We start from the raw sequence: 72,089 nt of genomic DNA, 5'->3' as shown, positions 1-72,089 counted from the left end.
ACCTAGGAACACACATATGTTCCTAAGTAAAATTGTGTGCACATTCCTATGCCTAGATCCTTCAATGTGTCCTAGTAATTTTGGTCAAGGCCTCATATCCATGTAACCCGCTTGGCATACCCAAGACATACATATACTGTGTGGGGCTAACCTTGCAAATAATATAATGCATTCCCCACTCTAGGACACATACCTATAACATAAAACCACAAAATGGTACTGCCATCCCCAACCATAGGTTTTGAAAGCAAACATCACCTTAAACGTATGCTTCTAAGGCCACGAAGAACACCTTGAACCCATATGAAATTTTGAACCAATAAAAACAACTTGAAACAACACACACAACCTCCAAAGTGTATCCTTTACCTCCTAGTGGGAATATTGACAACATTAGGGTTTTTGGAGAAGTGGCTATTAGTATTAAGACAAAAGTAGGGATGGAGTGAGGGAAGGAGAGAGGGGAAGCGTTAGAGAGAGGGATGGAGGGGGGGAGAGAGAGAGGTAGTGAACGTGGGGTAAGAGAGAGGTTGGGGGAGTACAAGAGTGTGTTTGTCTGAGAGAGAGGGAGAGAGAGAGGCAGTGAAGGTCAGGAAGAAGAGAGGTTGGGGGAATTTTTATGTGTGTGTGTGTGTGTGTGTGTGTGTGTGTGTGTGTGTGTGTGAGAGAGAGAGAGAGAGAGAGAGAGAGAGAGAGAGAGAGAGAGAGAGAAGAGGGGGGAGAGAGGCAAACAGAGAGAATGAAGGGAGGAGTAAGGAGAGCGGGGGATTGAGTAATGGAAAGAGAGGGAGGAGGATAAAGGAAGGTGGAGATAAAAGGGGATATAGTGAGTGGCGTAGAGAGGGAGAGTGAGAGAGAGGGGGAAATAGAGATAAAATGAGAGAAGGGAAGAGGGTGGGAAGATATAGGGAGAGGGAGAGTGGGGGGAGAGTGAGAGAGAGAGAGATAGAGAACGAGAGTAGTTGGAGAGAGGGGAAGAGGGGCAAAGGAGTAGTGAAGGGGAGGACAGAAGGGAGGCATGATAAAAGGGAGGAGTGAAAGGAGACATGGGAGGGGAGGAGAGAGAGATTTGATTAGGGGGAGTGACAGGAAGAGAGAGTAAGAGTGAGATAGCGGAATGGGGATAGGTGGAAGAGAGGGGTATATGTTAGTGGTGGTGGGAGTAGGGGAATAGATAGAGATAAAGGTAAATATAGAGAATGAAGAATTGAGGGAGAAAGAGAGAGGAAGGTGGAGAGAAGGAGATAGAGGTATTGGGGGGAATGAGGGAGAGATTGAAGTATAGATGGAGAGAGAGAGAGGGATCAAGGAAGGGATAAGGATGAAGGAGAAGAAGGAAATAGAGAGAGATAAAGAGATGTAGGAGAGGGAGGTAAAGAGAGAAGGGGTTTTGGAGAGTGGGGTAGAGGGAGAGGGAAAGAGTGAGAGATTGCTAAAAGGAGGATAGGGAGGGGATGCATAAAGAGAAAATGTGGGAGATAGGGAGGAGGAAGAGAGAAATGAGGTATATTAGATGGATGGAGCGAGAGAGGGAGAAAGGAAGAAGGGGAAAGAGAGAGAGTGTGGGGGAGAGAGAGAGAGAGAGAGAGAGAGAGAGAGAGAGAGAGAGAGAGGTTGGGGGAGTTTGAGAGTACGTGTGTGTGTGTGTGTGTGTGAGAGAGAGAGAGAGAGAGAGGTTGGGGAGTCTGAGAGTACGTGTGTGTCTGTGTATGTGAGAGAGAGAGAGAGAGAGAGAGAGAGAGAGGAAGAATGAGTGGACAAGAGAGAGAGAAAGAGAAGAGGAAGAATTAGTGAACAAGAGAGAAGGAGAGAAGAGGGGGAGGAGAGGGAGGAAAAAGTGGAAAAAGTGGGGGAATTAGCTCACAGTATTGTTTTTACCGACAAGACCCAATTTGGCACAACGACCCAACCTGAAACCTTCTAGGAACATTTTGAGGCATTAAACGATGGTTTTTGAGGGGGTAAAACTTTTCCTCTATAATGTCACACCTTTTAATGTTTTTCTACACATGGAGATATTTCCAACTGTGTAAGAGTGCACCAATCAAAGTTCATATGTAAAATTTATGCCACTTAGAAATTGACATTCTTATTCTCACACCTATAATTTATGAGGATGCCATGTCAAGCCCCCACTATTCATGGAAAATGGGCTAGCCACGTGATTATGATGTAAAAGAATCTAGAAGATTCTATGTTGTAACTCTATTTAAAAGTGGAGGTAGTCAAGCAGAACCACTAGTAGGTTATTAGGTTGTGTTATAACTAGGCCATTAGGAAGGAATGGAATTCCATTCTTTCGAGTCCATTTGTTCCATTGCTGAGAAAAAATATCCAAGAGGGATAGGAGCTAGAGCACATAGATAGGATTTGTGTATTGTAGTAGACCATGAGCCACAAACCATAGTTCTTTGTACTTGCAGCCATATTTCCAAACAAGGAAAGAGAGTGGAGTGGCCTCACCTTCCAACTAGGATTTCTCTCGAAAGGGTTTCCCAGATCATATCTTTTGTCTTATGTGTGTGTGTTATCTTTTATTTTGTTGTTCTCTATTTTCAACATAATTTCTATTCGCATGCATGCATTATTTACAATAAAATCTATGAATCTAGAAATTTAATAAAATTGTAATAGTGTGAAATTTCATATTTTAAACATAGTATTATCATATTTGTTGTGACAAACTTTCTAGTGGAATATCCGAGTAATTTATGGATCAGAGGGAGGGAAGTAGTGAAGGTGGGCATGAGAGAGATTGAGGGACTCTAAGAGAGAGAGGGAGAGGCAGGGGTGGGGAGGCGGGGGGGGGGGGGGCACAAGAGAGAAGGAAGGGGGATGGGGGAGAGAGGAAAATGGGGAGAAAGATATATATTGGGGGGGAGTGAGGGAGAGAGAGGGAGTTGGATGAAGGAAGGTGGAGATAAATGGGGAGAGAGTGAGATGGAGAGGGGGGAGTGGAAGAGAGGGGCGAAGAGGGATAAAAGGAGAGAAGGTAAGAGAGAGAGAGGGGCAAGAGAGAAGGAAGGGGGATGGGGGAGAGAGGAAAATGGGGAGAGAGATATATGGGTGGAGGAGTGAGGGAGAGAGAGGGAGTTGGATAAAGGAAGGTGGATATAAATGGGGAGAGAGCGAGACGGAGAGGGGGGAAGACGGGGGAGTGGAAGAGAGGGGGGAAGAGGGATAAAAGGTGAGAAGGTAAGAGGGGGGAAATATAGATGGAGAAGGGGAGTGGGGGAGAGAGTGAGATAGAGAGAGGGAGAGACAAATAAAGAGAGTAGTTGGAGAGAGGCGAATAGGGGCAACGGAGGAGATAAGGGAAGCATAATAGAAGGGAGGAGTGAAGGGAGGCATGGGAGAGGAAGAGAGAGAAATTTTATTAGGGGGAGTGACAAGAAGAGAGAGTGAGAGTGAGATACGGGAATAGGGAGTGGTGGGAGAGATAGGTATATGTTAGGGGTGATGGGAAGAGGGGGAATAGAGAGAGAGATAAAGGTAAATATAGAGAGGGAAGAAGCGAGGGAGAAAGAGAGAGGAAGGGAGAGAGAAGGAGATGTAGATATTAGGGGGAGTGAGAGAGAGATTGAAGGATAATGGAAGAGAGTGAGGGAGGGAGGAAAGGATAGGGAGGAAGGTGAAGAGATACAAAGAGAGATAAGGGATGTAGAGAGTGTGAGACGGAGAGAGAGTGAGGGAAAAAGAGATAATGATATGTAGGTGATTAGGTGTTCAAAAATAAAAGTCGTTAGAATAGTGTGGAACTTGAATGACTGCGTAGTGCTCGTCATCCTGAATCCGACACAACTCGTTTCGTGTTAAGCAGACACTGTATGATCCTAGAAACACGATCTATTCACTTTGTTAAACAAGTAAAAAATTTGCAGATGGATGACAGGGATGTTGACTGGGCCTCTGTACTACTTAGGTGGCAAGTTGAATATTTTGTTGTGGTGGCATCATTTGATTGGCCCATGTGTTATTGTTTTGGACAATGAGCAGGTGACACGTGGTTAAGCCAGAGGCCATCATGTGTCCTCCTAATGGCATACAAAATTTTGGTATGGAAAACAGGGCGGAGGCCGGGCTCGACCCTGCGACCTCCCACAACACAGTGCAATGAGTTACCAATCCACCTACATGTCTTTTCTTAACCTTATGGGTTTCGGGTTTATGTTAAAGGTTATCACCACCGAGGTTGGGGGGGAGACTGCCAGCGTTATTTTTGGTAACCCTCCCATGTGAACACCCTACCACCTATCTATAGCAATAGTTGCTAACGCCACCACGCCGACCACAAGACTAAACTGCCAATGGCTCCACCCATGTGAAGGCACGTACAAACTATAAACAGTTACCGTGGCCCAATTTTTGGTTCTAAGGCCTTCGCGCCCAAATTAATGATCCTACAAATCCACTTGAAATTCAAGGAATTTGTTGCTCCGTTAGCAGAAAACGGGGCGAATTTGTAGGATGATGTTGGATTTGGTGCAAATTATGGAGCAAATAGTGGAGAAACTAGGAGAGGTCGTAAATTCTTTAGTTTTCAACTAAATTGGATGCTGAAAGAGGCTAGGTAGCCATTTTTGGACATTCTGGACTCGTTGGAGCAGGTTTCAGAAACATTTGAGCATTTTAAACATATATTTTTACATTTTGAGCATAATAGAGAGTCCCAATCCATTGGAAGCTAGACCAAGGAGACGTAGCCCAGGAGGGATGAAATCATTTATCATGTTCCTGTTGTGACATGTTTTTGATGATGTTTTGTAGATGCTTATGTTGTTGTTCAATCTCTAATTTATGTTAAAATTTCTCATAAAATTAACAAAAAAAATCATTTTTCACTTGCAAAATTCATGAATGCTTAAGCACAATGAAAGCCTTTTGTTTCTAATATGAGGAGGATCTTAGCACAAAAATCTAATATTCTAAATCAGATCATTTTAGCATCATAGCACTAGGTTTTCTTTGTGAAAGAAAGATTTAACTATTTTCAAGTTTATGTCATGATTGTTATCACTCCTTCGCATCTCCAAGGCTGAGGAAGAGTCCAATTGAGGTAACCACAGGCCTGAGAGGGCTGTCTCCACAAAATCACAACCAAAAGGGCTAGATGAATTAGGGTTTCAGGTTAGTTATGATGTGCAGAGTTTGTTTGATTTGATTTTTGATTGGGTAATTGTTGGATGAGGGTATTAGGTCAAAGAGGCTAGGTCAAGGCAAATCAAATATGATTGCAGACATTCAAAGGGGCAAGGTAGGCATGAGGATTAGCACTTAAAAGGTGATTTGATAAGATGGTTTAAGACTAATGAGGAGTGAGGAAGATCATATGTGATGTATTCTTCCTAAACTGAAGAAAAATGGACAAATTATGATAAACTTCCCAAAACAGAGCACATTGAGCAAACATGTATTCTACCTATCAACTGAAAATTACCATATAACAGACATGAAATGGTTTATGAGCTTACAAAACATTCGTACAAATGATAACAAAGAAGAGACAATGCTAAACATCTGTACCACATGTATCCTATTGGGTGTGGAGCCTGATTATCTTCTGTATTCAAAGGTTTCAGTCGGATGTATACCTAAGGAAGACTATACACCCCTTCTCGTGGGGGGGTGTAGGGGGGACTTTTCCCCCCCCATGGGGGTCCGGGGGGGCTAATCCACCCCGACTGGGCGGTACAAGGGCCAGCAGTCCCCTGGCAGGGGTTTGGGGGCAGCCCCCCTAAAGCTAAAAATAGATGTAAAATTTCCTTGTAAAGGTATAGTAATTTCTAGTCAATCTGGGCCATTCATTAGGTCGATGATTTGACGGTAGAAGCTATGTTTAATTTAGGGTTTTTTGACCTAGGAAACCCCTCACTATGAGGGAATTGTATTGCGTCTATATATATCTGTATTTAGAGAGAGGAAAAGAGAGGAGATTGAGAGTGAAGAGGGAGTTACAATGGATTTACTATAGGTTGTATCTCTTCAGTTTGCTAGATAATTTAATAAAAGAGGGCTAGATGTTTCTCTATGGACGTAGCCCAAACTGGGTGAACCACGTATATCTTCTCTCTCTTGTTTTATGCATTTTTTGTGTTTATATTTCTGCAATATTTTATGTGTTCCACTACTCTGTAATATATAATTTCTAACAACATGTATCAGAGCAAGGTTTATTTGGCTGATAAATTCACAGGAGAGAGGGGTTCCTGGTTCGAGTGGGAGCAATGGCGGAAGATGGTAGGTTTTGGGTCGAAAAAATGAACGGCCAAAACTACCAGCTGTGGAAGATGTAGATGGAAGATTATCTGTATCAGAGAGATCGGTACCTACCATTGAGCGGAAAGACAAAGAAGCCGATGAGTATGACAGACACATAATGGGATATTCTTGACAGAAAGGCACTTGGAACAATATGGTTGTGCCTAGCGATGTCATTAGCATTTAATATTTCAAAGGAAACAACAACAAAAGGTTTAGTGTCGGCATTGACCAAACTATATGAAAAACCCTCGGCCTCAAATAAGGTATTTCTTACGAAGGGTTTATTTAATATGAAGATGTCAGAAGGTGGATTTGTTGCAGACCATTTAAATGATTTTAATACAGTTACAAGTCAGTTAGGTTCTGTAGTGGTAAATTTTGATGATGAAGTTAGGGCTCTGTTATTTCTGTGCTCATTACCAGAAAGTTGGAATGGATTTGTTATGGCCATTAGTAACTCTGTCTCTGGATCTAGTACTTTAAATTTTGATGATGTTGTCAGTGCAATCTTTAGCGAGGAAATGCGATGGAAAAGCTTCGCTGAGACATCAAGCAATGCTTTGACTGCAGAGACTAAGGGAAGAAAAATGGAAAGAGGAAAGAGTCCAGGATATCGCAGTAAGTCAAGAAAAGGTAGATCCATGTCCAGATTAGGGTTAGTGTGCTGGAAATGCGGGAAGAAAGGACACCTGAAGAAATATTGCAAGTCTTGGAAGGGAAAAGAAGGAGACGTGCAACAAGAAACCTATCATGAAACGAATGTAACAGGTGATGTGTTGCAAGATGCTTTGATTCTTTCATTAGAAAATATTATTAATGCCTGGGTGGTAGATTCAGGGGCCTCATTCCATGCCACACCTGATAAGAAACATTTTCATGATTATGTTCAAGGAGATTTTGGACAGGTTCGATTGGGTGATGATAAACCCTGTAAAATCATTAGAATGGATACAATTTTCATAAAACAATAGAATGGAAATCAATGGCTATTGAAGGAGGTAAGGCATGTTCCACATTTGAAGAAAAATCTGAATTCAACAGGGCAGTTGGGAGGTGAAGGCTGCGTAAGTACTTTCACAGATAAAACCTGGAAGGTCACTAAAGGATCCTTGGTAATAGTGAAAGGAGGAAAGGTCAGTACATTATATTTATGCAATGGTATTTCTAATTCTGTTAATGCTTTAACCTATACAGGAGAAGATACGGCATTGTGGCATCATAGGCTCGAGCACATGAGTGAGAAGGGGATGCATATTCTTCACTCAAGAAATTTCTTGCCAGGTTGAAGCATGTTGATTTAAAATTCTGTGAAAATTGTGTTTATGGAAAACAGAAGAGAGTAAGATTCCTTAGAGTTGGGAAAGAAAATAAGAGCGAAAAATTAGAGCTTGTGCATACACATGTATGGTGACCTGCTCAGGTATCATCTCTTGGTGGCTTTCATTAGTATGTTACTTTTATTGATGATGTAACTAGAAAAACCTGGATTTATTGTATTCAAAATAAATCTGATGTATTTGATACTTTCAAGAAATGGAAAGCTTTGGTTGAAAATGAGACAGGGAAAAGGTTCAAGTGTCTCAAATCAGATAATGGAGGTGAATATTGCAACAAAGATTTTGATAGGTAGTTCAGAGAATGGAATTCACAGAGAGAAGACAGTTCCAGGAACACCACAAGAAAATGGTGTTTCAAAAAGGATGAACAAGACAATCATGGAGCATGCAAGGTGCATGAGATTGCATGCAGGATTGCCTTTACAATTTTGGGCAGATGTTGTAGACACTATTTCTTATCTAATAAACAGAGGGCCTTCAATTTCCTTGGATGGTGGTATTCCAGAGGAGGCATGGATAGGTAAAAAGGTAAACTACTCATTTTAAAGACTTTTGGTTGTGAAGCCTTTGTCCACATTAATAAAGAAAATAGAACAAAGCTTGAGGCAAAATCAAAGAAATGTACCTTTATTGGATATGGTGTTAATGATTTTGGTTATCACTTATATGATTATGAAAATCACAAAATCATTAGGAGAAGAGATGTAATATTCAATGAAAAGGTCTTGTATAAGAATCAATTGTAGGAAAAGAAACAGGAAAAAGAAAACAGAGAATACATAGTGCTTGACGGTATCACAGGAAAAGTAATGGTGCCTGAAAATCATAATGATCAACAGCTAGAACAACAACCACAATAGCAGCAAGCACCTCAAACACTTGAAAGTGGTGTTAGAAGAACTACCAGGATTAGTAGACCCCCTGAACGATACTCTCCTTCATTATATTATGTATTGTTGACTGATTTTGGTGAACCAGAATGTTATGAAGAACCAGTGCAAGTAGAAACCAGGAAGAGGTGGGAGCAAGCCATTAAAGAAGAGATGGACTCCTTAGCACATAACCAGACTTGGGACTTAGTCAGGTTGCCTGTATGTAAAACATCATTGTAGAATAAATGGGTTTACAAGTTAAAGGAAGAATATGGAGGTAAAAAAAGATATAAAGCTAGACTTGTGGTGAAAGGGTTTGCACAAAACAATGGTATAGACTTTGATGAGATATTTTCTCCTGTCGTGAAAATGACTTCAATCAAAACTATTCTGAGTCTAGTAGCTCCTGAAGATTTACATCTTGAGCAGTTAGATGTAAAGACAACCTTTCTCCATGGGACTTTGGAGGAAGATATATATATGCAGCAACCACAAGGATATGAGGTAAAAGGGAAGGAGAAACTAGTGTGCAGGTTGAAGTAGAGCTTGTATGGATTAAAACAAGCTCCAGGTAGTGGTATCTAAAATTTGACAGGTTTATGTCTGAACAAGGTTATACTAGATGTCACTCCAGATGACCATTGTGTTTATCTCAAAAGGAAAAATGATGGTAGCTATATTATATTGTTATTGTATGTAGATGACATGCTTGTTGTAGGTTCTAACATGCAAGAAATAAATGTGCTCAAAAGGAAATTGGAAAACTCATTTGCAATGAAGGATTTGGGTGCTGCAAAACAAATCCTTGGTATGAGAATAACTAGAGACAGGAAGAATCACAAATTAACATTGTCTCAAAGTGAGTACATAGAAAAGGTGTTGAAGAGGTTTAATATGTAGAACGCAAAACCAGTTGGTATACCTTTTGTTACACAACAATTTGTCACTGTCATCCAGTCAGTATCCCCAGCGGAGTCGCCAAATTGTTGGAGAGGTAAATCCCCTCTATGGATAGAGGCGATCCCTACTAGCCCAGCAGGGGTCTAGCAACAATCAATCAATGCTACTCTGCAAGCTCCTAATTGCAATTACACAAAGTAGGTAAAAGACACCTACTTGGATTCCAACGCTCTTGTTCGATGAAGAGATGCCACACTCGCTCCTTTGCCTTGGCCGGTCACAATCCTCCACTATCCTCGTGGTGGGACACCTGCACACACAAAGAGAAGACAAACACAAGCGTGAAATCTAGTAAAAACAATCATACATCAGTCAGAAAGGATGTAATTCACATTTAACCATTGCATAGACAAATGAGAATGGAACTATAACAGTAGTCATCTATTATTAATCAATAATCAGAGAAAGATACAACCATTGTTCTGACGCTGAGTCCTTCTCGAGAGGGTCCATCCAGCAAGTCTCATAAGCATTCACCCAAGAAGTAGATCTCCCAAGTCAAGCAACTCTCTCTCATACAAAACTCTAAGACTTCACAACCTTTCTCTAGCTCTCTAGCAATCCACACCCTAGCACACCATACTATCTACTAGCAGCACACAAAACTATGAATTCCTTAGTGTCAAAGTCTATTTCCACAAACTGAGAACTCCCTGCTGATAGTAATGGTGGAGGAATATATAGGAGAAGGAGTCTCCATGGAGGGTGGAAGGATAAGCTCATCTCCAAGAAAGGTGGCCCATATGACGAACAGACATGCCATAGAAGGGAGGGCGACACTCACAAGGCAGTGAACACAGCATTCACGAAGATTGACCACCCGTACCCTAAAAGGTATTCTGTGGTTTTGCGAAAAGTCTGGCACACCTTTTACCTAGAGTCTCCAGAGCAGTCACTTTTGATCCTTTTCGGACTCCCTAAACGAAAAGGTGCCTGTGGGCGTCTTGTCACTTCGTGCTCATTAAACATTCGAAGGCGACTGGAGTCATCTTTTGTCCTTTTCTCGACTCTTGAAACATGAAAAGGTCAAGTCTAATTCCAATGTCTTAAAATTTATTCGGCCACGTTACATTTACCTGGTTAGATTTTGAGTGCGATAGCTTGAGTAGGTTTCGTTTTCTATCTCAATGGCAACTTTTCCGGGGTTCACCAACCCAAGCTCCCCTCCTGACGGGAATCCTGGTCATTTCCCTCCTCTCGGGAATGTTGGTGCTCCTTATATGGCAACGTTATCCCTTCCAGGGTTAACTGTCGGGTTGCCTGTATGGTTGTTTTCAACCTCTTTGGTCCCTGCCGTATCGGCTGTTAGTTCATCAGTCCCTCCACCTGAACAACATCATGTTGATCCTAAGGTGGACCTCTCCCCTTCGACGCCTACTTCTACGTCCTCATCTTCTACTTCCCCTGGTGAAGACCTCGGTTCGAGTAACCAGGTGACTAAGAAGAAGAAGAAGAAGACCAAGAAGAAGAAGTCCCCTAAGGGAGAGGCGACAAGTACATTTGTTCCCTCCTCGAATACACCTGAAGTCGGGCCCCCTTCCGCTCCCACACGGAAGGTTAAGTTTCCTTGTCGATTATGCAAGGAGGACCATCTTCTTCGCGATTGTCCTGGCATTCCCAGGGTCTTAGAAGTATGGTCTCGTGATTCGGCCCACCCCTCATCGTCCACTGAGGCTCACGACGATGTTACCTCATCAGTTGGGAATGGTAAGGAGAAAGGGAAGCTTCGAATCCCCTGTTGACTTTGTGAAGGCAAACATCCCCTTCACCTTTGTCCACTCATGGATAAAGCCTCTGCTGTGTTGGAAAGTCTTGTTGCTCCTCCGAATCCATTTCCCGCTGGTTATCAACGCCTTTCCACAGCTGTAGATCGCGCCCCTGTTGACAAAGAGATCGTTTCAGATTCCCCTTTTGTCCAGGCCCCTCTTCCTGAACCTGGCTATGTTCAGCCTGTTCCAGACCAACCATTGGTCGGAAAGAGTGTCGACTCGAGTCCATTTCCTGTCAACCACTCTGTTTCGGACGAGGAAAATTCCCGTGTTCTTCTTGTCTCGTCAAATTCTCCTGAGCTTGATGATGGCTTTCCCATCCCAACCTCTCTGGAGAATTCAGATTCGGTTCTTTGTGAGCAGGGGGGCAACCATATGGTTCCCCCACCAAGTAGCTCGGTCGTTTCCTTCGATTGGAGTCGTTTGACTACCCCTCCCCTTCCATCCCATGTGCCTTTCTGGGTCACCGCCTATGCCTCCCATATGGCGCTGCCAGGCACTGTATTGGATGAGGGAGCATTGGTTAGTCTTATGCCCGTTACTACTTGGCAGGCTTTGGGTTCTCCATCGCTTGTGCCTGTCGCACCGAATCTCACCGCTTTTGACGGAGGAATGAGTCAACCATTAGGGATCCTTCCTCAGTTTCCTATCACTTTTGGAGGCAAGACTGTCTATATCGACGTCTCGGTTACCCAAGGTTCTTTAGACTTCAGTCTTCTCCTTGGTCGTGACTATGTGTATGCCATGGGAGCCCTTGTTTCTTCACTTTTCCGTGTGGTTTGCTTTCCACACGATGGAAGAGTAGTGACGATAGATCAATTATCGTTCGTTCGTCCACAAGCCCCTCCGGCACAATTGTCCTTCACTCCTGGTTTTCATCCACCAGTTGCATCTGTCTCACCCCAGATCAACTACGTGGCCACCTCTCCCGTGCCTATATCCAACAATGCCGCCGTCGTGCATAGTGTCCTGGGGGCATTGGGTCCTGACTTCCGAGATATTGACCTCCCACCGGGAGCGCCACTCTTGGAGGCCCCGACTTCCTGTTCATTATGATGAAGTTCGGGCGGAGCATCATTCACTTTCCTATGTCAAGCTCCTTAAAAAATGAAACTAGGCTTCGTCCGAGGATAGTTTTGATTTGGTGGCGACCTCGTTAAAAAACGAAACAAGGTGGTCGAGCATAGTTCCTGATCTTGTGTCAAGCTTGTTAAAAAATGAAACAAGGGTTATGAGGATAGTTCTTTTACTGTGTCAACCTCATTAAAAAATGAAACACCTCCCTTTCAAAATCGAGTCTTTTGATTAGGATCTCGTAAAATACAAGTCGAGTCTTTCATAGATCTCGAGAGTGAACCTTCATTCCACCCACTTTGTTGAATGCAATGAAGCTTGGGGGGCATGTACCTCGATTTGCATTATTATGCTGGGGGCATGCGAACTCATAACAAGCATAGTTTTTCCTTTCAAGCTTGTGTAAACATGAAACCGAATCCAAGCAAAGTCCTCCATGGTTCAAGCTTGTGTAAAAATGAACCCATACCTGATTTACATCTCGTGATTGTCATTTTTATCCGCTGAATTTTGCTAGATGAGCCTTGGTTGTTTTCATTCCATCGCCACCATCTCTTTGGCCGATCATATGCTTTCACTTGGTTGTTTTACCTTTCCTGAGGGACCGCAGTTATGAGTGGTTTTGTTAGCCAGCCTCTTGACCATTACATGTTTTGAGCAGTTCCACCATTGCCGGAACCAGTTGCTACCCTTTATACCACTCGTTCCTCTAGGACGAGTCTCCTTTAAGCTCTTTTCTGACTCGTAAAATATGAAAAGATTGCCGAGTATTTTCCCCTTTTTTGACTCGTTAAAGAGAATAAAAATGGAGGTCTGCTTTCAGCTCTTTTCCGACCGTTTAAAGATGAAAAGATTGCCGAGTTCCCTCTTGACGCGTTAAAAGGAATGAGAGGCGGTCACCTTTAAAGCTCTTTTTTCGACCGTTTAAACTAAAAAGGTTGCCGGGTGTTTGTCGTTTCACACTCGATATTGGCTTTCAAACGACGTGTTTTCAACCGCTTTTTTACTTTTCAGATCGAAGGCACTATCCACGAAAAGTACTCCTCGGTCGTAATGATCGGGCGGTTCTTTCGAGCATAGTTTTATACTTTTTTCGGGCTCGAGAGACACAACCGTACGAAAAAGGACCCCCCTTGGAGCCTCCTTTTCCGCAATCTTTTCAGACTCTCTAAACAAGAAAAGACGCCGAGTTTTTCCGTCGTCAGACTCGTTAAAACTCAATGACCTCACGTATTGTCAACATGACACTTCTTCAAGCATATGCTATCCCCGTCACGCTTGTCATCCAAAAATAAACGGGGTACCTGCCAGAAATGGTGGGGAAAATGGAACTGTAATCATAGTCGTGTCGGCAGTATGTCGCTCTTGAACATGGCACTCTTCTGCTTCGTGTCTGGGTGGGACCATCTCATCTCGTTTTTCACTAGCTTCCATGGGTTTTGGGTTACCATATTTGACCGCTCATCTGCTCGTTTGCCTTGTCACCATGACCTCCACTCATTTGACGTCAAATACTGCCAAAGTCCGCTATTGTGCTGTCGATATGTTCAAGAGAAGTTGACCTCTGCAGAGTTACAACCTTTGACGCCTCACTTCTGATTCATCACATTAATCTTCCTTTGTCTCGTGTCGATGATGTGGGAGACATTATGGCCCACCTTCGATCAAGGTTACCTCCTGTCGACTTCAGCTCATTATCCAGGATGGTGACTTAGAGACCCCTTCCAGGTGCCTTAGAGCCTGCATGCCTTAATGGCAGGTTCTTCGTGTTCGACGGGTGGTTTTTATTATTGGCCTCCGATCGAATGATTCCGCGGGTGTTCGACGCCAGCTCATTGATTCACATGCCGTGGATTGCACCTATCATACCTTGAGGACCATTGTCATTATTGGTGGCCCCTCTCGCGTCTATTAACAGTTTTCATCATTGACTGGTAATCAGACGATGTTCATGCATGTTCGACTTCAACTCATGTATTCACATGCTTGAACTTGTACTTTGTTCGGATTAGGATGGAGCGCAAGACCCTGGTTCTAGTCTTTTGTGAGCCAGGCTGCGATTTTTGTGGATTGATATTACATGACTCGTTGATGGGTGGCTGCGACCATACCTTGTCATCATCATGGTCTCTCCAGCTGGGTGGCTGCGTCCATACCACAGACCTTACTTCACATGTCTTTTGGATGGCTGCGCCCATGCCTAGACTACATGTAATCATGCTATCAGTTGTACATACGTGCAGGTCCTTCCTGGTGGTGTTCCAGTTCGGCAGTTTTGTAAAGCATTTCACCCCTCCGACTCTCTCGGGCTTCATGCTTTAGGGGGCATCTGTTACACAGCAATTTGTCACTGTCATCCAGTCAGTATCCCTACTGTGTCATAAAATGCTCTCTGAATTGGCCAAATGACCCTCTTTTCCAAAGTTTTTGCTATCAGTGCGACTTTCATCAAAATAACCGCGCTGATGGGCGTTCCATAACAGACCAAATGCGCTGTCAGCGCGGAAGTACACCTGTTTTCCGCGCTGATCGAATTTCATGAGCCAGCGCGTCTTGCCTTTGTATTGAGTCGCGCTGACATGGCCTTCTTAGTTATTGAGGTGCGACGTCAGCGCGACAGTTCCTTAATAATCCGCACTGATCCAGTTTGGGCGAATTTGTTCTAACAGCCAACCTTCCAGATGACTCCAGACCTGGTTGTTGGCCTTGTGAGTGTCGCCCTCCCTTCTATGGCATGTCTGTTCGTCATATGGCCACCTTTCTTGGAGATGAGCTTATCCTTCCACCCCCCATGGAGACTCCTTCTCCTATATATTCCTCCACCATTACTATCAGCAGGGAGTTCTCAGTTTGTGGAAATAGACTTTGACACTAAGGAATTCATAGTTTTGTGTGCTGCTAGTAGATAGTATGGTGTGCTAGGGTGTGGATTGCTAGAGAGCTAGAGAAAGGTTGTGAAGTCTTAGAGTTTTGTATGAGAGAGAGTTGCTTGACTTGGGAGATCTACTTCTTGGGTGAATGCTTATGAGACTTGCTGGCTGGACCCTCTCGAGAAGGACTCAGCGTCAGAACAATGGTTGTATCTTTCTCTGATTATTGATTAATAATAGATGACTACTGTTATAGTTCCATTCTCATTTGTCTATGCAATGGTTAAATGTGAATTACATCCTTTCTGACTGATGTATGATTGTTTTTACTAGATTTCACGCTTGTGTTTGTCTTCTCTTTGCGTGTGCAGGTGTCCCACCACGAGGATAGTGGAGGATTGTGACCGGCCAAGGCAAAGGAGCGAGTGTGGCATCTCTTCATCGAACAAGAGCGTTGGAATCCAAGTAGGTGCCTTTTACCTACTTTGTGTAATTGCAATTAGGAGCTTGCAGAGTAGCATTGATTGATTGTTGCTAGACCCCTGCTGGGCTAGTAGGGATCGCCTCTATCCGTAGAGGGGATTTACCTCTCCAACACCTTTGGCTAGCCATTTCAAATTAAGTAAGGAGGTGTGTGCCAAGATCAGGAAGAAATGGCTCATATGTCTAAAGTTCCATATGCATCAGCAGTTGGAAGCTTAATGTATGCAATGGTCTGCACAAGGCCTGATATTGCACATGCAGTGGCAGTTGTAAGAAGGTACATGAATAATCCAAGAAAAGAATGTTGGATGGCGGTGAAGTGGATTCTCAGGTATTTGAGAGGTACCACAAATCAAGCATTATGCTTTGGTGGTTCAAACATTTCTCTACAGGGATACGTTGATGCAAATATGGCAGGTGATTGAGATAATTAGAGGAGCACTACAGGATATGTATTTACTACAGGTGGAACAGTTGTCAGTTGGGTTTCAAAAATCCAAACTGTTGTTTCACTTTCAACAACATAAGCAGAGTATGTTGTTGCTACAGAGGCTAGTAAAAAAATGATTTGGTTACAAAGGTTTCTGGATGAATTGGGTAAAAAGCTAGAGTTGGGTAGGTTATACAGTGACAGCCATAGTACCCTACATCTTACAAAGAACTCTGCATTTCATTCCAAGACTAAACATATAGCTCAAGTACCATTTCATATGGTCAGCATTGGAAGATGGACAGTTGAAGCTAGAAAAGATACACACTAGCCAGAATCCTGCATATATGTTAACAAAAGTTGTAACTAGGGAGAAACTAAGAATTTGATCAATTTAAATTCGTCTTCAAGTATGATGAAGAAGATGAGAAACAGCCAGGTCCAAAGTGGAGTCATTGTCTAGCAAATGAAGTAACGGTGGAGTTGCTATAATCAATCTCCAAGTGGGAGATTGTTGGGTGTGGAGCCTGATTATATTCTGTATTCAAAGGTTTCAGTCGAATGTATACCCCAGGAAGACTGTACACCCCTCCACATGGGGGGGACTTGTCCCCCTTGCAGGGTTCCGGGGGCTAGCGGTCCCCCGGCGGGGATTCGGGGGCAGCACACCCGAAGCTAAAAATAGATATAAAATTTCCTTGTAAAAGTATAGTAATTTCTAGTTAATTTGGGTCATTCATTAGGTGGATCATCTGACAGTAGAAGTTATGTTTAATTTAGGGTTTCTTGACCTAGAAGGCAACCCCTTGCTATGTATGAGGGAATTGTATTGCGTCTAATTATATCTGTATTCGGAGTGAGGAAAAGAGAGGAGATTGAGAGTGGAGAGGGAGCTACAATGGATCTGCTGTAGGTTGTATCTCTTCAGTTTGCTGGATAATATAATAAAAAAATGACTCGCTGTTTCTCCGTGGATGTAGCCCAAACTGGTTGAACCACGTATATCTCTACCTCTCATGTTTTATGTGTTTTCTGTGTTTATATTTCTGCAATATTTTATGTGCTCCATTGCTCTGTAATATATAATTTTCTAATAGTATCCGAAAGAAATAGTTGCAACTCATCTATTAATACTGGCCAAAATCTGATACAATAATGTCTTTGATCACTAGTACAACATACAATTGAGTCCAACCTCTGAAAAGAGTGAATAAGGGGAAGCTATAGACATAAAAAAAAACTCCTCCCAACATCAAGGGTTGAATCCATGAGAGCAGGAGCCATTCCACCAAAATCTAAACTGATAGCTAGAGTGTACAGTGGTCAAAGTGACTCATCCCTAATTACATTGAAATTGATTCATTTGGCTTAATGAAATCTATTTACCTAATGTATTTACCCTAGGTAACAACAAAAACATGATAATTAAATTTACTTCATTAATTACACAAGTGAAAATTGATTTCCAAAGGTGAAAATTAAAACTGGAGCAAAATAGTAAAAAAAATCACGAAATTTTTCTCTATGCACAACGCCTTAAGCCTGTGCGCAATGCCAAATTAAATATGATTTTTAAAGGGGTTGCAGATGTCCAAATTGAGCTCAAGATAGCTTATTGGAAATATTATCCTCACTACTTTCTGGAAATGCCCTTGGTTCCCAAAAATGATAAGATGTGCCCTCCAAAAGGTTAATCTCCCAAGACTGCTTCTGTGCACAGTGCCTAGCTAAAAAGGAGGGCAGAAAGGTGAATTTTGAGGTTTTTTGGGCCATTTCTCCCTCTCCAGTGGTCCAAATTGTTATAGCATCATTTACCACTCTTGGTAGATCTAATGATCTGATTATGGCCTAGGGAAACCCTTCCTTCTAGACTTGGTCCAAGATCTAAAAAATAGTGTTTTATTCCCTATACGCTACTTTGCCCTGTGATAAAAGTGTGTACATGCAGGTCAGCATATATCAAATCCACATACATATGTTAAAACACTTAAAAATATTAAATTTCCTTAATTACGGGTGGAGTTCACAGGTTTTACCTGTTACTCACCTCCTATTGCCAGTGGCCCAACTGTTTCCCAACTGAAAAAACTAATTTGGAGAGGTATAAATAAACCTCCATCGGAAGGCCTTAAGGGAGAAAGGATGTGATATTGATACTATATTGAGATTATCCTTGATCAAGTCTGAAGAATCTCTGTGCCTCCTGCACTCCCCAAAGCTTCAGGAAACCCTTGTTTCCTTGATTATAGATACCCCCCATATTGCTTGAGATATCCTAGTATTGGTGATGGAGGAATATTGCTGAAGACCGGGAAAGGACGGATCCAGAGGACGGTTCCATTTGGAGCTAGAGAAGGAATTAGGTCGTATTTCTCCACCTTATTTATAGCTTACTTCAATAAAAGGAATGCGGTTCTATTTCTGATATGAAATGTGTTTATGCATCAAAATTATGTTGTAATGCATTTATGAATCTTACATTGATGTATAATTAGTCATTCATTTATATGATTTAAAGTTAACATTATGTATATGCTTTTATGTTTCTACTGTTGTGTATGTTCCATTTGAAAAATTTTCAGGTTTCAAGAACATTGGGAGAAGCTAAGGGTTTGCACCTTATGGGATCTACCCAAACGACGGACATCCGGGTAAAGACACTCCTACACAATTTATTAGAATAAGGATTTTTTATGATTGTTTGAGAATTTATTATTGAGGTTTGCCCTCTACTCTGTTGGGGTTCTCAACCCAAAGCCCCAGGGTGGTTTCACCCATAATAGAATTGGCGATTCCACTGGGTATAACAATCTTGTTATTCGTGGTTTGAGTTCTTTGTTCTTAATCAGGGTTCACTTTCTTGATTGCTTGCTTTTAAAATATTGTTTGGTCCATTAGTATCCCAAGCATCAAGTCTGATCTTCTTGATCAGACCTTGATTTTTTTTTTTCCTAATAAAGCTTTGTATACGTTGTTTTCTTTGATTATAGTAGCGTATACACACAGGTTTCTTTAAGGTAGATTCGTGTATACATAAGTTTCCAGTATTAGAAACGCGTGTGCATGCTTCTATGTCTTTACATAGTGGCATATGTAATTTTTTAGATTATTTTTTAAAATCTTTTTCCCCAGTTAGGTCTTCTACCTCTTGGGTTATGTTGTTGTATGGACATCTGTTGTCTGGAGAATTCTGTTATGAAACCAGCTCAAGAAAAGATAGAAAAGATAGATCAACGCCTTAGAATTCAGCCTCTTCGAGGGGGCAACCTCCTTTACATTACATAAATGAACAATTCTTGGATGATACAAATGAAAAGACCTCCTTTCTATATATAGGAGTCTAAGGGGTTATAACATAATCAGAGCCGACATAACAATAATAATGTAAGGGCACAATAATAACAATAGTGGGCTTCTATGGGGCACAATAGTAACAATATGGACACTACATGGGTACATCAATATAATAAGTGGGTTATACTAATAACAATAAGGGGTTACACTAGTAGTATAGGGGCCTGGCATGCCCCTCTCCTTCAAAAAGTGTTGTCCTCAACGCTTGAGTAGTTCTTGATGCTTCTGTATAAAATTCTTATCCTCCCTTGTGGAATATTCAGCGGGTAAGTTCTTCCACTTGATGAGATACTCTGAAATTGATCGATTTTGTAGCTGTCGGGTTCTTGTTTCTATGACTGCTCCTGATTCCAATATGATTTTTCTTTCCTCTTCAATTTCTGGCAATATTGTTTGAATTGGGATCTTTTGCAAATTTTGAATAAGTGGCCGTATTTCTTCGTCCTTCTTCGATTCATCCCTTGCTTCGTTTATCCAATCTGGTTGGATAATATAAATAGCACAAAACAATGCTTCCACATCCTCATCCTTGAAGAGTCTTCCCATTCGGTAAGGTCGTCATTTTTTAAGTGCATGTAGTATTGCCAACATTTCCTTCTCATAAATAGCTTGCTTGAGATGTAGCAGTAAAAATACCCAATCACCTACATCAACACATTTTTCACTACAATGTTGATCTACATGTTGTTTCCTTTGATTTTGCATCGAAGTGGCGTTATCCTTTGAAAGTTGGAGAACTTGTTGTTGATGCTCGATGTGATCTTTCACTGCTTGAACATTTTTCTTCTTGATATGTCCTTCTATCTCTAGAGTTTGAGGAGTGGTAATTTCTTCCAATCCTTTACAAGATATGGTCGGATTCATTTCTTGATGCTCGATGTGATCTTTCACTTCTTGATCATTTTTCTTCTTGATATGTCCTTCTATCTTGATAGTTTGAGGAGTGGTAATTTCGACCAATGAATTACAAGATATGGTTGGATTCATTTCTTATTTCTCGATGTGATATTTCACTTCTTGCACCGTTTTCTTCTTGATATGTCCTTCTATCTTGAGATTTTGAGAAGTGGTAATTCTTGCCAATGCTTTACAAGATATCGTCTGATTCATTTCTTCTTTCTCTGGGATGGGGTCCTGGTGCATATCTCCTTCTTTTGATGTTTCTTGATCCTTTTCTCCCTCCTCTTCATATTCTATGTGAAATAATTTCTTCTTAGCACACTTATGACCTTTAATGCATTTGCTATCACAATTGTAACAAAGCCCTTTTTCTCTTTTTACTTCCAATTGTTGTGGTGTAACCCTTGTAGGTTGTGGAAGGCTAGGAGAAACAACACTTCCATCTTTATAGTTGTGATGGGTATGCTTCCTGGTTTCCATATTTTGCTTTCCACTATGTCACAAAGCCCTTTTACTCTTTCCAATTGTTGTGGTGTTGCTCTAAAGAAGGTGTTGCTCTTTGTATCCTCATAATGTGCTATCATTTCCTCCGTGAAAATTGACCACGTAACAAGTTTTTTACGAGAACAAAGCCCTTTGTACCATAAAAATTGATCTGGTTCTAAATATGAAGATGCAATACATACCTTTTGTAACAGTTGTACACCATGTATATCAAAATATTGCTCCATCTGAAGAATCCAATTTACCGGATCCTTGCCATCAAACTTCCTCATCTTGCTTTTTCTTGATTTTAGGAGCTCTACCTTGAAATGACTGTAACTCTGTACTTTCGGATCTTTAAGTTCTGAAATTGTGACCTGTAGTAGCCCTCTGTGTCCTCTTTCCAATGCCACTAGTCTGATCCAAATTGGATTCTCCAAGAAAGAGTTATGCACAACCTCCCACGATGACCTGATTATAGACTAATTCAGTAGAGCGAACTTGTACGACGTGCCACGAGTCACGGCTTCAACCTTTGGATCTGAAAAATGCATACACGGAGCTACAGTCCGTCCTCTTTCTGTGGCTTCTTACGAAATTTCAATCTGATCCCTAGAAAGAAAGTTATGACGATTTTCCCCAGGTCACCTGTTTTGAATGTAATTCAGGAGTCTCGAAAAAGACCAAATTCCTCAGATCATATCTCCACAAATATCACGCAAAAGGCTCTGAAATTCGGACCCAAGGTTCAGCACGATTTCTTCTCAAATGGGTTTAGTTTGCGACTTCTGAAACGTCACAGAAAAAACGTTATAGCGAAAATGCCACGATGACCTGTTTGGAGCAGCGAAACCCTAGAATCCAAAGCTCTGATACCAAATGTTATGAAACCAGCTCAAGAAAAGATAGAAAAGATAGATCAACGCCTTAGAATTCAGCCTCTTCGAGGGGGAAACCTCCTTTACATTACATAAATGAACAATTCTTGGATGATACAAATGAAAAGACCTCCTTTCTATATATAGGAGTCTAAGGGGTTATAACATAATCAGAGCCGACATAACAATAATAATGTAAGGGCACAATAATAACAATAGTGGGCTTCTATGGGGAACAATAGTAACAATATGGACACTACATGGGTACATCAATATAATAAGTGGGTTATACTAATAACAATAAGGGGTTACACTAGTAGTATAGGGGCCTAACAAATTTATTTTTCTTGCAAGCTTTCTTTTTCAAAAATCTACTTCTCACTAAAAATATTTGGCCTAGGATTGCTTCTTAAAGAAGTTTGTAGTTTGTATCTTGGGTTCAAGGTTTCTTTCTGAAGTTATTGGTTCTTCTCGTTTTCCAAAATAGAAAATTATTTTCAATTTCATTTCTAACCAGATTTCAAATCCCTTGCTTTGCTTGCCCTCGTTTGGTGGCCTTGTTACATTTCTTGCTTTTTGAGACTCTGTTGGACAAGTTTGAAAGTATTTCTTTCTTGACTTCTTCTTCTTCTTCTTTTTCTTTCCTTTTTCAGTTTGTCGAAATCTTTTTTTGCTACATGGGTCAGTTTGTACAAGTTTGTAGTCTTTCTTGTTCATGTTTTATTCATTTTCTAGTTTATAACTTGCGAGATTGAAAGAAACCTTGTGCCTATTTATTGATCTTCCGAGTTTTAGTAGTACTTTTGTGACCACAAAAAGTTGTTTTGTTCCCTTTAAAAGAAAAATCTAAAAAAAAAAAAACTTTGTTTTTGTCTTTCTTTTTCCAAGCTTTTGGTTTTCGGTTTCTTTTGTTTTAGTGTTAAAAAGCAAATTGAAATCTTTTGTGATTTGTTCTGTTTGCTTTGAAGAGAGATTTGTGTTCAATTTTTTTCCCTCTTCATATGAAATTGGCTTATTGTCTCTATAAAGAGTTGCATTTTCTTATGAGTGTTGTTTAGGATCTTGCATCATTATTGTAATTTTCATTAGGTTAGTTTGCATTTTAAGGCATTCTTAGTTTTTTTAGTTTTTGGGTGTGTGTGGATTGTTTTAGAAAAGAAAAGAAAAGAAAAGATTTTTTTTTTTCTTATATATAAGTTTTTGTAGAACCCAAGTAGAGATCACTCTTCATCGAAGAAAATAACTGCATTCATATAGTTAGTTTTCAACTGATTTCTTTTGCGTCATAAAAACATTATCAATTTCACTCTCATAATTCCCCCTGACTTAAAGAAGAACTATATAAAATCAAGTGATTAATAAAATGAACTAGAAATTTTATTGTTGTCATTAAACAAACACCAACAAGTTTAGGTTCATTAGGGCCTTGGATTAGGTGAGTGGAGAGTTAACTCTCCAAGGCCGCTCAAATTACAAAACGTATAAGTTGAATAAAGAGTGAAACCCAATATCGTTGGAAAGACTAGGAAAGCTCCATGACTGGGAGTTCAGCATGAGGGAGAGTGAAGACAAGGAAGAGAGATACCCCCTCTCCAACTTGTTGGATCCTGCCTCACGACTGTTCTGCCCGGCTTTTGATACGAGTTGGTATCCATAGTTGCCTTTCCTAGGGATCACATAGGTGGTTGTGGAGGGGAATCTCGTGGCACGTGAGGCTGACGTTGCATCACGTTCAACAATACTTCTGGAGGGTACCCTTGCGAAGCTTGGGTGCTTGGATCGGCAAAGGCTATTATTTGAAGGTCAGTGTAATTTCCTCTGATACCTTCGCTAGTAGGCCTGGGGCGTAATCACCCTAGTCTATTTTTGGAAGGCCCTTGATTTTGGGTTTCTTGTACTTTTGTCTCCGGTCCTAATTACTCGAAGCATAAATACTTGACAGTTAGTTGATTTCTTGTATCTTTAGGGATTGTTAGAGAGTGCTCTTTGCTCCTAGTTGACCTAGATTTACAATTTTTGCGAGTCTTTAAGTAGATTTCTTAAAAATAATTCAAATTGGATGACCGACGAGCTCGTCAGTTTAGGAGATTTTGTGGGCTATCACCTACAAGTGTTGAGCCTTCTCCTTGAAGGTGTAGGAGAAACACTACCAGTGGTTTTCAACCATTTGTAGTAGGTGCATCAGAGATTGATCCTCCATTGGAGTCATTGATTCACAAGATAGACCTAGTACAAGTAGAGAGTTAGAGAGGAACACTCTAGTTTTTTCTCGAGTCCTCTTTTAGTCGGAAGATAACATCGAGGTCGAAGAGCTTTCAAAGTCTATTGCAGCTCCTAATTCTCCTCTTCCTCTTGATCATACAGACATTTTATTACACGTCAGAACTCTAACTAATAGGCCTTCGAGCCCACGTTTACATCAATCTATTCCTTCGATGACCACTACTGGAAGCATGGCATCCACGACAAGTGCTACGAGTATGCAGACTCCTGTATCTATACAAGGAGGAGGAACAATTTCTACACCTCCTGTTACTCCTGGCACTGCTATATTTGGTTCTACTTCCATTCCATCATCGAGTGGAAGTTCTCAAGTTGTTGCCTCTAGCATTGGTTTTTTCCCTTTTGACATGCCGACTAGTGCGATTCTTCGATTCCATTGAGTACCCACCAGCTGCCTCGACATCCATGGCAAGTGGATCACCTTCTTTTCAGGGTTTCCTATTTAGGGGTGGTCATATACCATATTCCAACCCAATTATGGGATCCATGCCTTTTTCTTTTCAGGTCAAGGTTATAATCCATTTCAAAGTTGGACAAACCCTGCAGTTAGTGGGTTAGGAGCCAAGAATCAATCTTATTTGGGCCAACCGGGGAATATGCCGTATTCTTCTATCAATTATTTTCAAAAATTTTCTCCCTATGCTAACGCATGGAATCGTTATCGGGGGCTTTCTGATCCTTTTAACACTTCTTTAGGGGGTAACTTTACTAATTACAAAGGGTTTTCGCCAGGAGTTGGTTAAACTCTGAATTTTTCTGGATCACAAAGGGCTCCTTATGGTTTAGTTGGGTCTACAAATTACATTAGGCACCCTAGTGCCTTCACAAATCTAGGTCATTCTTTTCAGAATGTTGGGAGTTCCGCCCACATCGGATGGAATCCTCAGGGTCTGCCACGAGTCCCTTTTCTGGTAACATTAAACTTACCAAATCTCACTAAATTAACTAATGATCTGATTAGGTATAACCAACTTTGGCCTTTGGTCCCAACCAAACTTCCTTCCGATATCCCAAAATTCGAGGGGAAGACAGGTGAAGATCCAGGGGACCACATAACCACCTTCCATTTATGGTTTTCGTCCAACTCCCTGATAGACGATTCAATCAAGTTGAGATTATTTCAACGTACCCTAACTAGAAATGTGGGTAAGTGGTATAGAGAGCTACCAGGGGGCACCTTCACTTCTTTTGGTGATTTGGATACTATATTTTTGAACCATTTTCAATTTCCTATCCGATATGATGCCAAAACTGAGCTTCTGGATAATTTCCAACAAGATCAAGCGACTCGCATTTCCAATCATATTTAGGAATGGAGGAGAATGAAGAGGCTTGTCAAAGCCGATATCCCACAATAATTCCTTCTCGAATGGTTTATTAAATCATTACAACCTGATATCTCTAAGGACGTGTCCCCCTCCGGTAATTCACTAAAGAGCAGGCCATTTTCAGGGCCCAGTAGTTAGAACTGATCTATTCTCAGTCTGGGGTTCTTCAAAAAACTCTACCTAATGCTCCTAGATCCAAGGTGGATATAGCCAAACTGAATCAAGGTCCCCATGCAGACGGGCTAATAGGATCAATTGATGTAAACATGGTTAACCTGCTAATCAACTGCAGCAGTTGTATTTACAAACTTCTTCCTCTATGCAGGCATCACCATCCACATCTACACCTTCTCAACCTATGTCTATAAACGCCATCCAAACTTCTAACCCCAAAGGAAATGACCAATTCGATGGAAAGAAAAAAGGATGAGGCAGGAAGAAGAACGATGATGGGAAGGGAAATGCGAACAAACCCAACAATGATGTCAGATAAGGTAAGAAAGAGTCCAAGAAAAAGGTAAAATTTCCATGCAAGTTATGCAATGGGGATCTTTTGACTCATCTCTACCCTAAGATCCAAGATTCCCAACGCTTATTAGTGCAGCAAGGGTATTCTATCTCCTAGGTTGTTCTCACTAACTCTTTTCCCCAAGGGCAACAATTACTTGCTGGAAAAAATTCTAATGTCGATAGCCCCAAAGGGGGCAACCAAGAAGGATACAATTCGTCAAATGTTTATATCATGAGCTCACATATCGACGTCGCTACGTGATCACATGATTATGGTGAATCAAAATCATCTAATGTTAAGTCTGATGCCTTAGAGCCGCTCCATATTGAGAGGCCCTCTATTGAATCTATACCTCAAATGCTAAAAAGCTCCACGAAGTGCTCCACCATTAACCCTAACACTAGGGCAGCCCAGAACTACTCGATTATAGAAGATCTGGCTCAGAGTCCTTGCGCTATGTCAGCATTAGAGGTACTCCAATCATGCCCTAGTCAGAGGAGTGCTTTGCTCTCGACAATCAGAGTAGTAGATCCAAAAAATTCTCTTGTGCTCATTTTTGATATGTCAAACATAAAAAAGAGACTTCCCCATCATATGTCTTTCAAGATAAAGTCTACATATTGAAAGACTAACATCTTTCGAACAGTTATAGATGAGGGAGCTTCCACATGTGTGATGTCCATGTCATGTTGGAAGGCCATTGGATCAGCTCAAGCTGTTCCTTCACTGAATCTATTGACGACATTTGATGGACATTCTCATAGGCCTCATGGGATTATTCCAACCTTTCCCATCTATGTTGGGGGGAAGGTGGTAAATATTGAGGTAGAAATTGTCAATGCGAACCTAGATTGCAACCTCCTCTTAGGTAGGATTTGGATTTACGATATGGATGCCATAGTTTCATTATTATTTTCCATCCTTTGTTTTCCTCATGAGGGAAGGATTGTAAAATTTGATCAGATGGATTATTCTCCGGGTGATTCTCACGCTTCCTCAGACTCTACTGTTTCATTAGTGGACATTCCCAGGTAACCTATTAAGAATTTAGGAGTTGGAATGTACTCTTATTTAATGGGTATTTTTGATCTCCCTGCCCCTTCAGCTAGAATCAATGCTATTTCATCCTCCAAGGGACCTTCTCGAAGAGAGTTCTTTCGAACTCATTATTTTTCGGACCCTTGGCCTTTACCTTCATATACCACCACATTAGATGGAGGGTAGGTAGGCGGAATGGCATGCCCTATGTCTGCTGTAAAAATTTCTTATCAGTCTATTGTTAACCCTGCAAGCTCCCATCCTACTCCTTTCTCACCAGAGGAGTTAGATGGGGATGTGGCTCCGGCCTGGACCCTCGATTCAACTTCAGCTCAGGATTGCTTAGATACAGTCTTACCATATGAGGAAGCAATTCTAGAAGCAATGATGGGTGTCGATAGACCATGGGATGATTTACGTAATCGTTCATATTTCCTCCCTCATTTGCGAGAAATCGAGTCAAGTTTGTCCAGTCCATCTACTAGTGATGTTCATATAGTTTTAAACCCTTTGGCACTAGCACAGTTTTCTGTCGAAGGTAACATGTTTGTTATATCATGAACTGTACCTGTGAACATCTCTAGAAATCCTAACATAATTGAAAATGTCATCATTGGAGCTGACTGTTCCCATGAAGAAATTCAAGTTTACACTGATCTCTTCAAATAATTTTGTGATGTGTTCACTTGGTCTTATCAGGAAATGCCTAGAATAGATCCATCTATAGTCTAGCATGAGATCAAGACATACGAAAATGCTAAACCTATTCATCAAAAACTTCGACTGATAAATCCTAGAAAAGCAACAACTATTAAAGCTGAAGTTGAAAAGTTGCTTAAGGCAGGCTTTATATACCCCGTTCCTCTAACTATGTCGATCTCTAATCTAGTCCCCGTAGATAAAAAGTAAGGAACGATCCAAGTATGTATTGACTTTAGGAACCTAAATAAGGCTTATCAGAAAGACAATTACCCCACACCTTTTATTGATCAAATTATTGATGAATGTGTGGGTAATGAAATCTTTTCGTTCATGGATGGATTCTCTGGTTACAATCAAATTACTACCCGTCCAGAAGATCAGCACAAGACAACCTTTATTTGTCCTTGTTATGAAACTAGCTTACAAAAGATAGGAAAGATAGATCAATGCCTTAGAATTCAGCCTCTTCGAGGGGGAAACCTCCTTTACATTACATAAATGAACAATTCTTGGATGATACAAATGAAAAGACCTCCTTTCTATATATAGGAGTCTAAGGGGTCATAATATAATCAGAGCCGACATAATAATAATAATGTAAGGGCACAATAATAACAATAGTGGGCTTTTATGGGGCACAATAGTAACAATATGGGCACTACATGGGTACATCAATATAATAATGGGGTTGTACTAATAACAATAATGGGTTACACTAGTAGTATAGGGGCCTAACATGCCACTCTCCTTCAAAAAGTGTTGTCCTCAACGCTTGAGTAGTTCTTGATGCTTCTGTATAAAAAAATTTCCCTCCCATGTGGAATCTTCAGCGGGTAAGTTCTTCCACTTGATGAGATACTCTGAAATTGATCGATTTTGTAGCTGTCGGGTTCTTGTTTCTGTGACTGCTCCAGGTTCCAATATGATTTTTCCTTCCTCTTCAATTTATGGCAATATTGTTTGAATTGGGATCTTTTGCAACTTTTGAATAAGTGGCCATACTTCTTCGTCCTTCTTCCATTCATCCCTTGCTTCGTTTATCCAATCTGGTTGGATAATAGAAATAGCACAAAACAATGCTTCCACATCCTCATCCTTTCTTGAGAGTGCATCTGCAACAAAATTTTGTTTCCATTTTCTATAGATGATGTCAAAGTCATAACCCAACATATTTGTGACACATTTTTTTTCTTCTTCTAAAGATAATAGTTGTTCTAAAAAGTATTTAAGACTATCATGATCCATTTTTACCTTGAAGTGTCTTCCCATTTGGTAAGGTCGCCATTTCTTAAGTGCATGTAGTATTGCCAACATTTCCTTCTCATAAATAGCTTGCTTGAGATGTACCAGTTAAAATACCCAATCACCTACATCAAAACATTTTGCACTACGATGTTGATCTACCTGTTGTTTCATTCGATTTTGCACCAAAGTGGCGTTATCCTTTAAAAGTTGGAAAACTTGTTGTTGATTCTCGATGTGATATTTCACTGCTTGAACATTTTTCTTCTTGATATGTTCTTCTATATTTAGAGTTTGTGGAGTGGTAATTTCTTCCAATCCTTTACAAGATATGGTCGGATTCATTTCTTGATGCTCGATGTGATCTTTCACTTCTTGAACATTTTTCTTCTTGATATGTCCTTCTATCTTGATAGTTTAAGGAGTGGTAATTCTGACCAATGAATTACGAGATATGGTTGGATTCATTTCTTCTTTCTCGATGTGATCTTTCACTTCTTGCACCTTTTTCTTCTTGATATGTCCTTCTATCTTGAGAGTTTGAGGAGTGGTAATTCTTGCCAATGATTTACAAGATATGGTATGATTCGTTACTTCTTTCTTTGGGGTTGGGTCCTGGTGTATAACCTCTTCTTTTGATGTTTCTTGATCTTTTTCTTCCTTCTCTTCATACTCCATGTAAAATAATTTCTTCTCAGCACACTTATGACCTTTAGTGCATTTGATATCACAATTGTAACAAAGCCCTTTTTCTCTTTTTTCTTCCAATTGTTGTGGTGTAACCCTTGTAGGTTGTGGAAGGCTAGGAGAAACAACACTTCCATCTTTATAGTTGTGAGGGGTAGAATTCCTTGTTACCATAATTTTAGTTTCCATTATGTAATAAAGCCCTTTTACTCTTTCCAATTGTTGTCGTGTTGCTCTAAAGAAGGTGTTTCTCTTTGTATCCTCATAATGCGCTATCATTTTCTCCGTGAAGCTTGACCACATAACATTTTTTTTACGAGAACAAAGCCCTTTATACCATAAAAATTGATCTGGTTCTAAATATGAAGATGCAATACATACCTTTTATAACAGTGGTACACCATGTAGATCAATTTATTGCTCCATCTGAAGTATCCAATTTACCGGATCCTTGCCATCAAACTTCCTCATATCGCCTTTTCTTGATTTTAGGAGCTCAATATTGAAATGACTATAACTCTGTAATTTCAGCTCTTCCAGTTTTGAAATTTCGACCTACAGTATCCCCCTGTCTCCTCTTTCCAATTCCACCAGTCTGATTGAATTTAGATACTCCAAGAAATATTTATGCACAATCTCCCAAGATGACCTGATTATATACATTTTCAGAAGAGAAAACTTGTAGGACATGCCACATGTCACTGTTTCGAACTTAGGATCTGAAAAACATACACAAGAAACTAAAGTCCGTCCTCTTTCTGTAACTTCTTACGAAATTTCAGTCTGATGCTCAAAACAAAAGCTATGACTATTTTCCCCAAGTCACCAGTTTGGAATGTAATTCAAGAGTCTGCAAAAAGACCGACTTCCTCATATCCTATTTCCGCAAATATTGCGTGAAAATCTCTGAACTTCGGACTCGAGGTTCACCGCGACTTCTTCTCAAATGGGTTGTTTTTGTAGCATCTGAAACGTCGCAGAAAAAAAGTTATAGCGCAAATGCCACGATGACCTGTTTGGAGCATCAAAACCTTAGAATTCAAAGCTCTGATACCAAATGTTATGAAACCAGCTTGCAAAAGATAGAAAAGATAGATCAACGCCTTAGAATTCAACATCTTCAAGGGGGCAACCTCCTTTACATTACACAAATGAAAAATTCTTAGATGATACAACTGAAAAGACCTCCTTTCTATATATAGAAGTTTAAGGTGTCATAATATAATCAGAGCCGACATAATAATAATAATGTAAGGGCACAATAATAACAATAGTGGGCTTCTATGGGGCACAATAGTAACAATATGGGCACTACATGGGTACATCAATATAATAATGGGGTTGTAATAATAACAATAACGGTTTACACTAGTAGTATAGGGGCCTAACAGTCCTTGGGGTATGTTTGCATACAAAAATATGCCTTTTGGCCTTAAAAATGTTGGAGCCACTTTTCAACGAGCCATGTCTTATGCTTTTCACAACATCAAACACGTTATCGAAGTATATCTGGATGATTTAGTTGCTCATTCTCGAAATAGAATTGATCATCCTAAACACCTTCATTTGATCTTTGAATGGTGTCGTTTTTATAAAATTTGGTTAAATCCAAATAAGTGTGTTTTCACCATCACATCCGGTCAGTTGTTGGGATTCATCATATCGGAAGAGGGGATTCGTGTTGATACCTTCAAGGTTGAGGTTTATGAATACATTGCAGAGTTTCACCTATAATTGATTTATGGTTTATGAATACATTGCAACGAAGTGACAGAAGTCTACTGTAGGTGTAGAGCTATAAAAAGGGTCTCTTTCACCTCTAATTACCTCACATTAATATGTCAATCCGGGAACGTTTTGTTGTTTCAAAGAGTGTCTCAGTCTGAGGATATCATTTTCCAGAGTAATGCTAGTAGTACAGTGTTCAGAAATACAAGAGTAAATGCTTGTCTACAGCTTAACTTCTTCAAAAGATTAAATCACACATTCAAAAGACTAAGCAACTTATCAGTCAAGGGTTCGGTAGCAATAACCCATCCCTTTGGAAACTAATGGAAAAGGAAATCAGAGAACATATCATGGATCTGGGAGCCAGACAGTAAATGTCAATGCTCACTACAGCCTTAGAACATTCTTCACACCAAAATAACAAATGATAGGAAATGGAACGACAGATAAGAAATGGGACAGCAATTAAGAAATCGAACAACAAGTCTGCAATGGAACAGCGAATCCGAAATGGAACAGCAATTCTAAAATAGGACAGCGGCTAAGAAATAGAACAACAACTAAGTCTCACAAGCAGTAACAATCTTAACCTATCAGATCAAATGCATTAATCATAATCAAACGGAAATCTTTCACTCTTAAGGGCGAATCAAACAACACAAACCAATGGAACAACATTGATTGCTGATAAACTATGGAACAACGCTTGAAAGCCATATACGCACACAGCACACTTAAATAGTAATCTGATCCAAGTATCAATCTCAGTTAGAAAGAATACAACTGCGTTTCAAAATAGAAAAACATTGTTCATAAATCCAACAATCGTAAAGAACATAACTCACAAAATGAATTCAGTAATGTTAATGAACAGGTGCACAACACAAAAGCTCTATAACGGAATAGTAATAGTATTCTGTTAGGACTAGCAATATTAGATGAACTCTTAAAAGAACAGTAATATGATGCAGAGTCAATACAATAGTTCTGTCTGTAGAAACCTTAATGAATTAAACATAACAAAGCATGTGATATAAAATAATAAAACACATCAGATTACCAAATAACGACGATAGGCAAACCACGCATAAACCAATGTAATAATATAGGAGCAAGTGTCCTCCAGGGCCGGGTCCTTAGCCTCCAGGGGTACACCGCTTGAAGTTAATCCAGACTTAGAGATGAAGTGATAACCAAGTTTGTATTAATGCATAAAACAGAATTACAGTAAACCAGTTCTTAGCAAGACTCGATGATCAAAGTTTTGATCTTAAAAGAAATTACATAAAAGCATAACTGTGTCTAACTCTCTCCCGAGCTAACAGTGCTGCCCATTTTATAAGGGTGATGACGGAGATGTCTAAGTGCAAAAATAGATAAAACAGCGATCCCTCGGGATTAAGGATCCTGAGGGATTCGCCGAACCGTTAGTCCTCAGTCATTTCTTTTCTCTCCTGCGCCGAGCTGATATCTCCACCTCCTTTTCCGGGCTGATTCGCTTTGATTTGCTTTGCCTTGTTTTCATTCAGTCTCCCTTCAAAGGGACAGCGATTAACCCGTCCTTGTCCTTTCCTTTAGAACGGAAACTTCTCGTTTTCACTCCTCCCTACATAAGGAAATGACAATTGTCAGCATTTTAGTCTTGCATATTAATCTCAAATGTTTTATTATAATTCTTTATCATTTTTTGAGTTCATGATGCAAAAGGTTTGCAAGTTCTAATGAAAAGATACTGAAATAATCATCAAAAACATACCTTCTTTAGTACTCCACACACCCCCCTGCTTACCCTATTTCATTCCCTCATGAAAACATTGCAGTTGACATGCAAGGCAGTGAGAGAATAGGCTGGAGATGGAATCTCATGTGGAGACCTACAGCCATAATGAGTAACTAGGTAGTCAAAGAAATGGCCTGTCTGACCCTCGGGCATCTCATACAGGGCTTGGTATACGGGTGCAAGGTGCCAAATAATTGGACTCCGGAACCTATATCCTAACCAGGATGGCCCTGCCCTCAAAACGATTTTGCCATAGAGGTGCAAGCGGTTGGCAGCTAGTTTAAAATTTTCATACTTAAACGGTTCCCTGAGCTGGATATTTGGATTAGAGATTTGATACCGAAATTTAGCTGCATCAATGGCAAGGTCTTTGATAGAAATAAAGTATTCTAATCCTTGTCGAATGAGTGCCTCATGCATGGGTCCTAATGTTTCAATTACACCTGGAGTCTTCATGAGGTTTCTATGTACTTTCCACAACTGTACTGGGTTCCTAAGCTCAACCCTTACCCACAAATCTAAGCCGTTTTCTTGCCTCTGGAAAGTATTATAGGCTTTAAGCCATTCAATTTGATTAACCCCAAATGAGATGAACACCTGCAATTGGATGTCTCCAACAAAAGGGCTAGGGTTCAGCTCGGTCTCCTGGTCTAATACAAGGTTATGTAAATAGAACTCACACAGTAGTCTCTGGAGTTTTACGCCATAGTGCTTACAACAGTCTATAAAATCATTGACAATGTTAATTTGTATGGGAGCACCTGCTTTAACAGCCTTTATTTTTATCTGCAAATACTGTTCCAGTAGAAACAAGGCATAATTCTTGGCAGGGGCTCTACATGTTAAGACATCATTGTATAAAGAACACAAGGTATCCATCTGCTTGATAACGATATCTATCCTACGAGTTACCTTTGTGGCTTTCTCTTGTTCCCTCTGCCAACCTTCAAAAGCCTGGATTTCGGATTGATTGACGTTCCTAAGCTGCTATTGTAGCTCTTCATACTTTTCGCGAGGGACCATTTGGTCTCTAAGCTTTTTTGCTTCTTGCTGAGCTTGCTTCAACCCCTTTCGTAGGGTTACTGTTTTTGGATCTCTTCTCCATGCAGCAGTGGAGGCCGGGAGTTTTACCTGAACTTTCCTATTGCTTTTCTTTGAGTTCATAACCCTTATCACTCCTAAAAGTGGTGCCTCCGTCTGTATTTCCTTATCACAGGTCATCATTTCATCCATTTCTATTTTCACGTGAATATCAGTCTGTTGCTGTTCCTTTTCAATTGGAATAGCAGTCTGTTCCTCAACATCATTTGGAACAACAGCTTGGTTCTCGACAGGGTTTTGAATAGCAGGATGAATTCTGGTCCTCCACCCCTTTGCCTTGCGGGGTTTTGCTAGAGTGGTCACCTTTTTCCTTCATAAAGTCCTTTTTACCCTTTGCCTTGCTTTCAAGATCCTAATCTGCTGGTGGAGTTGGACTATTATATTCAATAATCTCTGCTATTCCTTTCGCAATTCTTTGATTTCCAAAATTTCCTTAGAAGGTACAGCAGGCTATTCACTACGGCATGTACTGTGACTAGTTCCTGGATTTTCCTTCTGGGGTGTTTCTTCACTGTTCTGCTCTGGTTGTTCTTGGGCAGGAACCCTAACTGGTTCTATCATTTCTTGGGCGACTTCTCTTTCTACCCCTGCTTCCTCCGGAATTTCTTCCGGTGTCTTCTGGTTAGGAATGGATTGTTCCTGTTCAGTGTCTCCTATCATCTCTTCATCATAATAGGCAGATTCTCTTCTTCTGCCTCCTTTGCATGTGATTCTTCAGGTGCATTTTCCTCCTGGGGGCTCTTTTCGGCATGGAGGTCTGATGGACTGGAAGGTTGGCCATATTCGCCTATATTGGCCAAAACTTCGGCCAATTCATCTTCTCCCACTGGGTCCAGCAATGGGCTACCTTCCTGCTGTTCCATTTCCTCCTCCTGCTCGGATTGCTCGGCTTCTTCTTCAGATTGCTCGACTCCTTCTTTATTTTCTTCTTCTTCTTCAGATTGCTCAACCTCTTCTTCTTCTTCTTCTTCTTCTTCTTTAGATTGCTCAGCCCCTTCTTCTTTTTCTTCTTCTTCAGATTGCTCGGCCTCCCCTTCTGACCGTGAGGGTTGCTCATCTTCAATTTCTACCGACCGGCTCGTGTTTTCCTGGGGCTTCTCCAGCCTCCCTCATAGCCATGCTAGCCGGACTGATTTCCTGCGTTTTTCTGGCCGTTCGGGTGTACCGATAGTATGTTTCCGTTTTGCTAATTCCCTGCGTTTTTCTGGACGCTCTGATGTACTGGTGGCATGTTTACGTTTTGGGGATGGTGCGGTCAATCCCCCATTTATCATGACAATTAGCTCTTCCCAGCTGCTCTACTGCTGCGTGAGGCTATGGCTGAAAATTAACCGAATCAACCCATGATGACTAACAACTGAATCTACATGTTGTTCCTTTTTTATGCTCCGTGCAACGTCATGAAGTAACAAATTCAAAAATGCAGGTAAATTTACAGAGCATTTTTGCTTTAGTATAGCTAAGAGTTTAAGATGTTATGGTCTTACCATGTATTTTCTGCCTTCACAGGTGATGTAGCTTTGAATTGTCCTTGCCAATTCTACCCAGGGCTCTCCTAGCATTGCTGGCAGAACTACTTTTCCTCTAATTGCCAGGCTCTAGCCTTCGTCCCGGAAGATTTCTATAATCTTCTGCAATCTCTCCTTTTTTAACATCCATACAGGTCTGGTGGTTGGTAGTCCCGAGACTTCTGCGATTATGTCATCAGTGACTGCTATATGTCTCCCCCTCATTGTGGAGTAATCCTCTTGCAAATTCTGCAGGAATTCAATTGCCACCATCTCGTTAGACTCCTGCAAGCAGTTGAGATAAGTCAGCCACCATGCTCTTGCCAGGATTTCTCAGGTAGCAGCGGAGACTGTCAACACCTGCGGTTCCCTCGGAATCGATCTTCCTCCCATGGTTTCACTGTAAACTCTCTATGGAACGGCAGCTGCTCATGCTGTTGAAACACAGAGGGGCTAATAGACGCAAGACTTGTTCAAAGACAGAGTATACAGTAGAAATGGCTTATGAACAATAATTCATGTAGAAAAAAATAAAAATAGTATGCCGTTGAGCCGTGCCATACCCTAGTACACCACTTCCTGAATGGTGAGCTGACACGTAATCCAGGGAATAATGAGGTTAACCTGCCCCCTGCAATGTGATAGGTTGTTCCAGCCGTCAAATAAAGGAGCAATGCCCGCTCTGAAATAGAGTCATAAAGGAACAGCGTATGGCAATATGCCATGTTTACAAAAACAACGAATTACCGAAATCGAGGCATAGAGTTAGATCGCTTATTACGTAAGAGGCTGCTATGATATGATGCGAGGCTGGGAGGATAGGATATCTCCCGTACATTCCAAATGTCATGTGGTCATTGTCAATTACGCTACCATGATTGGTGATAATAAATTTACATGCGTTATATAATTCGGGAAATGATATATGATTAATTATTAAGGTATAAGAAACAGAAGGGTGTTAGTAACTTACCTATTGGTGTAAATAACGTGACTTCAATACCATTAACAGTGCTCTACTGCTGACAGGTGTCCATAACCTTGGCAGAGTTGTTTATTTCACCCATGGAACTATGATCCTTTGTGTATGCTTAGGGAATGCTGTGTGATGTCAAAATGTAGGCCATTATGCTGGCTTGGTGACCAGTTAACCATAATGCCATTCACGAGGAAGGGGCAAAAAGTGGGCAGGCTGGCTCGTAATGAGACCTCCTGTTCCAAGGGTTGTTTATTTGATATACCCTTTGGACCATATCCCTGGCATGGTGGCCATAGTGGGAATGCCACTTCGCTTTCATCCTCATGATCATGGTAGGCTGGCTCTTGATGAGACCCCCTATCCTGCATTTGACAACTTATAAGTCATGTTTGTTTCTTTTTTTCTTTCTTTTTTCATAAAGTACTTTCCCTTATTTATACACAAGGGGTGGTTTAACACTCCTTAAGAGTAGGAATGGTGGAAGAAGTCTTAACATCTCAATAGGAAGATATAAACCCTTTTCTCTTATTCCTAAATAATAATCAAAGAGGATTAAAAAGGGGTCATCATGATAAAGATGACCAATCATAGCAGAATTAGTAGAACAATGACAGCAAAAGATGATAAATAAGTGTGTCCTTCCTTCTGACCTCTTACCAATGCAGAGCCTTATAAAAATAGCGATTTATGATTGGCTGATTTCAGTATGTTGTGATTTTGTATCCATTGCATAAGTGCATAGTTGTATTCTAAAAGACTTGAAAGAACAGGAGCAATAAGCATCCTTAATTTAGAACAGCAAAAGGAATAAGCTGTTTCACAGGGAGAGCAAAAGCATGCAAGTGGTGTTCCTTTTGGAAAAAGGAACAACAAAAGACCACAAATAGCAGAAAATACAAATGTCGTTCCTTTGAAAAAGGAACAGCAAAGATGGAAAACGTTGTTCCTTTGAAAAAAGGAACAGCAGAACACACAGATGCCGTTCCTTTGGAAAAGGAACAACAGAACATTCCAATGCCGTTCCTTTGAAAAAGGAACAGCAGAAATAAAAAATGTTGTTCCTTTGGGAAAGGAACAGCAATCACACAGAAATGTCGTTCCTTAGGAAAAGGAACAGCAGAAACCAAAAATGTTGTTCCTTTGGAAAAGGAACAGCAAAAGACGCAAAAAAATGCCGTTCCTTTGGAAAAGGAACAGTAGAAATAAAAAATGTGGTTCCTTTGGAAAAGGAACAACAAAAACATGCAAAAAATACCGTTCCTTTGGAAAATGAACAGCGGAAATCGAAAATGTTGTTCCTTTGGAAAATGAACAACAAAACACGCAGATATGCCGCTCCTTTGGAAAAGGAACAACAAAAATCGAAATGTTGTTCCTTTAGAAAAGGAACAACAAAACAGGCAAATTGCATTCCTATGAAAAAGGAACAACAAAAATCAAGAATGTTGTTCCTTTGGAAAAGGAACAACAAAAACACACAAATGCCATTCCTTTGGAAAAGCAATGTCGGAGATCAAAAATGTTGTTCCTTTGAAAAAGGAACAGCAAAACACGCAAACAAGATAACGACTGATCCAAAAAGGGGTTGTTCTTTTGAAAAAGGAACAACCAAAAGAAAATGTTGTTCTTTTGAGAAAAAAGGAACAACAAAAATAATAACAGCAAAAATATGTACAAAAATGATTCAAGAAAATAACTTATGTAAAAACTATAAAAAGAAATGAATTCCTTAATGAATTACAGGTGAGGAATACTTCTCTTCCTCCCCCAAAATCTCCATATCATCGTCTCGACGTAACTGCTGGCAAAAGGACTCTCGAGTGAGTGGTTTGCGACAGAGACGAACTCGGTGGCCATATGTCTTGAAGGCATATCCAGAACCGTCAATAGTAACTAGAGTAAGGGTCCCATTGTCATGTACCTTCTGGATTTCATATGGTCCCAACCAACGAGTCTAGAGATTCCCAGGGAAGTCCTGAAACCTGGATTCGTACAACAGAGCCCAGTCTCCCTCGTGAAAGACTTTATTTTTAATGAGAGCATCATGCCATTTAGCTCGTTGTTGTTGGATCAGGGAAGTGTTTTGAAGTGCAGAGAGCCTAATTTCATCTAGCTCATTGATCTATTGCAATCGATTAATCTGTGCCTCGGTTAGATCTAAGCCAACTTCCTGTGCTATTCGTAATGTTTGGATTTCGAATTCTATGGGGAAAATGGGTTGTTTTCCAACACTAATTGATAAGGTGAGTAACTAGTGGTGCTTCTCCATGTTGTTCTGTAAGCCCACAGTGCTTCAGGTAGTATGGCAACCCAATCACGTCTATGTGACGCAATGGTTTTCGCTAGAATTGCTTCTATTATTTTATTGCTGCTTTCTACCTGTCTATTCGCCTGCGGGTGGTATGGAGTAGTGATTTTATGCTGGACATGATAGTTGTTGTGTTGCAACTATTATGTTCCCAGCAAACTGTGGTCCACCGGTTGTAATTATTTCTCTTGGAAGGCCATAACGTACAAATAGATGGAACAGGAACTGTATGACAGAGTCCTCTATAGCTCTAGGCAATGCTTCTGCTTCAACCCACTTGGTGACATATTCTGTTGCCACCAAAATATATGTTTTCTGGTTTGATGATGGGTTAATTGGTCCAATGAAATCAAGAGCTCAGCACTCGAATGGTTCAATGACTAACTGTGGTTTCAGAGGCATCTCATCAGACTGACCAGGGCGTCCTTCTCGCTGGCAACTGTCACAGGCTTGGAAAAATTTCTTTGCGTCTTTGAAAATCGTGGGGCAATAATACCCTGTCTGTGGCACTTTATGTCCAGTTCTGCGATCGGAAAAATGTCCACTACATGGTCCGTCATGGCAGGATTTTAAAATGTCAAAGATTTCATCTTCTCGAACGCATCTCCTGATGTGCATGTCTGCCCTTGTGTGAAACAAATAGCCCCCAATCCACGAAAATCGAGCACTCCGCTGAACAATCTGTTTCCGCTCATTAGGGGTTATATGCTTTGGTAATTTACCTACTGCTAGGTAATTGACAACATCAGCATACCAGGGTGTTTGAACAGCCATAGCAAATAGATGCTCGTCCGGAAATTAGTCTTCAACTGCTGCTGCATCGATTGGCTTTTGCATTCTTGAGAGAAAATCAGCTACAGGATTTTCTTTTCCCGGTCGATCCTTGATTGTAATATCAAATTCTTGCAATAAAATCAGCCATCTAGTTATTCTACCATTTGTGATAGGCTTGTTTGCTAAATATTTTATGGCAGAATGATCTGTGTACAAGATAACAAGATATCCAGTAATGTAATGTCTAAACTTATTGATAGCATGTATTACAGATAGAAACTCTTTTTCAGTAACATTGTAGTTTAATTCATCAGGGGATAAATTTTTGCTAATGTAATAAATTGCATATGGTTTTTTATCCTCTTCCTGCCCAAGGACCGCTCCAATGGCTGTATCTGAGGCATCAGATGATATCTGGAATGGAAAATCCCAATTTGGTCCTCAAAGGACTGGGGCTATGGATATGAGCTTCTTCAGATCCTTGAAAGCATGTTCACATTTTTCTATCCAAAGAAAATCAATGTTACCAGTTAGTGCATATAGAGGTGCAGCAATGTGCGAATAATGTTCTATAAATCGCCTATAATAACCAGAAAATCCAAGAAAACTGCGTACCTATGTTTGAGTGGTAGGAGTGGGAATAAGCAAAAGTATTTGGATTTTGGTTGGATCTACCTAAATGTCAGCTGCTGAAATATAGTGTCCTAGGATAAGTCCTTCAGTCATCATCATATAACATTTTTCGTGGCTTAAACAAAGCCTGGTAGCAATGCAGCGTTGTAGGACTTTTTCTAGGGTATCCAATGCTAGATCGAAATCATCTACATATGGTGTAAAGTCATCCATGTATACTTCAAGTCCGTCATTTATTAAATCTTCAAAAATGCTAAGGATAGCCCTTTGGAATGTGGCAGGAGCATTGCATAAGCCAAAAGGTAGAACTCGGTAGGCAAATGTTCCCCGAGGACAAGTAAAAGTATTTTTGTCTTGGTCTTCAAGGGCAATCTGAATCTCATTGTATCCACTGAAGCCATCCAGGAAAGAAAAGAATTTCTTTCTTGCTAAAGTATCTAATACTTGGTCGATGAATGGGAGAGGAAAGTGGTCCTTTTGTGTTGCTTTATTTAGCTCCCTGTAGTCCACACAGATTCTCCATTTCCCATTCTTTTTTGGTACCACCACAAGCGGAGAGACCCATTTACTATCAAAGATAGGATATATAAAATTGACATCTAAAATTTTTTGAAGTCCTGCTTTTACCACATCTTTTAGATGAGGATTAAGTCTCCTTTGAGGTTGATGAACACGTCTGGCATCCTTTTCTATATAAATGTGGTGTGTACATAATTGGGGGTAAATTCATTTCATATCAGGGTAGTCCCATGCAAATGCTTCTTTATATTTCCTTAACAAATGGATGAGCTTCATTTCTTGTTCAGGTGTGAGGTTGGCATTAATATTTAAGGTTTTTCCCGGTTCAATTTCCACAATTTTACTATTTGCAACAGAAGTAACAGGTATTGTTTGATCATGTGTATCTTTCAGAGGATCTTCTTCTAATTCATTATCAAATGCTGCTTCTATCATGTGACATTGTGTGTAGGATCTGGATTCAGTTTGACTAATGAAATTATTAATGGCATCATCTTCTGTTTGGTCTTTCAAATCAAGTTCCTCTTGTATAGTTAATGGAGATCTAATGTTATCAGTAAGGTATGATACACGGTGCTTATTAGTTTTGATTATTGTGACACTTGGTTGCGCTGGAGGATATAGAACTAAATTCTTGATATTTGGTCCTTTGGTTATAGTCATATTTCCTTGTCGGCAGTCAATATAAGCATCGGCAGTGGCAAGCCAAGGCCTACCTAAAATCAATGGATGTCCATCAAGTCGGGTTTTTGGATCTATTATCAAAAAATCGATTGGATATTCCGAGGAATCAACAGAGATCATGACATCATGTAAATTACCCTCCGGCCTAACCACAGATCGGTCAGCCAATTCTAGCAAGGTAGAGGTGGGTTCTACAGATGTAATGCCTAACTTTTGGCAAGTAGTGGTTGTTAAGATATTAATTGCAACTCCTAGATCAACTAAGGCATTGGACAGGGTCTGACCATAAATTTGGATAGTTAAAATTGGATATCCTGGGTCTTCATATTTAATGGGTGTTTCTTTCCCTGATAGCAAGTCAGATAAAGTGCCGACTACTTAGACTCTTGGATTATTTGTTATATTCCTCCTTGGTTTTTTTATGCACAATTTTTTGATAGTTTTTGCGTATATCGGGATGTCTTGAATGGCTTGGAGGAATGGAATTTTTATGTATAGATTTTGTAATTCTCCCAGAATGTCAAAATCAAGATATTGTATAGGTTGAGGTATGACTAATTGTTCTGGGAACGGAGGAGAGGATGTGGTTGTTGGATTATGAGTTTGTTGTTTATTCACATCCTCTTGTTGTGACATATGTTCTCTGGGTAACTGATCTTCAATCTGAACTGTCTTATCTCCCTCGGTTTCAATAATACGCACAGATCTTAACTAAAGATCATTACACTCCCTCAGATTGGCTCCTATCTCTAGTGTTTATACGATTTGGACAGATTGAACCGGTCTATTATTTGGATTGGGGTTGGGTTGGGCTGGGAGTTGCGGTCTCAGATTAGACTGGGGATTTTGTTGTAAGGCTGGCAGTGTAGGTTGAGGGAGCGGAATGTTTCCTACTGGCTGATGCATCGGTGTCTGCCAGGCTGAACTTTGCGAGGTAGGGGGAGTCCATTGTGGTGGATATGAGTTACTTTGCCAATATGGTGGGGTATAATGAAGATTTGGCCTACCAGATTGGCTTGCCTGATTCAGCCACGGGTTTGAAGAAGGAAACGATTGTGGTGACCAGTTCGGAAACAGGGATTGGGATTGACTTTGCCACATATTATATTGTCGAGCATTATACTTCGAAGGCTGAAAAGAAGAAGTTGGGTATGGAAACATACTAGATTGTCTCGGCTGCCACTGACGACGCTGGTTGAGCAAATACACCGATTCTGGCTCTTCTTCCACTTCCTTATATACCGCTTTCAATCCAGGAAGTGAGGGACAGCTCTCCGTAAGGTGATATTTTGTACAGATGGCGCATGTTTGGACTGTATCCAGTGGACACTCCTTGTGGCTATGCTTTTTCCTGCATCGGGGACAAAAGATCGCCAAATTTTGTTCTGCCTCCATTTGCTTCTATTTGGCCTGCATAATATCAAGTTGTGTAGTCAGTGTCCCTAGTATATCAGTTTTAAAATTTTCCAATAAATTTCCAATTTCTACACGTGTTACTCCTTTTGTCGAAATTTTATTATCTCTTACAAACCAATCATGTTCTGCCGGTTTTACTCTTGTGCTGCCTCTCGAGCTCCTGATACATAAATCAATAATGTCAGCAAAATTTTCTTGATAAATATCCCCTTTTCCCATAATGTTTAATGTTTCGATCCATTGTTCCTTCATGCCCCTTATCAATGTTGTTTTTAACACATTATCAGGTAAAGGTAGTGATGCATAAGGAGATATTTGTAGATTATACTGGAAACATTCCACATACTCCTCTAATGTTTCATTCAGTCTAGTTGTCATATGGAATATTTCGTCCTTCGGTTCTCTAGACCTGCAATAATCCTGATATTTTTTTAGAAAAGATTCTTTCATTTGATCCCAATTATTTATAACCCCGCCACCTAATCCCATAAACCATCTTAAAGCAGCCCCTTTTAATGTAGAGGGAAATAGTTTCAGTTTCTAGGGGTCGATGGTGTAATCATATCCCTTGCACAACCTATCAAATTCAAATAAAAATGCATCTGGATCTTCTGATGTAAGACCGTGAAATGTAGGGATATGTTGAAGAGGGATTGCTTTCATAGGTGCATTTGCTGCAGAATCCACTATAGGGTATTGTAATGTAGAGGTTTGGGTGTTTGGTTGATTTTGAGCCATTGGGTCGAATATATGCCAATAACCTTCTGGGATATCTAGGAGGGTATTCCTAGGTTGAAATGGAATGGCTTTGACAGGAATAGTTTTAATAGCACTTCCTCTATCTGGGATAATGAGAATGCCTGATGTCTGAGGAGATTGAGTTTCTTCAACAATGATTTTTGCAGCACTTCCCATGTCTGGGTTGTTTAATGGCTGAGTTGTTCCAATATGAGATCTTGGTTCCTCAGTTTCCCCTGTCTCTCCTTCTCCTTCACAAATATTACTGAAATCCCCTTCCTGCAATAGTTATGGAGTAGAATTTTCAATTTCTTGAAAGTCCTGCTCTTTAGTTTGACTATGCACCTTAGCAAAGGCTACAGATGGTGATCCTGTGGCTTGAAGGGAACTAGTAGGCCGTTTAGAAATGACTTTTCTGGGTCCTGCTAAGGGCTGAGATTCTGCTCTCTTGTAGATTTCATCTATGAAGGTCGGTTGGCCAAGGTTCATTGGCCCCTTAGATTTTTCTGGCTTGGGTAGGGGTTTGGTATTTTTTTTTCTGGTTTTTTCTGCTTAGTCATGCACTCAAATTAACTACTAAATTCTATTCAAACAAAACAACAACAAATATGTAGGAAAGCGGACAGAGGAGCAGGGCTTTTACATACTCCATGTAGGTTCTTACCTTCCATTTTTAAAATCCAATTCTTCCCTAGCAGGTTTGTACACTACTCTGGAAAAAAAGAGGAACAAATGGCTACACTCTTTCCCCAGCAACAGCGCCAAAATGTAGAGCTATAAAAAGGGTCTCTTTCACCTCTAATTACCTCACATTAATATGTCAATCTGGGAATTTTTTTTTGTTTCAAAGAGTGTCTCAGTCTGAGGATATCATTTGCCAGAGTAATGCTAGTAGTACAATGTTCAGAAATACAAGAGTAAATGCTTGTCTACAGCTTAACTTCTTCAAAAGATTAAATCACACATTCAAAAGACTAAGCAACTTATCAGTCAAGGGTTCAGTAGAAATAACCCATCCCTTTGGAAACTAATGGAAAAGGAAATCAGAGAACAGATCATGGATCTGGGAGCCAGACAGTAATGTCAATGCTCACTACAGCCTTAGAATGTTCTTCACACCAAAATAACAAATGACAGGAAATGGAACGGCAGATAAGAAATGGGACAGCAATTAAGAAATCGAACAGCAAGTCTGCAATGGAACAACAAATCCGAAATGGAACAACAATTCTGAAATAGGACAGTGGCTAAGAAATAGAACAGCAACTAAGTCTCACAAGCAGTAACAATCTTAATCTATCAGATCAAATGCATTAATCATAATCAAACGACAATCTTTCACTCTTAAGGGCGAATCGAACAACACACACCAATGGAACAGCGTTGATTACTGATAAACTATGTAATAGCGCTTGAAAACCATATATGCACACAGCACACTTAAATAGTAATTTGATCCAAGTATCAATCTCAGTTAGAAAGAATACGACTGCGTTTCAAAATAGAACAAAACTGTTCATAAATCCAACAATCGTAAAGAAAATAACTCCCAAGATGAATTCCATAACGTTAATGAACAGGTGCACAACACAAAAGCTCTGTAATGAAATAGTAACAATATTCTGTTAAGACTAGCAATATTAGATCAACTCTTAAAAGAACAGTAATATGATGCAGAGTCAATACAATAGTTTTGTCTGTAGAAACCTTAATGAATTAAACATAACAGAGCATGTGATGTAAACTTATAAAACACATCAGATTACCAAATAACGACGATAGGCAAACCACGCATAAACCAACGTAATAATACAGGAGCAAGTGTCCTCTATGGCCGGGCCCTTAGCCTCCAGGGGTACACCGCTTGAAGTTAATCTAGACTCAGAGATGAAGAAATAACCAAGTTTGTATTAATGCATAAAGCAGAATTACAGTAAACCAGTTCTTAGCGAGACTCGATGATCAAAGTTATACACAAATAAAATTGAAAAGAAATATGTTTCATTTTGAAGGGTTACCATTAATTTAACCTTTTAGCTCTTTCTCCAGTGACAACTTTAAGTACATTAACAATTTCATTAGAAAATGAAAAATATAGTTTTATAAAATATTTATCATAACTTTAGACAACTCAATCTTATATATAGCTTTACCAAAATTAATTGTTAATATTAGGTATGTAACATTTGTCATCCCTTTGCCTATCCAAGTTCCATCCATTTTTAAAAGATAATTTCATATTGTGAAATATTAGAATATAAGTGTAAACAAAATTAAATATATGTTAAAACAATTTGAAAAAAAATTATCCTTTATATGTTGTTTAGATTAATACAAAAGAATGTTCATCATTTAAGAAAATGATTTTATTCTAGGTAAATCACTACTATAAAAATATTGAATAAGATAATTAAAGTCTAACTTAATGGAAGAAGCTCAAGATAAATTTATAGACTATTATGCAAACAAATCTGGTAAAATCAACTGGGTAATTGCATTAAGCTTATGGGTGAAAAAGTGGGAACCAGGTGTTAAGAAATACATGCATGTAGGAATGTGTGTGCATTCCTAATCATATATCCTCAGTGCGCAAGAAACAACTACGAACACTTGTCAACTTGGATTTTTTACGAACACATCCACATTCCTAAGCTAAGCACACAGGTAATTAAGAACACAAAAGAATTATGAAGTAAAACTACTCATGCACCTAGGAACACACATATGTTCCTAAGTAAAATTGTGTGCACATTCCTATGCCTAGATCCTTCAATGTGTCCTAGTAATTTTGGTCAGGGCCTCATATCCATGTGACTTGCTTAGCATGCCCAAGACATACATATAGTGTGTGGGGCTAACCTTGCAAATAATATAATGCATTCCCCACTCTAGGACACATACCTATAACATAAAACCACATAATGACACTAACATCCCCAACCATAGGTTTGGAAGACAAATATCACCTTAAACTTATCCTTCTAAGGCCACGAAGAACACCTTGAACCCATATGAAATTTTGAACCAATAAAAACAATTTGAAACAACACACACAACCTCTAAAGTGTATCCTTTACCTCCTAGTGGGAATATTGACACCATTAGGGTTTTTGGAGAAGTCGCTATTAGTATTAAGACAAAAGTAGGGATGGAGTGAGGGAAGGAGAGAGGGGAAGCGTTAGAGAGAGGGATGGAGGGGGGGAGAGAGAGAGGTAGTAAATGTGGGGTAAGAGAGAGGTTGGGGGAGTACAAGAGTGTGTTTATCTGAGAGAGAGGGAGAGAGAGAGGCAGTGAAGGTCAGGAAGAAGAGAGGTTGGGGGAATTTGTGTGTGTGTGTGTGTGTGTGTGTGTGTGAGAGAGAGAGAGAGAGAGAGAGAGAGAGAGAGAGAGAGAGAGGGGGAGAGAGGCAAACAAAGAGAATGAAGGGAGGAGGAGTAAGGAGAGCAGGGGATTGAGTGATGGAAAGAGAGGGAGGAGGATAAAGGAAGTTGGAGATAAAAGGGGATATAGTGAGTGGCATAGAGAGGGAGAGTGAGAGAGAGGGGGAAATAGAGATAAAATGAGAGAAGGGAAGAGGGTGGGAAGATATAGGGAGAGGGAGAGTGAGAGAGAGAGATAGAGAATGAGAGTAGTTGGAGAGAGGGGAAGAGGGGCAAAGGAGTAGTGAAGGGGAGGATAGAAGGGAGGCATGATAAAAGGGAGGAGTGAAAGGAGACATGGGAGGGGAGGAGAGAGAGATTTGATTAGGGGGAGTGACAAGAAGAGAGAGTGAGAGTGAGATAAAGGTAAATATAGAGAATGAAGAATTGAGGGAGAAAGAGAGAGGAAGGTGGAGAGAAGGAGATAGAGATATTGGGGAGAATGAAGGAGAGATTGAAGTATAGATGGAGAGAGAGAGAGGGATCAAGGAAGGGATAAGGATGAAGGAGAAGAAAGAAATAGAGAGAGAGAGAGAGATAAAGAGATGTAGGAGAGGGAGGTAAAGAGAGAAGGGGTTTTGGAGAGTGGGGTAGAGGGAGAGGGAAAGAGTGAGAAATTGCTAAATGGAGGTTAGGGAGGGGATGCATAAAGAGAAAATGTGCGAGATAGAGAGGTGGAAGAGAGAAAGGAGGTATATTAGATGGATGGAGCGAGAGAGGGAGAAAGGCAGAAGGGGAAAGAGAGAGAGAGAGAGAGAGAGAGAGAGAGAGAGTATGTGTGTGTGTGTGTGCGTATGTGAGAGAGAGAAAGAGAGGAAGAATGAGTGGACAAGAGAGAGAGAAAGAGAAGAGGAAGAATTAGTGAACAAGAGAGAAGGAGAGAAGAGGGGGAGGAGACGGAGGAAAAAGTGGAAAAAGTGGGGGAATTAGCTCACAGGATTGTTTTTCCTGACAAGACCCAATTTGGCACAACGACCCAACCTAAAACCTTCTGTGAACATTTTGAGGCATTAAACGATGGTTTTTGATGGGTAAAACTTTTCCTCTATAATGTCACACCTTTTAATGTTGTTCTACACATGGAGATATTTCCAACTCTGTAAGAAGCGCACCAATAAAAGTTCATATGTGAAATTTATGCCACTTAGAAATTGAAATTCTTATTCTCACACCTATAATTTATGAGGATGCCATGTCAGGCCCCCACTATTCATGGAAAATGGGCTAGCCACGTGATTATGATGTAAAATAATCTAGAAGATTCTAGGTTGTAACTCTATTTAAAAGTGGAGGTAGTCAAGTCGAACCACTAGTAGGTTATCAGGCTGTGTTATAACTAGGCCACTAGGAAGGAATGGAATTCCATTCTTTCGAGTCCATTTGTTCCATAGCTGAGAAAAAATATTCAAGAGTGATAGGAGCTAGAGCACACAGATAGGATTTGTGTATTGTAGTAGACCATGAGCCACAAACCATAGTTCCAGCCATATTTCCAAACAAAGAAAGAGAGTGGAGTGGCCTCACCTTCCAACTAGGATTTCTCCTGAAAGGTTTTCCCAGATCATATCTTCTAACTTATGTGTGTGTGTTATCTTTTATTTTGTTGTTCTCTATTTTCAACATAATTTCTATTCACATGCATGCATTATTTACAATAAAATCTATGAATCTAGAAATTTAATAAAATTGTAATAGTGTAAAATTTCATATTTTAAACATAGTATTATCATATTTATTGTGACAAACTTTCTAGTGGAATATCTGAGTAATTTATGGATCAAAGGGAGGGAAGTAGTGAAGGTGGGGCATGAGAGAGATTGAGGGACTCTAAGAGAGAGAGAGAGGCGGGGGGTGGGGGGGTGGCAAGAGAGAAGGAAGGGGGATGGGGGAGAGGGGAAAATTGGGAGAGAGATATATTGGGGAGGAGTGAGGGAGAGAGAGGGAGTTGGATGAAGGAAGGAGGAGATAAATGGGGAGAGAGTGAGATGGAGAGGGTGGAGTGGAAGAGAGGGGGGAAGAGGGATAAAAGGAGAGAAGGTAAGAGAGAGAGGGGCAAGAGAGAAGGAAGGGGGATGGGGAAGAGAGGAAAATGGGGAGAGAGATATATGGGTGGAGGAGTGAGGGAGAGAGAGGGAGTTGGATGAAGGAAGGTGGATATAAATGGGGAGAGAGCGAGAAGGAGAGGGGGAGAAGAGGGATAAAAGGTGAGAAGGTAAGAGGGGGGAAATATAGATGGAGAGGGAGAGTGGGGGAGAGAGTGAGATAGAGAGAGGGAGAGACAAATAAAGAGAGTAGTTGGAGAGAGGCGAATAGGGGCAATGGAGGAGATAAGGGAGGCATAATAGAAGGGAGGAGTGAAGGGAGGCATAATAGAAGGTAGGAGTGAAGGGAGGCATGGGAGAGGAAGAGAGAGAAATTTGATTATGGGGAGTGACAAGAAGAGAGAGTGAGAGTGAGATAGGGGAATAGGGAGTGGTGGGAGAGATAGGTACATGTTAGGGGTGATGGGAAGAGGGGGAATAGAGAGAGATAAAGGTAAATATAGAGAGGGAAGAAGCGAGGGAGAAAGAGAGAGGAAGGGAGAGAGAAGGCGATGTAGATATTAGGGGGAGTGAGAGAGAGATTGACGGATAACGGAAGAGAGTGAGGGAGGGAGGAAAGGATAGGGAGGAAGGTGAAGAGAGACAAAGAGAGATAAAGGATGTAGAGAGTGTGAAATGGAGAAAGAGTGAGGTAAAAAGAGATAATGATATGTAGGCGATTAGGTGTTCAAAAATAAAAGTTGTCAGAATAGTGTGGAATTTGAATGACTGCGTAGTGCTCGTCATCCTGAATCTGACACAACTCGTTGCGCATTAAATAGACACCGTATGTTCCCAGAAACACGATCTATTCACTTTTTCAAACAAGTAAAAAATTTGCAGATGGATGACAGGGATGCTGACTGGGCATCTGTACTGCTTAGGTGGCAAGTTGAATATTTTGTTGTGGTGGCATCATTTGATTGGCCCATGTGTTATTGTTTTGGACAATGAGGAGGTGACACGTGGCTAAGCCAGAGGCCATCATGTGTCCTCCTAATGGCATAAAAAATTTTGGTATGGCGAACAGGGCGGAGGCCAGGCTTGACCCCGCGACCTCCCACAACACAGTGCAATGAGTTACCAATCCATCTACATGTTTTTTCTTAACCTTATGTGTTTCAGGTTTATGTTAAAGGTTATCACTGTCGAGGTTGGGGGCAGACTGCCAGCGTAATTTTTGGTAACCCTCCCATGTGAACACCCTACCACCTATCTACAGCGACAGTTGCTACTGCCACCATGCCGACCACTAGACTAAACCACCAATGCCTCCGCCCATGTGAAGGCGTGTACAAACTGTAAACGGTTACCGTGGCCCAATTTTTGGTTCTAAGGCCTCCGCGCCCAAATTAATGATCCTACAAATCCACTTGAAATTCGAGGAATTTTTTGCTCCGTTAGCGACAAACGGGGCGAATTTGTAGGATGATGTTGGATTTGGTGCAAATTGTGGAGCAAATAGTGGAGAAACTAGGAGAGGTTGTAAATTCTTCAGTTTTCAACTAAATTGGATGTTGAAAGAGGCTAGGTAGCCATTTTTGGACATTCTAGACTCATTGGAGCAGGTTTCAGAAACATTTGAGCATTTTAAACATATATTTTTACACTTTTGAGCATAATAGAGAGTCCCAATCCATTGGAAGCTAGACCAAGGAGACGTAGCCTAGGAGGGATGAACTCCTTTATCATGTCCCTGTTGTGACATGTTTTTGATGATGTTCTGTAGATGCTTATGTTGTTGTTCAATCTCTAATTTATGTTAAAATTTCTCATAAAATTAACAAAAAAAATCATTTTTCACTTGCAAAATTCATGAATGCTTAAGCATAATGAAAGCCTTTTGTTTCTAATATGAGCAGGATCTTAGCACAAAAATCTAATATTCTAGATCAGATCTTTTTAGTATCATAGCACTAGGTTTTCTTTGTGAAAGAAATATTTAATTGTTTGCAAGTTTATGTCATGCTTGTTATCACTCCTCCAGATCTCCAAGGCTGAGGAAGAGTCTAATTGAGGTAACCACAGGCCAACCTTTTGGCTTCTTATCTAGCCCTACCAAGCCTGAGAGGGCTATCTCCACAAAATCACAACCAAGAGGGCTGGATGAATTAGGGTTTTAGGCTAGTTATGATGTGTAGATTTTGTTTGATTTGATTTTTGATTGGGTAATTGTTAGATGAGGGTATTAGGTCAAAGAGGCTAGGTCAAGGCAAATCAGATATGATTGCAGACATTCAAAGGGGCAAGGTAGGCATGAGGATTAGCACTTAAAAGGTGATTTGATGAGATGGTTTAAGACTAATGAGGAGTGAGGAAGATCATATGTGCTATATTCTTCCTAAACTGAAGAAAAATGGACAAATTATGATAAACTTCCCAAAACATAGCACATTGAGCAAACATGTATTCTGCCTATCAACTTAAAATTACCATATAACAGACATGAAATGGTGTATGAGCTTACAAAACATTCGTACAAATGATAACAAAGAAAAGACAATGCTAAACATCCATACCACATGTATCCTGTTGGGTGTGGAGCCTGATTATCTTCTATATTCAAAGGTTTCAGTCAGATGTATACCCCAGGAAGACTGTACACCCCTCCAAGCAGGGGGGTGTGGGGGGGACTTTTCTCCCCCGCGGGGGTCCGGGGGGGCTAATCCCCCCTAGCTGGGGGGTCTGGGGTCCAGTGGTCCCCCGGCGGGGGTTTGGGGGTAGCGCCCCTAAAGCTAAAAATAGATGTAAAATTGTCTTCTAAAAGTATAGTAATTTTTAGTCAATCTGGGCTGTTCATTAGGTGGATGATCTGATGGTAGAAGTTATGTTTAATTTAGGATTTTTCTGTGCTCATATTTCTGCAATATTTTATGTGTTCCATTGCTTTGTAATATATAATTTTCTAACAAATGGTATCAGAGCTAGGTTTATTTGGCTGATAAACTCACAGGAGAGAGGGGTTCCTGGTTCGAGTGGGAGCAATGGTGGAAGACGGTAGGTTTAGGGTCGAAAAATTCAACGGCCAAAACTACTAGCTGTGGAAGATGTAGATGGAAGATTATCTGTATCAAACAAAATCAGTACCTTCCATTGATTGGAAAGACAAAGAAGCCGACGAGGATGACAGACACGGAATGGGATATTCTCGACAAAAAGGTACTTGGAACAATACGGCTGTGCCTAGCGGTGTCATTAGCATTTAATATTTCAAAGGAATTGACAACAAAGGGTTTAGTGTCTGCATTGACCAAACTATATGAAAAACCCTCGGCCTCAAATAAGGTATTTCTTATGAAGTGTTTATTTAATATGAAGATGTCAGAAGGTGGATTTGTTGCAGACCATTTAAATGATTTTAATATAGTTACAAGCCAGTTAAGTTTTGTAGCGGTAATTTTGATGATAAAGTTAGGGCTCTGTTATTTCTGTGCCCATTGCTAGAAAGTTGGAATGGCTTAGTTATGGCCATTAGTAACTCTATCTCTGGATCTAGTACTTTAAAGTTTGATGATGTTGTCAGTGCAATCCTTAGCGAGGAAATGCAACGGAAAAGCTTCGGTGAGACATCAAGCAATGCTTTGACTGCAGAGACTAAGGGAAGAAAAATGGAAAGAGGAAAGAGCCTAGGATATCGCAGTAAGTCAAGAAAAGGTAGATCCAAGCCCAGATCAGGGATAGTGTGCTAGAAATGCGGGAAGAAAGGACACCTGAAGAAAGATTGCAAGTCTCAGAAGGGAAAAGAAGGATATGCGCAACAAGAAACTTATCATGAAACGAATGTAACAGGTGATGTGTTGCAAGATGCTTTGATTATTTCATTAGAAAATATTATTGATGCCTGGGTGGTAGATTCAGGGGCCTCATTCCATGCTACACCTGATAGAAACATTTTCATGATTATGTTTAAGGGGATTTTGGACAGCTTCGATTGGGTGATGATAAACCCTGTAAAATCGTTGGAATGGGTACAGTTTTCATAAAACAATAGAATGGAAATCAATGGCTATTGAAGGAGGTAAGGCATGTTCCACATCTGAAGAAAAATATGATTTCAACAGGGAAATTGGGAGGTGAATCTTGCGTAAGTACTTTCACAGATAAAACCTAGAAGGTCACTAAAGGATCCTTGGTAATAGCGAAAGGAGGAAAGGTCGATACATTGTATTTATGCAATGGTATTTCTAATTTTGTTAATTCTTTAACCTCTACAGGAGAAGATACGGCATTGTGGCATCATAGGCTCAAGCACATGAGTGAGAAGGGGATGCATGTTCTTCACTCAAGAAATTTGTTGCCAGGTTGAAGCATGTTGATTTACAATTCTGTGAAAATTGTGTTTATGGAAAATAGAAGAGAGTCAGATTCCTTAGAGTTGGGAAAGAAAAGAAGAGCGAAAAATTAGAGCTTGTGCATATAGATGTATGGGGACCTACTCAGGCATCATCTCTTGGTGGCTCTCATTATTATTTTACTTTTATTGATGATGCAACCAGAAAAACCTGGATTTATTGTATTCGAAATAAATATGATGTATTTGATACTTTCAAGAAATGGAAAGCTTTGGTTGAAAATGAGACAAGGAAAAGGTTGAAGTGTCTGATATCAGATAATGGAGGTGAATATTGCAGCAAAGAGTTTGATAGGTAGTTCAAAGAATGGAATTCGCAGAGAGAATACAGTTCCAGGAACACCACAAGAAAATGGTGTGTCAGAAAGGATGAACAGGACAATCATGGAGCATGCAAGGTGCATGAGATTGCATGCAGGATTTCCTTTACAATTTGGGCAGATGTTGTAGACATTGTTTCTTATCTAATAAATAGAGGGCCTTCAAGTTCCTTGGATGGTGGTATTCTACAGGAGGCATGGACAGGTAAAAAGGTAAACTACTCATTTTTAAATACTTTTGGTTGTGAAGCCTTTGTCCACATTAATAAAGAAAATAGAACAAAGCTTGAGGCAAAATCAAAGAAATGTACCTTTATTGGATATGGTGTTAATGATTTTGGTTATCACTTATATGACTATGAAAATCACAAAATCATTAGGAGCAGAGATGTAATATTCAATTAAAAGGTATTGTATAAGAATCAGTCGTAGGAAAAGAAACAGGAAAAAGAAAACAGAGAATACACAGTGCTTGACGATATCACAGGAAAAGTGATGGTGCCTGAAAATCATAATGATCAATAGCTAGAACAACAACCATAATAGCAGCAAGCACCTCAAACACCTGAAATTGGTGTTAGAATATCTACCAGGATAAGTAGACCCCCTGAACGATACTTTCCTTCATTATATTATGTATTGTTGACTAATTCTGGTGAACCAGAATGTTATGAAGAACTAGTGCAGGTAGAAACCAGGAAGAAGTGGGAGCAAGCCATTAAAGAAGAGATGGACTCCTTAGCACATAACCAGACTTGGGACTTAGTCAGGTTTCCTGCAGGTAAAACATCATTGCAGAATAAATGGGTTTACAAGTTGAAGGAAGAATATGGAGGTAGAAAAAGCTATAAAGCTAGAATTGTGGTGAAAGGGTTTGAACAAAAAAAGGGTATAGACTTTGATGAGATATTTTCTCCTATTGTGAAAATGACTTCAATCAGAACTATTCTAAGTCTAGTAGCTGCTGAAGATTTACATCTTGAGCAGTTAGATGTAAAGACAACATTTCTCCATGGCGATTGGAGGAAGAGATATATATGCAGCAGCCACAAGGATATGAGGTAAAAGGGAAGGAGAAACTAGTGTGCAGGTTGAAGTAGATCTTGTATGGCTTAAAATAGGCTCCAAGGTAGTGGAATCTAAAATTTGTCAGGTTTATGTCTGAACAAGGTTATACTAGATGTCACTCTGACCATTGTGTTTATCTCAAAATCCAAAATGATGGTAGCTATATTATATTGTTATTGTATGTAGATGACATGCTTGTTGCAGGTTCTAACATGCAGCAAATAAATGTACTGAAAAGGAAATTGGCAAACTCATTTACAATGAAGGATTTAGGTGCTGTAAAAAAAATCCTTGGTATGAGAATAACTAGAGACAGGAAGAATCACAAATTAACATTGTCTCAAAGTGAGTACATAGAAAAGGTGTTGAAAAGGTTTAATATGCAGTATTCAATACCAATTGGTATACCTTTGGCTAGCCATTTCAAATTAAGTAAGGAGGCGTGTCCCAAGACTCAGGAAGAAATGGCTCATATGTCTAAAGTTCCATATGCATCAGCAGTTGGAAGCTTAATGTATGCAATGGTCTGCACAATGCCTGATATTGCACATGCAGTGGGAGTTGTAAGCAGGTACATGAACAATCCAAGAAAAGAACATTGGATGGCGGTGAAGTAGATTCTCAGGTATTTGAGAGGTGCCACAAATCAAGCATTATGCTTTGGTGGTTCAAACATTGCTCTACAGGGATATGTTGATGCAAATATGGCAGGTGATAGAGATAATAGGAGGAGCACTACATGATATGTATTTACTGTAGGTGGAATAGCTGTGAGTTGGGTTTCAAAAATCTAAAGTGTTGTTGCACTTTCAACAACAAAAGCAGAGTATGTTGCTGCTACAGAGGTTAGTAAAAAAATTATTTGGTTACAAAGGTTTTTGGATGAATTGGGTAAAAAGCTGGAGTTAGGTAGGTTATACAGTGACATCCAGAGTGCTATACGTCTTGCAAAGAACTCTGCATTTCATTCCAAGACTAAACATATATAGCTCCAGTACCATTTCATATGGTCAGCATTGGAAGATGGACAGTTGAAGCTGGAAAAGATACACACTAGCTAGAATCCTGCAGACATGTTAACAAAAGTTGTAACTAGGGAGAAACTAAGAATATGCTCAGTTTCAATTAGTCTTCAAGTATGATGAAGAAGATGAGAAACAACTAGGTCCAAAGTGGAGTCATTGTCTAGAAAATGAAGCAGCAGTGGAGTTGCTATAATCAGTCTCCAAGTGGGAGATTGTTGGGTGTGGAGCCTAATTATCTTCTGTATTCAAAGGTTTCAGCCGAATGTATACCCCAGGAAGACTGTACACCCCTCCACGCAGGGGGGACTTGTCCCCCCTATGGGGGTTCAGGGATAGCGCCCCCAGAATCTAAAAATATATGTAAAATTTCCTTGTAAAAGTATAGTAATTTCTAGTTAATCTGAGTCGTTCATTAGGTGGATGATCTGATGGTAGAAGTTATGTTTAATTTAGGGTTTTTTGACCTAGAAGGCAACCCCTTGCTATATATGAGGGAATTGTATTATGTCTATTTATATCTGTATTCGGAGTGAGGAAAAGAGAGGAGATTGAGAGCGAAGAGGGAGTTATAGTGGATCTAATGTAGGTTGTATCTCTTCAGTTTTCTGGATAATATAATAAAAAAAGGACTCGTTGTTTCTTCGTGGACATAGCCCAAACTGGGTGAACCATGTATATCTATGTCTCTCTTGTTTTATGCATTTTCTGTGTTTATATTTCTGCAATATTTTATGTGTTCCATTGCTCTGTAATATATAATTCTCTAACAGTATCCAAAAGAAATAGTTGCAACTCATCTATTAATACTGGCCAAAATCTGATACAATAGTGTCTCTGATCACTAGTACAACATATAATTGAGTCCAACCTCTGAAAAGAGTGAATAAAGGGAAGCTATAGACATAAAAAAAAACTCCTCCCAACCGCAAGGGTCAAATCCATGAGAGTAGGAGCCGTTCCACCAAAATCTGAACTGATAGCTAGAGTGTATGGTGGTCAAAGTGACTCATCCCTAATTACATTGAAACTGATTCATTTAGCTTGATGAAGTCTATTTACCTAATGTATTTACCCTAGGTAACAACAAAAACATAATAATTACATTTACTTCATTAATTACACAAGTGAAAATTGATTTCCGAAGGTGAAAATTAAAATTGGAGCAAAACAGTAAAAAAAAATCACAGAAATTTTCTCTATGCACAACGCCTTAAGCCTGTGCGCAATGCCAAATTAAATATGATTTTTAAAGGGGTTGCGGATGTCCAAATTGAGCTCAAGATAGCTTATTGGAATTATTATCCTCACTAATTTCCAGAAATGCCCTTGGTTCCCAAAAATGATAAGATGTGCCCTCCAAAAGATTAATCTCCCAAGACTGCTTCTGTGCACAATGCCTAGCTAAAAAGGAGGGTAGAAAGGTGAATTTTAATGTTTTTTGGGCCATTTCTCCCTCTCCAGTGGTCCAAATTGTTATAGCACCATTTACCACTCTTAGTAGATCTAATGACCTGATTATGGCCTAGGGAAACCCTTCCTTCCAGACTTGGTCCAAAATCTAAAAAACAATGTTTTATTCCCTATATGCTACTTTTCCCTGTGATAAAAGTGTGTACATGCGTGTCAACATATATCCAATCCACATACATATGTTAAAGCACTTAAAAAAATAAATTTCCTTAATTACAGGTGGAGTTCACGGGTTTTACCTGTTACTCACCTCCTATTTCCAGTGGCCCAACTATTTCCCAACTGAAAAAACTAATTTGGAGAGTTATAAATAAACCTCCATGGGAAGACCTTAAGGGAGAAAGGATGTGATATTGATACTATAGTGAGATTATCCTTGATCAAGTCTGAAGAATCTTTGTGCCTCCTACACTCCCCAAAGCTTCAGGAAACCCTTGTTTCCTTGATTATAGATACCCCCAATATTGCTTGAGATATCCTTGTATTGGTGATGGAGGAAGATTGCTGAAGGCCGGGAAAGGACGGATCAGAGGACGGTTCCGTTTGGAGCCAGAGAAGGACTTAGGTTATATTTATCCACCTTATTTATAGATTACTTCAATAAAAGGAATGCGGTTCTATTTCTGATATGAAATGTGTTTATGCATCAAAATTATGTTGTAATGCATTTATGAATCTTATATTGATGTATAATTAGTCATTCATTTATATGACTTAAAGTTAACATTATGTATATGTTTTATGTTTCTACTGTTGTGTATGTTCCATTTGAATAATTTTCAGGTTTCAAGAACATTGGGAGAAGCTGAGGGTTTGCACCCTACGGGATCTACCCAAACGAAGGACATCCGAGTAAGGACACTCCTACACGATTAGTAGAATAAGGATTTTTGATGATTGTTTGAGAATTTCTTACTAAGGTTTGCCTTCTTCTCTGTTGGGGTCTCAACCCAAAGCCCTGGGGTGGTTTCACCCACAATAGAATTGGCAACTCCACTGGGTATAACAATCTTGTTATTCGTGGTTTGAGTTATTTGTTCTCAATCAGGGTTCACTTTCTTGATTGCTTGCTTTTACAGTATTGTTTGGTCCATTAGTATCCCAAGCATCGAGTCTGATCTTCTTGATCAGACCTTGATTTTTGTTTTTCCTAATAAAGCTTTGTATATGTTGTTTTCTTTGATTATAGTAGCGTATACACAGTTTTCTTGAAGGTAGACTCACGTATACGCAAGTTACCTGTATGAGAAACGCGTGTGCACGCTTCTATGTCTTTACACAATGGCGTATGCAATTTTTTAGATTATTTTTTAAAATATTTCTACCTAATTAGGTCTTCTACCTCTTAGTTTATGTTGTTGTATGGACATCTGTTGTCTGGAGAATTCATTTTTCTTGCAAGCTTTCTTTTTCAAAAATCTACTTCTCACTGAAAATATTTGGCCTAGGATTGCTTCTTAAAGAAGTTTGTAGTTTGTATCTTGGGTTCAAGGTTTCGTTCTGAAGTTCTTGATTGTTCTCATTTTCCAGAATAGATAATTGTTTTCAATTTCGTTTCTAACCTAGATTTCAAATCCCTTGCTTTGCTTTCCCTTGTTTGGTGGCCTTGTTGCTTTTCTTGCTTTTTGAGACTCTGTTGGACAATTTTGAAAGTATATATATATATATATATATATATATATATATATATATATTTTTTTTTTTTTTTTTCAGTTTGTCGAAATCTTTTTCTGCTACTTAGGTCAGTTTGTACAAGTTTGTAGTCATTCTTGTTCACTTTTTATTCATTTTCTAGTTTATAACTTGTGAGATTGAAAGACTCCTTATGCTTATTTATTGATCTTCTGAGTTTTAGTAGTACTTTTGTGACCTCGAAAAGTTGGTTTGTTCCCTTTAAAAGAAAAAAACTAAAAAAAAACTTTGTTTTTGTCTTTCTTTTTCCAAGTTTTTGGTTTTCGGTTTCTTTTTTTTTAGTGTTAAAAAGCAAATTGAGATCTTTTGCGATTTGTTCCGCTTGCTTTGAAGAGAGATTTGTGTTCAAATTGTTTCCCTCTTCATATGAAATTGGCTTATTGTCTCTATAAAGAGTTGCATTTTCTTATGAGTGTTGTTTAGGATCTCACATCATTATTGTAATTTGCATTAGGTTAGTTTGCATTTTAAGGCATTCTTAGTTTTTTTAGTTTTTGGGTATGTGTGGATTGTTTTAGAAAGGAAAAGAATTTTTTTTTCTTATATATAAGTTTTTGTAGAACCCAAGTAGAGATCACTCTTCATCAAAGAAAATGACTGCATTCATATAGTTAGTTTTTTACTGATTTTTTTTGCGTCATAAAAACATCATCAATTTCACTCTCGTAATTCCCCCTGACATAAATAAGAACTATATAAAATCAAGCGATTAATAAAATGAACTAGAACTTATATTGTTTTCATTAAACAAACACCAACAAGTTTAGGTTCATTAGGGCCTTGGATTAGGTGAGTAGAGAGTTAACTCTCCAAGGCCACTCAAATTACAAAACCTATAAGTTGAACAAAGAGTGAAACCCAATATCGTTAGAAATAATAGGAAAGCTTCGTGACTAGGAGTTAAGCATGAGGGAGAGTGAAGACAAGAAAGAGAGATACCCCCTCTCCAACTTATTGGATCCTGCCTCACGACTGTTCTGCCTAGCTTTTGATACGAGTTGGTATCCATAGTTGCCTTTCTTAGGGATCGCATAGGTCGCTGTGGAGGGGAATCCCGTGGCACCTGAGGTTGACGTTGCATCACGTTCAACAGTACTTCTGGAGGGTACCCTTGCGAAGCTTGGGTGCTTGCACCGGTAAACGCTATTATTTGGAGGTCAGTGTAACTTCCTCTGATACCTTTGCTAGTAGGCCTGGGGCGTAATTACCCTAGTCTATTTTTGGAAGGCCCTTGATTTTGGGTTTCTTGTATTTTTGTCTTCGGTCCTAATCACCCGAAGCGGAAATACTTGAAACTTAGTTGATTTCTTGTATCTTTAGGGATTGTTAGAGAGTGCTATTTGCTCCTAGTTGACCTAGATTTACAAGTTTTTGTGAGTCTTTAAGTAGATTTCTTAAAAATAATTCAAAGATGATAATCGATGAGCTCGTCGGTCTAGGAGATTTCGTGGGCTATCACCTATGAGTCTTGAGCCTTCTCGTCGAAGGTGTAGGAGAAATACTACCAGGGGTTTTAAACCATTTGTAGCAGGTGCATCGGAGATTGATCCTCCATTGGAGTCATTGATTCACAAGATAGACCTAGTACAAGTAGAGAGTTAGAGAGGAACACTCTAGTTTTTTCTTGAGTCCTCTTTTAGTCGGAAGATAACATCGAGGTTGAAGAGCTTTCAAAGTCTATTGTGGCTCATAATTCTCCTCTTCCTCTTTATCATATAGACGTTTTATTACACGTCGGAACTCTGACTAACAGGCCTTTGAGCCCAAGTTTACATCAATATATTCCTTCGATGACCACTACTGGAAGCATGGCATCCATGACAAGTGCTACGAGTATGCAGACTCCTGTATCTGTACAAGGAGGAGGAACAATTTCTACACCTTCTGTTACTCCTAGCACTGCTATATTTGGTTCTACTTCCATTCCATCATCGAGTGGAAGTTCTCAAGTTGTTGCCTCTGGCATTGGTTTTTTCCCTTTTGGAATGCTGACTAGCGCGATTCCTTCGATTCCATTGAGTATTCCATCAGCGGCCTCGACATCCATGGCAAGTGGATTAGCTTCTTTTTAGGGTTTCTCGTTTAGGGGTGGTCATATACCATATTCCAACCCAATTATGGGATCCATGCCTTTTTCTTTTTAGGTCAAGGTTATAATCCATTTCAAAGTTGGACAAACCCCGTAGTTAGTGGGTTAGGAGCCGAGAATCAATCTTATTTGGGCCAATAGGGGAATATTCCGTATTCTTCTGTCAATTATTTTCAAAACTTTTCTCCCTATGCTAACACATGGAATCCTTATCAGGGGCTTTCTGCTCCTTTTAACACTTCTTTAGGGGGTAACTTTACTAATTACAGAGGGTTTTCGGCAGGAGTTGGTCAAACTCTGAATTTTGCTGGATCACAAGGGGCTCCTTATGGTTAGTTGGGTCTACAAATTACTTTAGGCAGCCTAGTGCCTTCACAAATCTAGGTCATTCTTTTTAGAACGTTGGGAGTTTTGCCCACACCGGGTGGAATTCTCAGGGTCTGCCACGAGTCCCTTTTCTGGTAACATTAAACTTGCCAAATCTCACTAAATTGACTAATGATCCGATTAGGTATAACCCAGTTCGGCCTCCGGTCCCAACCAAACTTCCCTCTAATATCCCAAAATTCGAGGGGAAGACAGGTGAAGATCCGGGGGACCACATAACCACCTTCCACTTATGGTTTTCGTCCAACTTCCTGATAGACGATTGAATCAGATTGAGATTATTTCAACGTACCCTAACTGGTAATGTGGCTAAGTGGTATATAGAGCTACGAGGGGGAACCTTCACTTCTTTTGGCGATTTGGCTACTATTTTTTTGAACCATTTTCAATTGCCTATCCGATATGATGCCGAAACTGAGCTTTTGGATAATTTCCAACAAGATCAAGTGACTCACATTTCTGATCATATTCAGGAATGGAGGAGAATGAAGAGGCTCGTCAAAGCCAATATCCCACAAGAATTCCTTCTCGAATGGTTTATTAAATCATTACAACCTGATATCTCTAAGGACATGTCCCTCTCTGGTGTATTCACTGAAGAGCAGGCCATTTTCAAGGCCTAGTAGTTAGAACTGATCTATTCTCAGTCTGGGGTTCTTCAAAAAATTCTACCTGATGCTCCTAGATACAAGGTGAATATAGCCAAACCGAATTGAGGTCCCCATGCAGATGGGCTAATCGGTTCAATTGATGTAAACACAGTTAACCTGCTAAATCAATTGTAGCAGTTGTATTTACAAACTGCTTCCTCTATGCATGCATCACCATCCACATCTACACCTTCTCAACCTACATTTATAAACGCCATCCAAACTTCTAATCCCAAAGGAAATCACCAATCTGGTGGAAAGAAGAAAGGACAAGGCAGGAAGAAGAACCATGATGGGAAGGGAAATGCGAACAAACCCGACAATGATGTCAGAGAAGGTAAGAAAGAGTCCAAGAAAAAGGTAAAATTTCCATGCAAGTTATGCAATGGGGATCTTTTGACTCATATATACCCTAAGATCCAAGATTCTCAGTGCTTATTAGCGCAGCAGGGGTATTCTATCTCCTAGGTTGTTCTTACTAACCCTTTTCCCCAAGGGCAACAATTACTTGCTGGCACAAATTCTAATGCTGATAGCCCTGAATGGCACGACCAAGAAGGAGACAATTCGTCAAATGTTTATATGATGAGCTTACATATTGACGTCGCTACACGATCACGTGATTACGGTGAATCAGAATCATCTAAGGTTAAGTCTGCTTCTGATACCTCAGAGCCGCTCCATATTGAGAGGCCCTCTATTGAATATATACTTCAGATGCCAAAAGGCTCCACGAAGTGCTCGACCATTAACCCTAATGCTAGGGCAGCCCAAAACTACTTGATTGTAGAAGATCTGACTCAATGTCCTTGTGCTATGTCAGCATTAGAGGTACTCCAATCATGCCCTGGTCAGAGGAGTGCTTTGCTCTCGACAATCAGAGTAGCAAATCCAAAAAATTCTCTTGTGCTCATTTTGATATGTCAAACATAAAAAAGAGACTTCCCGTCATATGTCTTTCAAGATAAAGTCTACATATCGAAAGACTAACATCTTTCGAACAGTTATAGATGAGGAAGCTTCCACATGTGTGATGTCTATGTCATGTTGGAAGGCCATTGGATCACCTCAAGCTGTTCCTTCACCGACTCTATTGACGACATTTGATGGACATTCTCATAGGCCACACGGGATTATTCCAGACTTTCCCATATATGTTGGGGGAAAGGTGGTAAATATTGGGGTAGAAATTGGCGATGCGAACCTAGATTACAACCTCCTCTTAGGTAGGAATTGGATTTATGATATGGATGCCATAGTTTCATTATTATTTTGCATCCTTTGTTTTCCTCATGAGGGAAGGATTGTAAACTTTGATCAGATGGATTATTCTCCAAGTGATTCTCACGCTTCCTCAGACTTTATTGTTTCATTAGTGGACAATCCCAGGTAACCTATTAAGAATTTAGGAGTTGGGATGTACTCTTATTTAATGGGTAGTTTTGATCTCCCTGCTCCTTCAGCTAGAATCGATGCTATTTCATCCTCCAGGGGACCTTCTCGAAGAGAGTTCTTTCGAATTCATTATTTTCTGGACCCTTGGACTTTACCTTCATCTACCACCACATTAGATGGAGGGCATGTAGGTGGAATGGCATGCCCTATGTCTGCTGTAAAAATTTCTTATCAGTCTATTGTTAATCCTGCAGACTCCCATCCTACTCCTTTCTCACCAGAGGAGTTAGATGGGGATGTGGCTCCGACCAGCGCAGGATTGCTTAGATACAATCTTACCATATGAGGAAGCAATTCTAGAAGCAATGGTGGGTGTCGATAGACCATGAGATGATTTACGTAATCGTTCATATTTCCTCCCTCATTTGCGAAAAATCGAGTCAAGTTTGTCCAGTCCGTCTACTGGTGATGTTCATATAGTTTTAAACCCTTTGGCACTAGCACAGTTTTCTGCCGAAGGTAACATGTTTGTTATCTCATGAACTGTACCTATGAACATCTCTAGGAATCCTAACATAATTGAAAATGTCTTCATCGGAGTTGACTGTTCCCCTGAAGAAATTCAAGTTTACATTGATCTCTTCAAATATTTTCGTGATGTGTTCACTTGGTCTTATGAGGAAATGCCTGGAATAGATCCATCTATAGTCCAGCATGAGATCAAGACATACGAAAATGTTAAACCTATTCATTGAAAACTTCGACTGATCAATCCTAGAAAAGAAACAACTATTAACACTGAAGTTGAAAAGTTGTTTAAGGTAGGGTTTATGTACCCCGTTCCTCTGACTATGTGGATCTCTAATCTAGTCCCCGTAGATAAAAAGTAAGGAACGATCCAAGTATGTATTGACTTTAGGGACCTAAATAAGACTTATCAAAAAGACAATTACCCCACGCCTTTTATTGATCAAATTATTGATGAATGTGCGGGTAATGAAATTTTTTCGCTCACGGATGGATTCTCTGGTTACAATCAAATTACTACCCGTCCAGAAGATCAGCACAAGACAACTTTTATTTGTCCTTGGGGTATATTTGCATACAAAAATATGCCTTTTGGCCTTAAAAATGTTGGAGCCACTTTTCAACGAGTCATGTCTTATGTTTTTCACGACATCAAACGCATTATCGAAGCATATCTGGATGATTTAGTTGTTCGTTCTCGAAAGAGAATTGATCATCCTAAACACCTTCGTTTGATCTTTGAATGGTGTCGTTTTTATAAAATTTGGTTAAATCCAAATAAGTGTGTTTTCACCATCACAGCCGGTTGTTTGGATTCATCATATCGGAAAAGCGGATTCGTGTTGATCCCTTCAAGGTTGAGGTTTATGAATACATTGCAGAGTTTCACCTATAATTGATTTATAATACATTGCAGAGTTTCACCTATAATTGATTTATGGTTTATGAATACATTGCAGCGAAGTGACAGAAGCCTACGGTAGGGAGATACGGAAGCTCATGACCAAAATCCTGAGCATGTTTTCGTTGGATTTGGGCGTGGAGGAAGACAGAATGGAGCGCGTGCTCGGCGGTGAAAATCTGGAAATGCAATTGAAAATAAATTACTATCCTCGCTGTCCAGAACCAGAACTCACTCTAGGAGTGGAGGCCCACACCGACATCAGCGCGCTCACATTCCTTTTGCATAACATGGTGCCGGGCTTCATCTCTACAAAGACCGCAAATGGGTCACCGCCAAATGCATTCCCGATGCCCTCATCGTCCACATTGGTGACCAAGTTGAGGTACGCCATTAATCCAATTTCACTTTATCATTTCATTGTTTATCACATTTCATAATTAATGTTTAATTGCCGATAATCAGATATTGAGTAACGGGAAATTCAAAAGCGGCCTGCACAGGGGCTGGTGAACAAAGAAAAGGTGAGAATTTCATTGGCGGTGTTCTACGATCCACCAAAAGATGCCCTAATCGGACCCATGAAGGAAGTGGTCGACGAGCAGAATCCTCCATTGTTTCTGGCGAAAACCTTCAAACAACACACCGATCATAAGCTTTTCAAGAAGGCCCAAGCCCAAGCCGCCAAAAGGCTCGAACTTGAAGCCGTACTCTCTGTTGGGTGGAGCGCAGCCAACCCAAACCATTGTCAACCTGAGTCTATTTAAGGCTTTCTGTAGTTTATATATGAGTTGATAGAATTAGAGAAAATATATTAAAGATCAAAATTGACTAGCATCAGAACTGAATATATCTATGTGTGTTTCCTAAATGCTTCGGCGCAGCATTACATAGACAAACAGATATATTGTTGTACACAATTTGGTTTGCAATTTTCAATTTCAATATGCGTCATTTCACATAGTTATTTGAAAATTTCTCAATATTGAAGTCCCTTGTTGAACCCAACTCAATCACATGTAGAATTTTTTTAATTTGAGAGGTATGTTTAAAAGATTCGAAGTTCACATATCCAGTGCCTTTATTTTTGCTTTCCTGCAGATTTTATTTTTTATTTTTTTTAACAATGAGATGTATTATACATAGCTATCATATTTATAAATAATAATAAATATATATTGGTATATAGAAATAAATTTACAGGTAAACTAATTTATATGGATATTAAAAGTATATTTTATTTCCTTTTATCATTTTTCAATAATAATATATTTGACTGAATGAAAACAAATATAATGAATGTGGATGGATATATATTTTACACTATGTTGAATATGGTTGGAAAATTATAATAAAGATATTTAATAGATAGATATAAAAAAATAATAGATAGGAAAGTTACGTAATAACATGATATTTGTAAAGGATTTTTTTTTTCCTGAGAACTACATGATAATGAGAGTTCAGTGCCTTTTTTCCAGGAAAGATTTTTTTCATGAGAACTACATGATAATGAGAGTTCAGTGCCTTTTTCTTAAGAAAACTATATGATGATGAGAGTTAGAGTGTCTTTTTGAAAAATACAAAGAATAAAAGACTTTTTTTTCTTCCTTTTAGGTTTGAAAACTACATGATAATCATAGTTAGAGTGTTTGTTTGAAAGATATATAAGTACGAAATTTTTGGGAAATGTATATTCAGTAACAATTAGTTTGTTTTTAAGGAATTTAGACTTCTGTGATCCATAACATTGTATAGAAATCTTCGGCAAAATCACATAACCAATATTTCGTCGACGCGTTTCGAACCAACCAGTGTGGTTCATCGTCAGGACAAGATGAAGAACTGATCTGGCGTAGCGAGAATAAATAGAGTGTCCAGAGATTCCAACAGCTAAATCCTAACGGCTAATTTTGACCAGGTCAAACCACTAAATTAGTTAGTTAATATTTCTCGAAGAAAGTAAAATAAGGTAAATTAAGGAAATTCAATTGTTAATTTAAGAAAAAGAATAATATTAATATTATCCCAAATATTAAGAAAAATTGATATTTTAATAATAATGGTCATATTATATAATAAATAATCTATAATCCCTTATTCTTCCAATATAACCTACAAGTAAAGATAACCCATTACTAAATTTATTAGAATTTATTCATCCTAGGTAATTTATTGATAATTATTTAATGGTAAATTAGATCATGTTTTTTAGAATAAATCATAAATAATGTTTAAAATCCTTGGTCAATAATCAAAAACAATATAAGATTATTAAATCATCTATATCTACTAATAGTTAATATTTCTAGAAATTAGTTACAATAGGTAAACCCTAATCTAGGGTTATTAATATTAAAAATAATAATAATCCTAATATTAATATTAATATTAATAATAATAATATTAATATTATCCTAAATATTAAGAAAATTAATATTATAATAATAATGGTCATACTATATAATAATTAAACTATAATCTATTATTATTCAAATATAACTTATAAGTAAAGATAACCCATTATTAATATTATTAGAATTTTATTTACCCTAGGTAATTTATTCATAATTATCTAAGGTAAGATATATCATGCTTTTTAGAATAAAACATATATAGTGTTTAAATTAATTGGTCATTAAAATGATAAGTTATATAAAAATAATTATAAACAATTTAGGTCTACTAATAATTAATATTTCTAGAAATTAGTTCCATTATGTAACATCATAATCTAGGGTCATTAACACTAGGACTATTAATATCATAACTAAAAACTAAACTAATGGTCAAAAAATCCATATTAGAACTATAATTGTTAAAATTACTGAGGTTAACTAAGACTATAGGTAAGCAAATTATTACTAATAGAAGAATGTCGAAATCTAGGGTTGATATATTAAAATCCATCCTTAAAACTTAATGGTCAAAATATACTATATAATTATTTTAAAATTATTACAATTAACTATGCCAATAATAAGGAACATATAAAGTAAAAAATAAAAAATATAAAGAAATAAGGGAAAAACACATATGCCCAATAGTATGAAAGGTTAATATTACTAAGCCCGAAACTCAAACAAAGCAAAAAAAAAAAAAAAAAAAAAAAAAAAAGGACCCAAACACCATATAATAACAGGACAAACCTGCCAAAGGAGAGAAAAAGAGGGGGGGGAAAAACAGAAACCCTACGACCTAAAAAAGGGGGGAAAAAAGGTTAGGAAGACAAGGCAGGGACCCAGCAACTGCTAATCTTCCAGCCATCATCCCTATTAAGATTGATCGGCCTTTTCTCAATCTCCAGGGCCTCTCTAAACTTGCGGTGGTGAAACTGCGCAATCCTGGCAATGACTTGAGCATCCTCTATACACACATGATGCATAGTCTTTCCCGCATGCTCAGCCAGGGCCGAGGACTTGGTCCTCCCATGTCTTAAGTCAGCCGAATGCTCGCTAATCCGCTGATTGATCGAGCGACCAGTCTCACCAATATAGGGGGTTCCACAGGAACAAGGAATGATATAGACGCCCTTCATGTCCTTAGGGTCGATCCGGTCTTTCACAGATCTGAGGGATCCACGGATAGTATTGAGAGGTCTAAAAGTAGTAGGTACATCATGCTTCTTCAGAATCCTTGCAATCCTGTCCGTGGTTCCCTCGATGTAAGGAAGGTTCACACCCAAGATATGACCATCAGGATTCCTTCGGATAGAAGGCTCCTTCTTGGCCCTGAGGAAGGCTTTATGACCGAGGCGTCTATTGTAACCATTCTTCTCAAAGACATCAAGGAGGTGAGCCTTCTCCTTCTCCAGGCTCTCCTCATCCGAAATCCTAACGGCACGGGTGGCAAGCGTGCTAAGCACTCCTAACTTCTGAGCGGGGAAATGATGAGAAGAAGCATGCAAGTATTGCTCAGTATGCGTCTTCTTTCTATAAACTTGATGAGAAAAAGAACCATCCACCTTTTTAGAGATGAGAACATCCAAGAACGGAAGACAACCATTAACTTCTTTTTCCATCGTGAATTTAATGGCGGCGGATTGGTTATTGAGATGACAGAAGAAGCGATCCAGCTCGGCAGGACCATGAGACCAGACAACACCAGTGTCATCAACGAATCTTCTCCAAAGCTTAGGTAAGAGACGAGAGGAGGCCAAAGCCTTCGACTCAAAATCCTCCATGAAGAGATTAGCGACGACAGGGGACAAGGGGGATCCCATGGCAACTCCGCAAGTTTGCTCATAGAATTCTCCCTCGAAGCTAAAAAATGTAGAGGTAAGGCAAAGCTCAACTAACTTAGCCGTATCCGGGTCAGTTAGCTTATTAATAACCATCAAGGCCTCATTGATAGGAATGCAAGTATAAAGAGAGACCACGTCGAAACTGACCAAAATGTCCTCGGGCTCAAGATTAATTTTCTTAAGATCCTCAATAAAGGAAGCCGAGTCTTTGACAAAGGACTCAGTCTGCCCAACCAAGGGTCTCAACTTTGCAGCGAGGAACTTGGCCAGGAGGTAAGTAGGACCACCGATGGTATTGACAATGGGTCTAAGGGGGACCCCATCCTTATGGATTTTAGGAAGACCATAAATCCTAGGAGTGATGGGGTTACCTTCAATAAGCTTCTGGGCCAGAGGAATCGTGGAATGGCACGACTTGATCGCAAGAGCGACCGCTCTGGAAACCTTCTTGAGGGGATTCTTCGAAAGCTTCTTATAACTCCCACTGTTACAAAGATGGTCCAACATCTTAATCCTGTAATCCTTTCTATCCATGATAACAGCTGCCCCACCTTTATCAGCTTTTAAGACCACGACGTCAGGATTCCCGTTCAAGCTCTTCAGAGCCTCAAACTCAGCCTTGCTGATATTGCTACGGGGAGGCTTAGCCCTTCTCAGGGTCACAGCACAATCCTGCCTAATCGTATCCTTAATCTTATCAGGAAGGTTCTTAATGCCATACTCCACATCGCAAATGATGTCTTCAATCGGAATTTTTCTGGGAGCTAAGGCAAAATTAAGACCCTTCCCTAAGAGATTAAAGACCTCAGGCGGGAAGGAAAAACTCGAAAGATTCAACACTTTATTGTCCCGAGGAAGGGAACTCGAATTTTCCACCTTACTATCGGACTTACAGCAACTACTATTAAAACCATCCAAAACATTATTACTACGACCTCTCTTATTATTAAATACTTTAGTACGTTTATAATAAGGAATATCGATTTTATTAATGTTACTACTATCATTTATAGCTCCCTTATTATCTATGTTACTTTTACAATTTACCGCTTCATTATTATAATCACACATTATAATATTACTCTTATCCTTACCGCTATTCAAAACACTAACCACCTTGCCCGCGCTTGGAATATCGGTCCTAAAAGAAAAGCTCACGGATTTATTGCCCACCAAACCGCTCTGCTGGATCGACGGATCTGGAAACACCGATTTCTGCTTATCAACGGCTGAAACATTCTGCTCAACATTCAAAGACCAGTTCACGGTTTCATTAACCCCCGAACCTCTCTGCTGGAGAGACGAGCTTGGAAACCCCGACTCCGGCTCATCGAAGACCGTATCACTCTGCAAACCACGGGCATTAGGATCGCCAAAGCTCTCCTCGCCTATCAGCTCATTTGATCCATCGCGCAGATCCCTCCGCAAACCACGGGCAATAGAACCACCAGAGCTCTCCACGTCTAACAGCTCAATTGAGCCATCGCGCAGATCACCAACTACAGACCCAATAATCGAACAGCCATCCAGAGAAGAACTCATGCGTTGAATATCAGCTACTGAGCCAGCCGAGACACCATATGGCTGCTGTAAACGGAAAGGAGATCGAACTAAAGAACCTATTGATTGGCTGTCCAACATTACGGGTCCATGGTTACCGCAAACTGATCCAGCAATCGATATCCGGCTTCTCCCCACCGCTACGTTTCCACACGAGCCAGCAGAAGGAAGATCAACAGAAGAACAGTTTGTTTTTATTTAATTTTTAACTTAGAAATTATTTGAAAAAAAAAAAAAAAAAATTGAGAGAAATTAACTTTGAATTAAAGCCAAATAAAATTTTATAGATAAGATATTTATTTAACATCTTTTAATTTTAAAAAGATTAAAATAAAAGATGAAGTTTTTGAAAAATAAAGCGAAATAAAAATAAATTGTATTATTGAATTATATCAAATTTATAGATAAAATTAAATAATAGAAAAAATATTATCTATATTAATACATATTATACACAAATAAAATTTAAAAAGAATTATTATATTTCATTTTGAAGGGTTACCATTAATTTAACCCTTTAACTCTTTTTCTATTGACAACTTTAAGTACATTAACATTTTCTTTACAAAATGAAAAATATAGTTTTATAAAATATTTATCATAACTTTAGACAACTCAATCTTATATATAGCTTTACCAAAACTAATTGTTAATATTAGGTATTTAACATTTGTCATCCCTTTTAAAGAAGTCACTTAGTGCAACTTTTTGTAAAAAAATCACAACCTTTAAGAATCCTACATCAAAAGCCTATCCAAGTTCCATCCATTTTTAAAAGATAATTTCATATTGCCAAATATTAGAATATAAGAGTAAACGAAATTAAATATATGTTAAAACAATTTGAAAAAAAATTATCCTTTATATGTTGTTTAGATTAATACAAAAGAATGTTCCATCATTTAAGAAAATGATTTTATTCTAGGTAAACCACTACTATAAAAATATTGAATAAGATAATTAAAGTCTAACTTAACAAAAGAAGCTCAAGATAAATTTATAGACTATTATGCAAACAAATTTGGTAAAATCAACCAACGGTTGGTTCTAGAAATATATATGGGTAATTGCATTAAGCTTATGGGTGAAAAAGTGGCAACGAGGTGTTAAGAAATACATGCATGTAGGAATGTGTGTGCATTCCTAATCATATATCCTCAGTGCACAAGAAACAACTACAAACACTGGCCAACTTAGATTTTTTACAAACACATCCACATTCTTAAGCTAAGCACACATGTAATTAAGAACACAAAAGCATTCTGAAGTAAAACTACACA

The sequence above is a fragment of the Pinus tabuliformis genome, chromosome 5_2 (assembly GCF_031772625.1).
Source record: "Pinus tabuliformis cultivar Carrire ecotype Pingquan chromosome 5_2, CPIR1, whole genome shotgun sequence".
Lineage (NCBI taxonomy): Eukaryota > Viridiplantae > Streptophyta > Pinopsida > Pinales > Pinaceae > Pinus > Pinus tabuliformis.
Note: the sequence above shows the minus strand (reverse complement) of the source record.